This window comes from Bidens hawaiensis, unplaced genomic scaffold, assembly GCF_021521415.1.
Source record: "Bidens hawaiensis isolate Kalapana, Puna unplaced genomic scaffold, B.hawaiensis_p1.1 tig00020922_1, whole genome shotgun sequence".
Classification (NCBI taxonomy): Eukaryota; Viridiplantae; Streptophyta; class Magnoliopsida; order Asterales; family Asteraceae; genus Bidens; species Bidens hawaiensis.
This window is the reverse complement of record NW_027493232.1, coordinates 52,804-124,049: the sequence shown is the minus strand read 5'-3', so window position 1 is coordinate 124,049 and position 71,246 is coordinate 52,804. Positions and strand designations below refer to the sequence as shown.

The window sequence follows — 71,246 nt, the reverse complement described above, 5'->3', positions numbered from 1 at the left end:
TGCCATATGTTCTTTGGCAACTTCCACCGTTACCTTTCCCAAGCCTTCAGTGTTTAACGTTGCCTTTTCAGTTGACTTGGGTCCGGAGTTAGAACTTGAATTTCCGGAATTTGATGTTGGTGGTGCAGAAGATCTCGTTTCGGTCCCCTTTGATTGATTTGACATTGAGGAGACAAACGCAGTCTTCATTGGAGCATGGTCATTTGAATCTGACATTGGTGATTTTGACATGTACAGCGACTTGTCAGATGTTGCTCTGGGTTTCCTGGAGGATGCTCTTAATTCAGCGTCTTCCTGTCTGATTTCTTTTATAAAGTCAGAAAGAAGAATCGTCTCCAATTGATGACTTCTTCTGATCACAGTCAGGAAGGTGTTCCAGCTTGTTGGGAGTCCTTGAGCGAGACATCTAACCTTTTCAGTCCCTGTTGTTTTGACATTATAAGACTTTAGCTCTGACATAAGATGATAGAATCTTGACAGCAACGATTCAATGTCTTCGCCGGATTCTGGACTAAACAAATCAAATTCACGCTTTAGCTCACGTGCGTGAATTTCTTTAAGTGACTCAGATCCTTCGCATCGTTCTACCAGTGCGTTCCAAAGAGTAGATGCTGTTGTGAACTGGTTAAACTGATGGAAGAGATCGCTGGAGAGAGCTTGAGACAGTAAGGAGAAGGCTTTCTTCTCAGCATCAAAGGCTATCTTTTGTTCTTCTGACAGCCTAAAGTAGCTCAGACTTTCACCATCATCGTTTGTAGGATGCACCCACGTTGTCTGAACCGCTTCCCATAATCCAAGATTCACACCTGTGATATGAATCTGGAATCTTGTCTTCCAGGTAGTAAACTCATTGAGTGCCATCAACTTTGGAGGCTTGTTGAAGCTTCCAGATTCTGAATCACTCTCAAGGATCGATTGGATCCTTTTGTTTGTACTTGAACTGGCAGACATGTTTGCTTCTTTGCTTTAATATTTGATCTTTTAATCGAATGTGTTCTGATTCGATTGAATGTATTCTTTATTCGATCGAATGTGTGTTGATTCAATCGAATGACTGACTGATTCACTGTTCTGGTCTTCTGAAGCTTATCCGATCGAATACGATCTTGTTCGATCGAATGAGGTGACAGGTTCGATCGAATGGGTGTCTAGTTCGATCGAAAGGGTTCTGGCAGTCGAATAAGAAAGAGATCGAATGGGTGGATCGAATCTGAGACTTGTTTGATCGACTGGAAGCAGGTTCGATCGAAAGGATGAACTTATTCGATCGAATGGACTTGGCGCAAATCACGGCGGGAAAAACTGATTCGATTGAATAAAAGGCTTATTCGATCGAATAAAAGGCTTATTCGATCGAATGAGTTCCAAAAATACGACTTGTTCGATCGGGATTTATGGAATTTCCAAACTTAGAAGATTTGACCAGATTTTCGGTTTTAAACTCACTAACACGAATCCTAATTGATCTAGAAGCAAAATAGGACTCTTTTAATTGTTTTAACACTTAAACAAATAAGCAAACACACAAATATGGATCAAACGTTTAAAAAACGAAGAACACGATGAATGTTCTTGATAAAACCCGAAATTTTAACACAAAATCTTGAGATCAAAAACCAAAATATATGACTTTTTATGAGTTTTTGATAAGAACACAAAGAACACCAAGAACAAAAACACTTGTTTTCGAAAATTTTTCAAGCAAAATATATGATTTTCAAGAGAAAAACACGAATATCACCACGAATCTTTCGTGAATCAAGAACCTAAAGCTCTGATGCCACTTTGTAGGACCGATTCGGGACTCGGTTTCCCAACGATTCACGGGGCAACGTGTTAGAGTGCGGAATCCTCTAACACGGCGATTCGGTGGTGATCAACGGGCACGTAGGTACGATTCCTAAAGGGGTTTGACGCCTAGGATTGGAGGAAACGACCAAGAACACGAAGAACGATTGAGAGTGTTTCTGTAGGCTGCTGGTTCGTGAGTGTGTATTCTGTTCTCTATCCTTGTGAAATTTCCCAAGTAACGTTTATATACCGAAGACTCATTCGATCGAATGAGATACTCATTCGATCGAATGAGATCTGGTTCGATCGAATCAGTCACTGATTCGATCGAATCAGCTTCGTTTGCCATTTTCAGTACGTTAACTTGGTTTCACGATCGTTGGTTTCATGTTGAACCAACCTGATAGAACTGGGGACATACATGTGACATTTCATGTCCTAACACAATTCCTGTCTTGTGACCGTTGTTGTGAAGGACAGAGAATCATCAGCTATCTTTGCAAATGCCCAGAAATCCAAGATCCACTTGTAATACACGGCTGGATTGGCTGTAATAGCATATGAAAGGGGTGACTGCTTTAGCCCCTTGACCATGGACGTGAACACCTTATCTGCCTTTGCCTTAGGCAACCCGAGAGCACAAAAGTTGTTATTTCCCTGAAGTTAAAAACCAAGAGATCATGAGAGTCATCATTAAGATATAAGCGAACTAAACAAGATATATACATAAGCATTAAGTATCTACATATTAGATAATCAGATTTAATACTATCATTATGTACATTTTAGATTTAATAAGTTAATAAGTTAATTTTAGTCAATCTATAAGTTAATTAGTCCATAATGTTCAAAGATCAAGTCCAAAACAGTCCAATAGACCAAACACTTTATTTGTTCAAAAACAGTTCAGTAGCATTAGTTTTGAGATTTTGAAATTTTTGCTAAGTGTGGGTTTTTCGCATGAGACCTTGTTTCGATTTGCATGAGGTCAAGCGAAGCGAAACAGAAAGATGTTTTGCTTCGCATGAGGTCAAGCGAAGCGAAAGACCCTTTCATGCGAAGACCTGTACTTAGCCCTTTTTGATCCTCCCTTTTCTTTTCTCATGGTCGCCTAGATGCGAATCAAGTTTCTGGAAAGTTTGAGCTTGAATCTCCTTTGATTACATAGTCAATTTGCCCTTAGAACTTTTGAACAAAAACTTAAATCTACAAACTTTACACAAACAACCCTAATTCTAACAATTAATGATGATAATCAAGATCAATAAGTCCAACAACAGATTATACACAACATATTAATCAATCTCATACGAAGATCAGTTATGGATCTAGCCGACGGTTCATATGAACCGTCGTCTCGATCCACGAGAACCCAGAAACATGAAGATGAAATGATTTATGGTGTTCTGATGTTATACCGAGGGTGGATACTCAGGATTCAAAGGCATGTTTGTGATTATGAGGGCCAGATTCTTTGAAAAGTAGAAGAAGATTAGGGTTTGAGAGTTTGAAGATGTGAGAGAGAAGAGAGTAAAAGCTAAAAGTGTTTGGTGAATAGTGAAAGATATTTTAAGTTTCCCTTATATATAGGGTCAGCCTATCTCGCGACAAGGTTAAAAAAACGTGAGTATTCACCGAAAATACACTTTCAGTCCTCGGTCTTTAAAACAATTAGCATTTTCAAACCCGAAAAACATTTACCCACCGAACCCACGCACTTGATTGTTTATAATATTTTCTTTTGTTGGTCCATAAGCGTTAACATTTGCACGAACGATCTCTTTTGTCAAAATATAACGTAATAAAAAAAGACACCGAATTAAAAACAAAAATAAAATTTAAATTTAAAATTAAAGATAAAATAAAATAAATAAAAATAAAGTTTCAGACATTAAACTATGCAGATACTTAATATTTTAGAAAATACAAACAAAATAAAAGAATTTAAGACATTTTAAAGTTAAAACAATAATATTAAATTAATTTTCATAGTTCTTTTCTTTGGTTAATTTACAAAGAACGATCACGATATGGAATCATATTGATTTGCCAAGCCCTAGATCGCGTTTCCATTTTGAAATTATTATGACACAAGTTCATCATTGACTGTAGATATTGTCCTCCTTTTTAACTTGACAGGTGTTTTGATGCAAGAAATAATACGTTTAAAGTACAATTAGGCACGGTGCTTATGTGGTCCCCACTTAATCAGACATGTTACTGATTCCATCATATCTCAGGCCTACTTTGTGTTAACATATCACCTCAACTTGACTTAGACCTTTCTTAGTTGATTACAGTACTCTTATTGACAGACTAACTTACTGTACACTTTACACATGACACTTTGTGCTTTGCACACTTGACTCGATCTAGAAAGATTAAAATAAGGCAGAAATTCAGGCCATAACAATCAGGTCGGATAATACCATATTATCGCGTAGAGAAAGTCCAAGGCTTGAACAAAAGAAAGAAAATAAAACAAAGCAGAAGACTCAGAGCCTTAACAATCAGATCTTGTATGACTACAAACGTAGAAAGTCCAAGGCTTGAGTCGAAAGTAAATGAAGAAATAAAGCAGAAGTTAAAATTCCTAGGACTGACTCCTTTTCTGACTCTTTTTCTTGATTTTTTTTTTGACTCTTTCGTTTTTCTTTTTCTTGCTTTTCTTGACGCTTTACTTGACTCAATAAAAAATTAAAACTGACACTGGCTTTCATAAGACGACTGTGATCAGGTAAAGAGGGTATGATATGTATAGTTACATTTTTGCCTTCATGAATATGACTTTACGGAATCATGCAACCGCTTCATAATCGTATATCCACTAGTACCGGCAGGAATTTTGGTTTATATCATCTGACACTTACTTGTTTGTCAAGCCTACCTTCACATCTATGAATGACCTTGTAGCTTTTTGTTCTATTCTTTTAACGCGCTAGAATCATTACTAACCAATGTACTATCATTTTCCAAAAAAATCGGATCAAATTCTAGCTTGAAAATTTTAAATATCCGACTCCCTCTAAACAGGAGCTCCCTCTAAACGGGATAATTCTTTTTGAATTTTTTTTAGATTTTACTTAAATAGGAGTAAAGATGAAGTCAATATTAAATATTAAAATAAAATCTTTTTGTTAAGTCAAGTGACTCGATTTTTGGTTTTCTTAAAATAAATTTGAAAAATCTTTTTGGTGAGTTAAAGTTAACTCATTTTCTTCCTCTAAAATTGTGACATATTTTAAAAATATTTACAATTTTAAATTAAAAGATAAACGATAAAATTTACTGAAAGGAAATCATACCCAATGACTCAACGAGAAACAAAAATCGGGCACGACTGAAAGCTTTTGTAAAGAGATCTGCAAAGTTAAAATCAGTATGGACCCGTTTTACGTCGACAAGCTTGCGATCATAACAATCACGAATAAAATGTATCCGGATGTCAATGTGCTTAGTCTTTGAGTGCTGGACCGGGTTTTTGACAATAGCAACGGCCGCCTCATTATCACATTTGATCGTTGATCCATAGAAATTCAAACCGTAATCTAGCAGCTAATGCTGGATCCATATCACTTGAGAGCAGCAGCTGGATGCAGCAATGTACTCGGCTTCTGCTGTGGAGGTGGACACAGTGACTTGTTTCTTGCACTGCCATGAGATCAACCAATCTCCTAGGAATTGACATCCACCAGATGTAGACTTTCTGTCCAAGTTGCATCCCCCATAATCACTGTCGGTGTAAGCATGAAGTTCCAAGGGAGATTTCTTTGGATACCAAAGACCCAAACGCGGTCTACCCTTCAAGTATCTGAAGATACGCTTGACAGCAATCATGTGGGACTCTCTTGGGTCAGACTGATATCTGTCACACTGACAAACAGGGAACATGATGTCCGGTCTGCTTGTAGTGAGATACATCAAGGAACCAATCATTGACCTATAAAGGTGTTGATCGACTGGTTTTCCCGATGGATCAGGAGCTAGAACAGGTCGCGTTGCGATTGGTGTCATGAATGATGATGAGTCCTTGAAACCAAATTTCTAAACAATGTCTTCAATGTACTCTTCTTGGTGAATCAAAGTCCCGTCCTTCTTTTGCTCAACTTGTAAGCCCAGGAAGAAAGTCATCTCCCCTAAGGAACTCATCTCAAATCGCTGTTGCATAACCTCAGAAAACTCCTTGCACAGATCCTCATTCGTGGACCCGAAAATGATGTCGTTGACATAAACTTGAACCAGAATCAAATTACTGTTGACCTTCTTGACAAAGAGAGTTTGATCGATGATTCCTCTCTTGTAACCATTTTTCACCGAATGATCAGCCAGTGTGGCATACCAAGCACGAGGTGCTTGGTGAAGACCATATAGTGCTTTGTCAAGTCGGTAAACGTGATCAGGATGAATTGGATCCTCAAAACCTGGAGGTTGAATGACATAGATCTCTTCTTTTACTTTCCCGTATAAGAAAGCATTCTTCACGTCCATTTGATATACTTTGAAGTTCATGTACGAGGCGTATGCCAGAAAGATGCGAATTGCTTCTAGTATGGCCATCGGTGCATAGACTTCATTGTAATCAAGACCTTCACGTTGCCAAAAACCTTGTACAACAAGCTGGGCTTTGTTTCTGATGATCACCCCCTTGTCATCCTTTTTATTTCGGAACACACATTTCATTCCGATCGGCCTTTTGTTTTCTGGTTTCTTTACTAGCCTCCAAACATTCAGCTTCTGAAACTATAACAGCTCTTCTTGCATAGCCTCTACCCAGGAGTTGTCTTTTAGTGCGACTTTGTAGTCCTTGGGTTCTACCTGAGAAATAAAACAAGCAAAAAGACATCTGTTAATGTTACCGGAAGTGCTGCGTGTTTGGATGCCAGCAGATGGATCTCCAATGATGTTCTCAGTCGGATGTCGACGATGAATTGGCGGCTGTGGAAATTGGTCGACATGCTCGACTGGTGTGGCCTCAAGTTGAATGGACAGGCTCTCTATGGGATGCATGACAGTGGCCGTAGGGACAGAAACACTTGGTTGAGGATCAGTTCCATCTTCTTGTGGTTCAACCAAATGTTCTGCAGCAATGGGACCTTCCCATAGGTTGTCATAGAATGGAACAGCAACAGTTGGAACAGAAGTTGTGTTGGTGTTATCATAAGTTTCATTCGGACAGGGTTCCACCTGCCCACATGATGCATCAGCCTCCATTGCAGGACCTTGATTATCTTCTTCTGATGGAGGTGTGGGGACAGATTCCACCACACTTGGTTCTGCAGGAGGCAGATCTGTTTGATCGACTTGAACATTTTGGTTGTTGTCTGCTGACATGTACGAGTCAGAATCTGAATCAGTCATGTCTTCAACAGCTTGCATTTCAGTGGTGTTGGCAGAGGGCTGCTCATCACCAATCGGGACTTGGTGGTTAGCTATTGGTTGTACATTCAGTATGGGTGCAGCAGCAGCTATGTCAACATGTCCAAGATCTTTCAAAACAGCATGCATCAGGATAGACTGATCATCATCTGGTTGAACAAGCGGAGAAGCAACAGGTGAAAATATAGTGTAGCGGGTGGCATATACATTCCACGAAACTGCTTGAACAATCCTTCATAATCAAACATCCAATCCGGACCATTGTGTGCATCAGTAGGGTTTAACTCTTGCCAATCAATGTTGAAGGATTCCAAGATTACTCTTGATTTCTTGTTATACACACGATAAGCTTTTTTATCAGCAGAATAACCAACAAAATAGCACTCATCCGCCTTTTCAGCAAACTTGGAAGTCATTCCAACATTCGTTTGGAGAATGGTACAGGAACATCCAAACGTTCTGAAGAAATTTACACTTGGCTTCGATCCATAGAAGACTTCATATGGAGTCTTGTTTAGTCTTTTGTTCAGCAGCACACGATTTTGGGTAAAGCAGGCAGCGTTGATGGCTTCTCCCCAGAAAATCAATGGTAGTTTTCAATATGAGAGCATTGTTCTAGTGGCTTCCACCAAAGTACGGTTTCTTCTTTCAGCTACCCCATTTTGTTCGGGAGTATAAGATGCGCTGAGTTGATGAACAATTCCTTTGTTTTGACAGAATTCATTCACCACCTTGTTGCAGAATTCTGTGTCGTTGTCACTTCTGATACATTTCACCTTCTTATCAGTTTGATTCTCAACCAACACAATAAACCTGAGCAGAAAATGTGACGTCTCGTCCTTGTGCCCTAACAAAAATGTCCAACTGAAACGCAAAAAGTCATCAGTAATAACCAGACAATAGGCTTTTCGACCTATTGCCATTGGTTGGATTGGACCAAAAAGATCCATGTGTAGCAACTGAAGAGTGAAATTGATGGAATTAACAAGCTTGGGCCTATGAGGGAGTTTGTGTTGTTTGCATTTAGAGCAAGATAAACATTTTTCAGCACAGTGAAAGGATTTTACTGGCAAACCCCTCACATGGTCATCCTTAGGCCTTAACCAACTTGTTCAAGTTCTTAAAGTTGACGTGACCCAACCGTCGATGCCATAAAGATGAATCGTTCTCCGATGCCTTAGACATCAAGCAAGAAGCAGACCGCATGGAATAATTGCTTCTCATGTCCAGAATGTAGGCATCGTTGTGCCTTGGAGTACGCATCATAATCCATTCTTCAGGGACTCTAAAACCTGGGTTTAGAATGAGACATTCATTTTCAGTAAATAGGGTTGAAAATTTCTTATCACGGATCTGAGAGACACTTAGCAGGTTGTGGTTGAGCTGTTCCACCAGATTGACTTCATCAAATGCCAACGTGCCATTCGAGACCTTCCCTTGTTTCGTTATCTCTCCTCCAATATCACCGGCAAAGGAAACGTGACCACCGTTGAATGGTTTGATGTCGAACAACAACGATTCGTCTACTGTCATGTGTCGGGTGCAGCCACTGTCCAAGTACCAAATGCTGTTGACAGGCCGTCCAGGCTGATCCTACACACAAAGGACCAGTCAGTGGAGGGTTTCCCGAGACACTCTTGTCTCGGGAAGGTTAAACACAAAATAACCAAGTTTAATTTTATGATTTCTGAAAATGTAATCCTTTGGTGAATCAGAATCTGAAGAACAATCCCTTGAGGAACTTGAATTATGATTTCCTTGGTTTTTGAAAAGTTTTCTGGATTGCCTTCGTTTTGGTTTAGGCTTAACCACAAAATCTTCTTGATTAGCCTTTGAGAAAAACTTTCAAGAGCTCTTAGGCTTTTCAGCTTCAGAATCCTTAGCTAACCGCCTTCTTTCTCTTTGGGTTAGCCAAAATGGTTTCTTGGGTTTTTCGGTTCTCTTGGATCTTAAATTTGTCTCACTGGCTGAAGTGTAAGTTTCGTGAGACATTTTCTTGGTTTAAGCATTATACCCAGGAAATGTCTGACCAAACTTACTGTTGAAGTCTCTTTGTTTTTTGTGCCAGTTCTTGCAATGTCTTGCAAGATGAGACGGATTTCCACAAATGAAGCAACATTTTCTTTAGTTCCATTTATAGATATCTTGCTCGCTGAGATATGTGGCATGAGATGATGTTGTTTGGTTAACATGTTGGTGACCTCTATCTGATTGATAATTGTAAGCATTTGAATGATGAGTTGCAAAATAATTTGATTGCCTAGGTTTCTGTCGAGAGTAATATAAGGTACTATCACACTGATCATAAAATTGAGAACTATTGTTATAATTTGTATTTTGAGAAAATGAAGTTTTCTTGGGTGGCACATATTCACATGAAGTGCTCGGTTTTTCATTTTCAAATCTAACTTTCTCTTTTATTAAGTTCTCAATTTTATTATCAGTTGATGAGCAGCTTTGACTAGTCTGTTCATTAACCTTGATTTTGAAAGTTTCATCAAATATAGTTTCACATTCTGAATCAGAAGAGGAACATTCACTTTCATTGCAAACATTTATACAACTGTCATCACTTGATGATTCACAAAATACACCATTTGATCTAGACAATTAACTTCCTATCAATGATTCACACACTTTGTTACAAACAGGATTGTTAATGGTTTTTGTTAGACCCACATAGGATTCAAAATGTGTATCTAACTCTCCCTTTGATTTACAATCCTAGTTAACCTTCCCACCACTTACATCACCTGCTACACAAGACATGTTGACGTTAGAATTATCAGATGACGAAATTTGATCTGTTGATGAAGAGGCGGCTGAAATGAATTTCACTAGTTTTGGTATTTTACCAATACCATATGCCATCTCTTCATCAATAGAAGTATTATAGCTAAAATGGGGTAGGCAAGTGTAATTATCATTCATTGGTGGAGGCACCGCTGAGTAATCACATCCTAGTCCCGTTTTATCTTTAGTACTTCTCTGAGCTTTGATAAGATCATCTAATTGTTCAGATGATGCCTCAAATCTTTCAACTTGTTTTTCTTTTTCTCATTTAACAGAAAGATCAAGTTTCAACTTTTCAATTTCATCTTTTAATTTATTTACAATGTCTTTGTAATAGATGACATTGTGCTCTCCTTGAAAGATTTTAAGTTTAAGATTTGCAACATCATCGTGATGTGTGTTAATCTTTTCAACATATATCTTGTCAGCCTTTACATATTCAGCATTTAGTTGACGAAGTTTTGCGTTTTCTTTCAAAACTTCGTCCTGAAGATATCTATAATATGTGACTTTATTTACGCAAGCTTCAGTGCATAGATTTCTTTTTACCTCGTCTGATGGTGACGCATCAGAACTTGCAGCAGCAGATGAGGAAGCTTCATTGTCTGTGAGAGCCATACCAGCCATGTTAAGTGGATTCTGCAGCTCTTGGAATTGATCATCCCAATCCACACCAACTTGGACCTCCGATCGGGAGACAAAGGCTTTTGAGTTTGAGCTTGAGTTGCCCTTGTGTGGATGACCTCCAATTCTTTGTGATGAGCTGCTTGGTTTCTGCATCTCATGCCTTTTTCCTGCAGCCTTGCCGTTCTCCTCCTCTGTCACCTCAGTCACACGAATATCATTTACAGGTTTTGAAGGATTCGTGCATTCTCTAGAAAAGTGACCCATCTCACCATAGTTGTAGCAACGCAGCTTTGACTTATCAAACCCGATCCTTTTCCTGTCTGAATCATTAAAGCTATCATTCCCGTATGTTTTCATGAAGTTAGTAGCCCTTTGCACCGCCATTGCCATCTGGTATTTGATATCCATCTTCTCAAGATCTTTCTGATTGATATCCCTCAAGTCTCCAGCTTCCAACTGTGGTGGCAATAGATTTCCTTTCATCAACTCTTCATGGCTTGAAAGAAAAGCGTGAACTATTGCGATGTTGGAGTCATTTAGCATAGGTAATGCTTCACAGAAACTTGAAGGCTTGCTTGGTTGAGGTTTTGAAGATGATGAAATTCCTTGAGCTTTTAGGGCTTGGGCAACTGCACTGTCGACCGCCTTTTGGAACGAGCTTGTATTGGAAGAATCTGATTGATTTGTTGTTGAGATGAATGTTGTTGGTTGTGAAGGAACACATGAGGAGTACTTGGGAGTGGTCACGGGATACACATTCGGTTGAGCTTTGCTTATAAAAGCAGTTGGCATCGAGGAGGCAGTACTCACTCCAGCTTGATTCAGTGAACTAAGATGATTGTTCATTCTCATCTGCTCATCCATTTCAAATGACTTGATAGTGGATATCAAGTCAGTGTTTGTCATCATGTTTAGATTTATAGTTCTCTTGATCATGACAGTATTGGTACTCCAGCTATATGGCAAAGAGTTCATCAACTTGTGGTTGACCTCGGCATTTGCAATGTTGACACTTGCAGCCCTAATTCTTACCATCAACTTCTCAAATCTCTTTACCAACTCCAAAACAGCTTCACCTTGACGATGATTAAACATATTGAACTCTTCTTTTAACAGGGCCTTTTTGTTTTCCCTGATTTCGGCATTGCTCTCAACCTTTTCAACAAGTGCTTCCCACAGACCCTTGGTACTTGTGTGTTCACGAAGAGTTTCAGAGATTTCGTTTGAAAGACAAACAGTCAATATGAGATAGGCCTTCTTATCTTGTGCTAACAGGTCCCTATCTGCTTGATCATAGTTTTCTGGAGCCTTAAGTTGTTCCCCAGCATCAGTGCGAGTCACGAGAACATGAGGACCTTGTTCAAAGCATCTCAACAAATCAGTCTCAGTCAAAGAGATATAATTCATAAATCTCCATTTGAAATCTGCAAAGTTATCGTCTAAGGTCATATATTTTGGAGGCTTTGTAGGGGTTCCTACTTGGTTTTCCAACAGCAAATAACCCTTCAATAGTTCTGAATCAGTGCTAGCCATGGTCTAAGTAGTTACAAGCCTTCAACAAAGCTTATTCTTCAAAACAGTCAACCTTTTCGCACAAAGTAACTTCAAGCGAAGCGAAACAGCTTCAAGCGAAGCGAAACAGTCTCGTGCGAAGCGAAAGAGTCTCGTGCGAAGCGAAAGGATCCAAGCGAAGCGAAAGGATTCTAAGCGAAGCGAAAGGATCCAAGCGAAGCGAAAGGATTCTAAGCGAAACGAAAGGATCCAAGCGAAGCGAAAGAATTTTATCTTTCTGAGAAAAATCTTCCTTGGGATCTGTTTTCACCTAACCTTATCCGTACTAGGTCAAAGGTTGTTGCACAAACTTTTATGCCATGAGAAGCAAAATTGTTCTTTATCAATTTTGACCAACTTTTTGAACCCGTAACCCAATCTTTAGCACATTTTAACCCAAACTTCTTAGATCTAGCACTTTTGAACCCGTAACCCAAGCTTTTGTCCACTTATTTTTGTATTTTTCTATTTTTCTTGTTTTTGTTTTTTTTGAAGATTTTCTTGTCAAGAAGACTTGAACACTTATTTTCTTCTTCTCAAGATCAAAACCCAAGGTTGTGATCCAAAAACCCTCAACTAGTGAGCCGAAGCTCTAATACCAATTATAGGTCCCTATTCGGGTGGATCTAACAACGTCTTTGGATCAACCTAACTTAGTGCTAGTGGAAATCATACTAAGCAACCAAGAGGTCTCGGATCTTGAGATTATTTTTGGTTAAAGAAAGGTGAGTGAGAGAGAGAGAGAGAGCCGAGAGAAGTGAGAAGGTTAGAGAGATAGAATTTTTGCCAAAAGGTTTTCTATTGATGAACAATCAACACATGCTTCTCATGGCATGCTTCCTATTTATAGGGAAACATACATGAGAATTAGAACACATCCAATGCCCAATAGGCTATACAACATTATTTCCCTTGGGCCTATACATTTAACACTAACAACTAAAGCCCAAAACATATATTTACAATGCAAAAGACTAAATCAAAATGGGACTAACAAAAATACTTGAACATCATGTTACGAATCCATGTTGAGAATATTGAGGTGTTAGTTTTTGTTATATAACAACTATTCTATATAATCTTGATATATGAAAACATTTTTCATCGTGATCCCTATTTAGATTTTTTTGAACATTTTGAACTTGCAGGTACTATTTTTAGTATAAGTTTGTGGACGACCTAGCAAAAGAAAATCTCCAAACATGTTTGTGGCGTGAAGTGGTGAAAAAGTTTGTGAGAACATGCAAGCCATCAGAGTTTTGTGAATTATAATTGTAATTACATTTTTCCAATTATATATAACTTGTAATATAATTTATAATAAGTATTTACAGATTTATGATATATATATAGTTTTCATTATTCAAACAGTGTAATAGAAAATATCACAATGTCAAAAATCTTAGATTTATGAATTATTTTTATGTTTGTCAATTATAATTGTAGCTTAACATTTTATTTAATTAATCTAATATGATTTCAATTTTTATAAAGTTAAAATTGTTTAACCCGTGTATCACACGGGTACTTAACCTAGTGTTTTAATATGACTAACCACTCTCCATAGTCTTAGCGGAGGGTGCGAAGCACCTGACGCTCGGACTCAGACACGGGCTCGGGCGTAATGTGGCGTTTTGATGGCGCACTTTGCACTTCACACGCTCGCATCGCCGCATAAGGGCCGCTTTAGTATTTTTAGATAATACAAGGACTGAAAATGAAAATCTGAAATTTGCATCTTCGCGTGATGCGAAGGATCAGGCTTCAACATCTTCGCGCTACGCGAAAGATAAAAGACTTGAAACGACTTTGAAGCATCTTCGCACGACGCAAAATGGTAGGATCCGATTCTTCGCGCGACGCGAAGTTGCATTTCTGCATGCGTGACACGTGGAGACACGTGGCAGCACCTGGTGACACGTGGCAAGCCTACTAATGACTCAACAACCCTATAGCAACTTCGCGCGGCGCGAACCGCCATACCTTGCCTCTTCGCGCGGCGCGAATATGCCCAAATTCAGCTATAAAATGGGGGTGATCGGCATTCCTGTCTCACACCTCCAACACCCATTTTCACACACTTTCTCGCACACACTAGTCTCGAGAAGCGTGCTGACCTCATGGAACGTGCCAAGCTTCGAAGCTCTGACGGTTTATACGATAGTACACGAAGTATATTAGAAGTGCTGCTCGATCAGTCATAAGTATTTAAATCCAAGTACCATACGAGGTAGGGGTTCTGATTAAGTTATTATTTTATTATTATCATAATAGCTTAGACCATAGTCGGGGGTATAGCCCGAATCTTGATTGCTGTTAAATATAATATAACTTTTCATAAGAAATGGTTATAGTTAATTATTGTTTCTTCATGATTAAGAAACGTAATCATGCCAAGGATATAGTTAAAATAATAATTCTTAATGATTAAGAAATATACTATCCATTCACACAGGTTATAGTTAAAGTAATGCTTCTTCTTGAAGAAGAAACCTGATATATAATTAACAGATAAAAGGACTAAATGTCCAAATGTTTTATACTATACAAATAAATTGTCAAGGTTACAGCTATACAAAACAGACTACGGGGTCTAAAGCTAGATCGTTGATCTAGATATTTATACAAATGTTAATCTCGTACTATAGGTCTAAGATAACAGACAATCAATCAATCAGAAAGCTGAAAAACAGAAACAAAAATCAGTAACCAAAACTGATTTACAAACAGGGTCAGTAGCAGAAACTGATCAATATACAGGAATCAGTGTCAGAAACTGATTCAATCATAAAAGGCGAATACGCTCCAAACTTTTACAACTCTTTTAGAGTTTGAACTATTTGCATAGAATTTATGAATCCTTAAAACTTTGTGTTACAATAATAAGAAACAGGCATACTCAGATTAAGAGTATACATGTGTCTGGATCCATACATACATGGTGACTCGGAGTTCCCCGAGGCCATGCATATCATCAAACACGCCTCTGGAAGTCTACAGACTGTTCAGAGAAATTGTGTATATGATTAATTGTACATGTACTTAGGGTAATTTTAACCCAATTGAGTTGGATGCCTAATGAGTATTGTCACAAAGGTATTATTATTTGTTTACACAATGGTATTGAACTGAGTCAGCGTTATTCACCGGCTGTGTGCTGATGTATTTTTCCCCCACATTTCAGGGAAACTGTAAAGAATAGAACTGACAGACAAGACTGATAGAAGATTGGAGATATAGTCATTAGAGGTGATTTGATGGCTCAGATATTTTATTCAGAATATTATTAATAAATTATATTTTCAAAAGACATGTATTTGAAATATCAAACGGGTATTTTGTCCCGACATTTTATAAATAAATATTATATTTTAAAGACTTCTGCTAATAACCGGCAACTCTGATATATTTTCAAAACAGATACCAACTAAAGGGCGTCACACCCAGGCCCTAAGTTAGGGTGTGACACAATTTGAAAACCCTAGCTAATAGGTTTTGTAGTTATGCTACTTCGATGGGGAAAAGGAAGTAAAGGAGACAAGTACGCCTCCACCACTGGAAAACCCCACATATGTACAGTCTTCATCTTCGTCTCCATACCTCCACCACACCAAAGTGGATGCGCACACCTCCACTGCCAAAACTAAAAAATGTCGCATCGCTTCCTATGCCCTCCCAATTATGCCTCACCTTTTATATATCCCTACATATTCTCGGTCCCACTCTATTTATTTCTTAGGTGGTGTTTTGAAAAAAGCTCTACGGGAGTTCTTCTGTTTGCGCCGCGCAGACATGAGCTTCTAGAGTGTTTGTTTTCTCGCAAATGTTTCATTAAAAAAACTGCACGAACTCTTCGTGGTGTAGATCTAGTCCATTTTCTTTTTATCTCTTCTAACCTCATAAACCATCGTTCTCCTTCACAGACTCTCAACCCTAGCTACCATATGTTGCCCCTCCATTGGTCGTTGCCCATCATCCACCGACATTGCCCCTTCACAATCCCTACTCAGCCGATCGAAATCCAGCACTTGAGGCATAAACTTACTGTACCATGCTTCGCTACCTCCCATCTCTGCCACATCCTGCCGTCTCTTGTGTACATCAGATCGTAAATATATGACTTGGTTACAAGATGAAATTGATGAGCTAATACAAAGTATGAAATGAATTATCTAAAAAATTGTTATTATGGTTTCAATAATATTATTTTAGTGTTGTGTAATTATTATTTAAATTTCAACGTTGAAAACTCTTTTAAATTAAAAAAAAATCGGTTTATTTGAATTTTAGTTTATTTTAATAACATGCAAAAGTTAAAAAAACAAACAGCATTCTTATTACAGATTATAAACCTTTAATCTATCTCTTTTCTTATAAAAAAAACAAACTGCATCTTACCTTTTTAAAGACATTCAGATTCAGATGTCTAATAAGAAAAGGCATACATACACATGCCTTCACACTTTAAAAACTAGAAAGACACATGCCACATGACTCAATTGTATATAGTCTTATAGAGCTTGAAAATTGGTAACAAAATTAATGTAAGTGGTAGCACTTAAGTTAATGAAAAGTGGTAACAAAATTATTAATGTTGTACGACCTTTAAAAACAAACAAGTCAAGTGTTCAAAGGGAAAGTAAAAGATAAAAAAGTACCAAACAAAACAACACATAATAATGCAACTCACTTTTTTAAATTAAACTCTTTCTCTTTCTCTTTCTCTTTCTCTTTCTCTCCAAACCCATAAACCAACCATGGCCGGCGGCGGTGGAGCTGATAATACTAATAATATTAATACTCCGCCACCACCACAGCCACCACCTGCAAACGGCGGCGAGTTTCTTCTCCAACTTCTTAAAAACCCACCACAACACCCACGTCCTCCGACCACCCAACAGCCACCACTCCCAGCCGTCTCGCCCTTCCCGCCACCACCATTCTCTTCCCGCCATACCCTTTTCCCCCCGCCGCAGCAGCATAACAATTACTTCAATCACAACCTAGGGTTTCCCCAAAACCCTAATTTGAACCCCAATCTCATCATTCCAAACCCTAATTGGACTGCTGCTAATTATATCCACGGTCAACATCAACAGGTCAACGATCAAAACGTGCTTGATTATCTATCAAAGCTTGGACTTATTCACAGTAATCAACACCAGGAGCAGCAAGGGCAAGATCGTCATAGCAAGCTGGTTTTCGGGTCGTTGCAATCCGATATCCAAGCACCGAAAAAAGCAAACTTGGATTACGATTTGGCGAGTATCGAGCAGCATTTGTTGAGGGAAAGAGAATTGGCTATGGGGAATGCTCCGGATGCGGAGTTAATGCAGCATATGAAACTTAGCTCATTGACTTTTGGCAATTACGTGTCGGCTGAAGCCATGAGGCGGATGCCGCCACCGGGGTTTTCGAGGATTCCGGAACCTAGTATGCAGAGGGATGTTGCGAATTCGGGAGAAAGATTGCATGTTGGGGGAAACCATAACCATTCGGGCCCATCGAGAGGAAGTCATCTTCATTCAGGTTCGGTTTCTGCAACTGATGTTGAAGTGTTACATGATCCGAGTAGACCGAGTGAAAATAGATCGATGAGCAATGGGGCTGACTCAGGGGATTTGGATGATTTAGAGGAACAGGTTGAGAATTTATTGCTTGAAGACGGAACGGATGAGAAGGGTGATGTAAAGACGGGCCCTAAATCAAGAGATAAGGTAAATGCTTACTTTTAATTTTTTTTTTTTTTTTTTTTTTTTTGTTATGCATAATTACTTACTACATATGATAGAAGAAAGACTTTGAATGTCATTAGTGTTTTGTGAGTATCTTGTTTATAGATAAGATATTAGATTTGGATGAACTTAGATTAGTATAATTAGTTAAGGTCTGAGATTTGTTTCCCTTTTCCATGCTTCATTATTAACAAGCTTTGAACTTTATAAAATAAAACCGAAGCTGACTTTGTAATGATTAAACTGAATCTGTATGCTTGTTGTCTTAAAAGCCTTTTTGCATGTTAGTGTATGAGTTTTAGTACTTTTGAGCTTTATTTTTCAAATCACAATTTATGATCAGGAATACAGAGCAGATAAAAGGGGACAATGGCTACTGAACCAGAGAATGAGAAATCATAGAAGTCAAATAGAATGCCGGAGGGATATAAACAGGCTAAATGATCATTTTCTTGAAATTTTTGAGTCTTTGATACCACCAGAAGAAGAAAAAGAGAAGCAAAAACAATTAATGGCTTTATTAAACAAACATGTTACAAATGAATGGCCCAATGCTCGGTTATTTCTTTACGGATCTTGTGCCAACTCGTTTGGGTTTCGTAAAAGTGACATCGATGTTTGTCTTGCAATGGGGGATGATGACGTGGACAAAGCAGAAATCTTGTTAAAGCTCGCTGACATTTTGAAATCGGATAACCTTGAAAATGTTCAGGTGTGTTATCTCTTTTGTTTTCAAAAGTGTTAATGGGGCTGTTTAAGGTTCTGACTTATGCTTTTGTTTTTTCAGGCATTGACTCGTGCCAGGGTTCCCATAGTGAAGCTTATGGATCCCGCCACTGGAATCTCGTGTGATATTTGTGTCAACAATTTGCTTGCTGTTATAAATACAAAACTTCTTCGTGATTACTCGAAGATAGATCCGAGACTGCGGCAGCTGGCGTTTATTGTTAAACATTGGGCAAAATCCCGAGGGGTTAATGAAACTTTTCAAGGGACCTTATCTAGCTACGCGTGGGTTAACCGTTTATGTCCCTTTTTATAGTCTACTCTTTTGTTGTAAATTTAAAACTGTTTTTATTTGTTTTTCAGGTACGTTTTGATGTGCATTCATTTCTTGCAGCAGCGAACGCCTTCTATCCTTCCATGCCTACAGGTTTTCTTTTTTTTCTTTTTTCTAATTTCCCACTTATGAATCTTTATAAGATGCTGGATTATTCATTGTTTCATTAGGGAATGGAGACAACATATAAAGTAAATGTGGACGATGTTGAATGTTCTTACTTTGACCAAGTCGAGAAACTTCAAGGTTTTGGGTCCCGCAATGGTGAAAGTATTGCTCAGTTGGTTTGGGCATTTTTTAACTACTGGGCTTATCGTCATGATTATACTAATGACGTCATATCTATACGTATGGGATGCTTAATAAGGTTGGTTGCTAATTTGAAACTTCTCATATGTTATTTACTAATTACCGTTAGGTTAATGGAAAGTTGATTTAAAATAAATTTTTGTAAACGTGTATAGCAAACGGGAAAAAGACTGGACTAGAAGGATCGGGAATGACCGACACCTGATTTGTATAGAAGATCCGTTTGAGGTATCTCATGATTTGGGCCGGGTTGTAGACAAACGTAGCATTCGTGTATTGAGGGAAGAATTTGAACGGGCTGCTGAAGTTTTGCAATATGATCCGAATCCTTGTGTAAAGCTTTTCGAGCCCTATATTCCCAATTAATCTTTTTCCCTCTATCCAAGTACGATGGTGTTAAGTAATCCTAGACTACAACTTGTAAATCCATGTTGGTGTTTTTGCATATTTTTTAGGCTTTGTAGCTATGGATTTGATCTGAGTATTCATATTTACGTATTTAATTTGTTTCTGCTATAATGTTGTCATTTACATTTGTAAAAGCAAGTAACTTTAGACCACCTGTTCTTCATTTTTTACATCAGGGGGAGGTAAAAAAGAATCCGTTGATAAACTACAAATGTTAAACTCGACTTCTTTAAGTGTACACGTTTCTTCAATTTTCCATTTCGTGTTACCTCCTTGCCCGTATCTATAAACTGATGTTACAGTTTTCCCGTAATGTGCGATGTTGACTCCATCTATGTGTTTGTAATTTTCTAGGGATGATTCGATGCTTGTTTCATAATAGACATATTGGTCACCACCCTTTCGTGTTGACTTGATCTTGACTAATTTAGTGTCTTCAAATTGGATTAGAAGGCCTGTTCTTTGACTAAAATACCCTTGTATAATGTGGTGTGTGGTCTCCATGTTTGGTTTACTTTGTGCTTTTAGGATATCTTGGCTCGTGTCAAGCCTAAGTATGAAGCAATCCTCGTTCATGACTAACTTTTCTCCTATGCAAACTGCATTTAGGAATAGGTTGGCTGTTGACCTCGGGTCTAAGCCCTGTGATTGACCAAACCCATATATAATCAATCAACATTACCATAATATTGATATGAACATTAGTAAAGTTTACCTGAAAAAAACGGCGAAGTGGTCTTGGAGGTCCTTTGGAAGACTGAGAGGGGTTCAAAGAAGACTGGGTCCAAGTGACGGTGCCATCACTGCCAGCACTGACTCTGCAACCGGAGACAACCAGCTCCATGAACCATAAATTAGGGTTCTTTTGCCACAGCATGTATGCACCTGACTCGGATCCGTCTCTGACGCGTGTCTTATCTTGATCATTTTCCTGGATTTCACATTGTACCATGTTCACCTCACCGACAACATACATGCTGTTCACAGTGTTCATGGCAGCCAATCCGCCTGTTGCTGCTGTGTATTGCTGTACAATATATTTAGCAGTAGATGCTTCCTGCATGAATTGATCAATTACATGCTATAATGACTGTATATTCATGAATAGCTGTACATTGTGTCGTATTGTAATTGCGGATTCAACTAAATGGTTTATCATAAACATAGATTAGGCTTGTCATGTGAAATAGGAAGTTTACTTTTTTAGTTCAGTTTGTTGTCTTTAGATATGGATTCATTAGAAATTTGGCCAAAGGTTGACTTATATACCATTTTTCAATTTGGTTGACCTCAAAAGTCAACCCAATATATGGAAAAACAATTGTAACATAGATTCAGAAGTATGCAAAAAAAGCATAAATTTGAGGTGGAATATAAGGGGTTGATGCTTACAATTGAACCGTCTCTAACGGGCAATAATAATGCGCGATCAAGTTGAACCTGAAACGGGATGAAAGAAGAGCCAGCGATCTTCAAGAAATACATAAATTGTTTGTCCTTGGAACCGTCATTGATGGAAGACAATGTGGTCATCCACCTGGCGGCCCGGTCTTTCTGTGGTCTAACAAGATTGAACATACGTCGCCATCGTTTTGTGGCAGCGTTGGTGTCGGTTTTGATTAATATTTCTTCTGGCAGAGATACCTCCAATACCATCTCCAACTCGTTTTCGTGATCGCTGCTGCTTTTTGAACATATCTTTTTCATCGATCGAATCATATCTTCAAAAGGGTGTTTGTTGTTTTGGAGAATAATAGGTTAACAACTGCTTTCTTTTCCTCTAAATGAGGATATGAAGATTTTTGGTGTTGGATAAAAGATTGGTAATCTTTAATCATGCTTATATATCGTACATGTATTGGGTATTTACACATATGTCCCTTATGATCTATTATCATACATCACTACAATTATTTAAAAAAAAAAAAAATAAACAAAACAAAACAAAACTAACTATAAGCGTTAAATGCATCGTGTCGACCTTTAATATATTATTTTTGTTCAACTGTGTCGATCTGTTAACTTATTTAACACGATTACTTGGTGTCAGCGCAATTTGTCGGTGTTAATGCCAACACATTTGGCCCATTCTAAATTAATCAGCAAGTCACTAATAAACCAATTTAGTAAACAAAAATTTGACAAACCAACTAACCAAGGAAGCCTAATGTTTATGTGTATATGGTTTTAATTATTAACAAGACACACCTGTATCAAATATTTGTTAAAAGGACGGTCACAAGAAAGCCGATAGAGCTACCTATTCTTCGGCCTGTCAACGTAGGATTTCTTCAACAATCTCCAAGATAACTCCCCAACAATCCTTCACTTTGCTAGTTTTGACTCGACTGCATGATCCATCTTTGAATGTGAAGTGCGAGACTCCATAACTATGGTTCAAGATTTGCAGCAACATAAAAAGATCTTAGTTTTCATCAGAGTCAAACTCAATTTCACCATGGTTGACATCTTGACTATCATGCTCGGGGTCGGTCTCGCTTTTGTCAAAAAATTCACGGTCCATGAGAAAGCATCCACCTTCTTTAGGCTTGTAGTCCTTGCCCCTCCATATAACTATTTGTTCTTTCTCAAATGTAACCAGAATGCATGGAACCAAATCCTGTATTTACACATATGCATAAGTTAAAAACTTCATTAAAAAAAACGAAAATCAAAAGACACTAGTTAAAGTTAAAACAATCTGAACACTAACCCTCAATTTAGCACCTAGCTTCTTGTAATCTTTTCTTTCCAAACCCTTACAGTCGATTCGAACCAGTTCCTCCACCAGAAAGGCATCTCGGATCATAGGAACAAGACCACCATAGTAACCGTTTTTTGCTGCATTAACACATTGCATAAAAAACATGTAACTTACGTTTTATCTCCAACACCAAACGACCAAACAAAATATTTAGTGAAGAATTACCGAGCTTTGTGAGACCAGGAATGGCTAATCCTTTCTTCCTCATTTCTTTTGTTTCATCAATGCTTAGACCTTCAATAGTAATTTTTATCAGCTTTGGATATATTGGCTCTTGGGGCTTCCATAACATTAACGGGATCACGGGCCTCTTCTTAGGGTGGTAATTTCTGCCTCTGTATAATATGAGTGAGCCACCGTGCCTGTGTATGATCTTACCGAATGCTTTATCCTGGAACATACTACATACAATTCAAAACGGAGTTGGAAACTAGGAATGAAAAAAAGTGCTTTAGGCCATCTGCAAGTTGTGATCTTTGATGGAAACAGTATTAAGCAATGCATTCATGTCCAACAGTTCAAAAACGATCTTACCTCCAACTGTGCGCACACGTTTTTCATATCAACAGTTGGTACACCCATACATTTAATCCTAACTGCTTCTGCATGCTTCCAGTTATTATGAATGTCATTCAGCATGTTGTGTGTTAATCCATCCCGTCCTACATGTCACCACCAAGAAAAAGGTTAGGGAACAAATTCTACCTACACAACTTATATCATGATGCAATTAGCCAATGTTCTAACAAGCATCAAACAAAACTAGCTTTTATCTCTTAAATTAGTCACATAAAACAGAATCAAGCAGACACATGCATTAGTAACTTTATTTAAAATGCATAAAGTAATAATTATCACTTAATCTTGCAAAGCATAAAAGGTTAAAACTTGAGAATTGTTGCATGCCATGTAGCTTTAAGCATCGCTTTGTTTTCAACACACCAATTATTACATTCAAAGAATGCATTTTGCAATCCAAAAAAACTTAACCCAAAACGTAGTTGTGATCACTGAAAAACTAGCGAAACCTAAACCAACCAAAAATCAAAAATCAGCTGTCGTTTATTTTTGTAACCTTGGTTAAAAGAACCGAACTGAACCATTCATATTTACATATATTATTTCTAGCTTTTATACCTCCATTTCATGTATTTCTAAGCAAAAACTTTAGCCCAATCTTAATTTTTATTATTATTAACCGAAACTAACTAAACCGAACCACAAACCAACAAACTAACCGAATAAATCAAACCAATTAACCAAAAACCAATTGGCTAATAAACTAGATTAACTGACAAAATCGGTTTCAGTTTACACTAATAACCGAACCAAACCATCTTGGTTTTGGTTATTAACCGAAACTAACCAAACTGAACTAAAAACTGACAAACTAACCGAATAAACCAAAAACCGATTGGTTAATAAACTAGATTAACTGACGAATTCAGTTTCAGTTTAGGCTAATAACCGCACCAAACCATCTTGGATTTCTTGTCTAAATCATAAGAGCCTAACATAAGCTCAAAAGTTGATCAATTTTTAACAATAACAATAAGTTACCCAAATTGATCTGTCTCTTGGTTTTATGCTTCCCACAACTCTCAACCAATGCAATCCTCTCAGCATTGGTCAACTCCTGGCCTTGAACCCTGTCCCTCATCATCTTCCTCTTGCCTTCCAGCTTCACACTCTCTTCTTTACTGGCTATCGGGTCGACCGCAGGGGCGCATACGCCCGTCCAGACACGATCAACCCTCTCGGGGCCAAAAGGCGAGTACTTTGGCTCACGGAGACCAATGGGCCGCACCGCAGGGCTGCTCTCGGTGTAACTGAACCGGAAGTCGAATGGGAGGTTGGAGATTAAAGGGGTTTGGCCGGACCGGTCGAGAGAAGACGGAGGACGGTAAAGAGGCTTGCTTTTTTTCTTGTTGGTGTTGGTGTTATGGGTTTGTGGGTTAGAGTTAATAGGTTGTTTTTGGTGAAGTGATGGAGGTGGAGTGAATGAATACTTGGTGTAAAGGTTTGAGGTGGTGGTGGTAAAGGATCGCCGGCCGGTACGACGGAGGAAGAAGAAGACGACGAACATCATTTCTTTAACACTAAACCCAGGGGTGTGGTGTTGGTGTTGGTGTTGGTGTTGGTGTTGGTGGCGTCTTGTTATTTGAGGACCAAACACATGGATGGGTTGTTTAACCATGCTTAATGGAGTTTGAGCTTGGGTCTAAAAACAAGTTTGTTTAATAAACGAGTCTAACCTTAAACCGGCTCACGAGCTTCTCATTTATATAATTTTTTAATACATATATATATATATATATAATAATTATTAATTAATATATATATGTTATAAACAATATATATTATTTTACATAATATAAAAATTGAAAAAAAATATAAGAAAAATAATTAATAAATATAGTAAACGAGTCGAGTTCGAGCTCCATGTATGTTAAATAAACCGAGCTCAAGCTCGGCTTGGTGTTTGCACCCCTTACTTTTGTGTTAGAGAATTGTTGTTTTCATCTTTGTGGTTTGACCAAATCTGTGATTTTAATCCAATAGTTTCATATTTTCGGTTTTTGTATCCAATAGTTTTGTTTTCACTCGCAATTAAGCCCAAACTCACTAACCCCGTTAACTTTGGTCGTTAATCAATTTTGTCTCTTTTCTCCCACGACAAAGATGGAAATGATATTTGGGAATTAGGGCTGGGATTTATTTAGGGAAAAAATGACAAAATTGCTCCTCGCGTGAGGGGTAGGCTGATGGGTTTAACGGCTAGAGTTAACGGGGTTAGTGGGGTGGGGTTTAATCGCAAGTTCAAACAAAACTATTGGATGAAAACCACAATTTTGGTGAAACCTTAAGGACAAAACCGCAGTTCTCTCTTAGCCTTAACTGAGAGTGAAACATAAGTCATCAATTAATTTGATTTATTAACCAATTAGTTTTTGGTAATCAGTTAGGTTTATTCGACTAGTTTGTCGGCTTTCAATTCGGTTCGGTTAATATCAATTAATAACTTTTTGTTTACTAAGGGGTGTGGTGGTTTGGTTAATAGCCCGATGAATCTAGCTTATTAACCAATCAATTTTTTGTTAAGCAGTTCGGTTTATTCTTTAGTTTGTCGGTTTTCGGTTAGGTTTGGCTAGTAACCAGTACCAAACATGAGCTAAAGGTTTTTGTCACACCCCGACCATGACGGAAACGTCGGGGCGCAACCGATTGTTCATCGCACACGACACTATTAAGTGACAATATTTAATCAACTCATTTAAATTCATAAAAACACAAAGAGTCACATAACTTGTTCATACAATAACCGAATTCAAATCATAGTAAATAATATATTGTTCATTTTGCTAATATCCTAATAGTCTCGATAACGTTTTTTCTTCAAGTCCTCGAGTCAACCTAAAGTCAAACCTATAACATTGCATAAATAGATTTTGTCAACACAAAGGTTGGTGAGCAATTTCATAGTTTTTGAACAATAGATATATAATATGAAATTCCACAACTTGTATACAAAACAATAAATAATAGCAACAATTTAGACAAATGAAAATCGTTAATAAGAATACATTAACGACACCTTTCTATAAGGGGATGCCAAATATACTCGGATTTTGTATGAAATCGTTAATAAGAATACATTAACGACACCTTTCTATAAGGGGATGCCAGATATACTCGGATTTATGAATCAACTATCCAAAAGCGGTAAACACATTAGCACTTAAGCATATAAGCATATAACACCAAATCGAGCATTTATTTAAGTAAAGTATACAATAAAGTTTGTGGTTTAAGACTCAAGTATAAATCATTTGGATTTGAATAAGTTTGCAATGTCACCCCCAAAATATAAAAGAGTGAAAATGGGGGATGAAAGTACTCACGTTCAAGTAATAAACTTGAAAGATTTGATGATTTGGAGATTAACCGGAACGATGAGTTTAACGAACGAAGCCTAAAGGAGAAGAAGTCTTGTATTAGAAAAGTTGTCTTGGAAGTCTTTAAACGAAAATAAATGATAAGAAATGTAAACAATTTAAAGTTTAAGGTTTAAAATGTAAATATTTAAGAAATTATAATAATAGTCCTTTAAAAATGTAAGTTTGCTCGAAACCGGGTTAAAGTATCTAGCCCTTAATTTTACTCAACCTATGTTAAGTAATAAGGTGGGTAAAAATGCAAGAAAGCAAGTCCCTTTATAATATAGATACTAAAACGGGTTTTAACGAGTGTTCGGGTGATCGGTTCGGGTCTTGGTGACTTGACCAAACCCAAAGTCAACTTTCCCAAAATAATAAATGTGTGAGATAACTCAATAAATCTTAAAGAGACTTAACCAAGTATGTAGTTCTATTGTTTTAGAACTAACAACGTCCGTTAAGCGAGTGTTCGGTTTAATCGGTCCAAACTTTGTTATAGGATCAAGTTGGATTCAACATTCAAAGTACTTTGTGAAAATAATTAAAATCAGTGTATAAAGTATTTTTAAAGAAATATATAAGCTTTAATGGTTAAAAACACACTTGTGTGTCTTAAGCGAGTAGACTTGGTTTAGTTCGGTTCTGTTCGGTTTTTATCTTGGAATAAGGCCAAGAATGGTTACCACATGTCCAAACATCATAGAACTTGTAAAATAATTTATAAACAATAATACCAAAGTCTTACATACAAAAAGTTAACAACAAAGTCTTTAAACGAAAGTTCGATTTCTGGTTCGGATCTTGTTTCGGGATAAGACCGAGGTTAGATTCTACAAACCCATAACCATGGAACTAATTAAAATGGTTTTTAGAAACTCAAATCTTACATAAAACATGTTTATACAACTATTTAAACAAACTAGTAAACAAGAGTTCGGCTTCCGGTTTGGAGTTATTTACGGAATAACCGAGGCTAGTCTCTACAAACCCATAACCATGGAACTCAAAATGTAAAAGAGAACTAAGATAAGCAGAAGTTAAACAAGTATAACAAGTTTGATGGTTAGATGCGGAAAAAATATATAATCAAGGTCTACTACGAGTCCTCCATGTAGCTTTGTCTTATGGGCCGGACACTTAACCGACCGAGACCGGAGAAATGTCCACCGAAGGTACAAAGGGTGCTATTATATATATATTGCGTAACAATCTTCAAGTATAAATAAGTGTTAAAAAGTTGATTATAATGTTAGACTATGGTCAGTTTGACTTTGGAAAGTCAAACTGCCAAAAAAATATGAAGAACACCTTTGAATGCTTAAGAATTGGAAGAGAAAGAGATGAATGAGCAAGGATTAATGAAGGGGATAGGGGTGTATATATAGGGTGGGTTGAAAGGGTCAAGCATGGGGTGTGATATCAAGGTTGGCATGCAAGAGGGGTCAAGACAAGTCACAAAACAACAAAAAAAAGATGGGGCTGGTCTGCCGCTGATCTGCACGTCGGTTCGCGTCCGGAAGTTCGTTTTTGATGTATCTTGAGCGTTTTAAGTCCGTTTTCGAATCCGTAAAAGGGGTTTTTCAAATTAGACAAGCGGGAATATTTTAGTAACATAAAATCCAATATTTTATATATTTGAAATGTTCGGGATATAAATCGGGTCGGTTTACAACATAAAAACAAATACAAAATAAATACGATTTGACCCGAAATCGAGGGATGTCACAGTTTTGCCTATAAATATAGGAGGTAGATGAAAAAATACATGAAATGAAAGTATAAAACATGAAATAGAGGTATAAAGTTAGAAATATATGAAAATATGAACAGTTTAGTTCGGTTAATTTAGGTTAACTGAGATTACAAAAACACCGATAATTTATTTTGGGTTAGTTTAGTTTTCGGTCTAATCGGTACTTAGTTAATACGGTTTTCGGTTAATTTTGGTTCGGTCTCGTCGATTCTTAGTTTGGATTCATCAATATTAAGTATATAACCTTGAGAATCATATAAGAACTTATATACATATATTGTAAGAGTATTGGTTATATATATATTGGTTGATTTTACCAATATCAGTTGGATTATTAAAGGGAAGACAATTAAGTCAACAATGGATCCCACTGTGATATATCATTTCACCATTCTTGCATTGGAATACAAGTATAATTGGGATCATTGGTTTACAAGCCACTCATTCTTCTACACACTATGAGCCTTCACAACTTTGATCTTCAAGCTTCTTGTTCATGTCAGTCCTTGTTTCCGGTTTTTAACGAAAACCCTCGAGCAAAAACGACCAACAAAATGAAAACATTAGACGATATAAACAAACAAATCGAATTGTTGGTAAACAACTAAAAAACCAAGCTTAATTTCTTCTTTAAAACAAATAGGATCCACTAAACATTTTAAAAACCTTGATCATCAAGTTACAAAGGGACCCACAACGACATTTTATCAAGTTAACGGGACAAACTGAACTTGTTAAACGACTTAAGAGACATAGGGCCTAAGGCTTAGGACATAGGTACTTTCTTTTTTAACACAACTGAGGAACAAAATCTTTCTTTAAGGTTTTCCAATGGGAATATACTATTCAACTAAGAAGTTAACTTGCTATTTATAATTCACTGCAACTAACATGATCCATCCAAATCCAAGGATGGCAAGATACTTACTTCTAGTTTATTGCTTTCTACATTTTTACATCACAAGATGTCACATGTTAGAAGATAAAGAAGAAACACAGGTCATTTTAAACACATGCATTTTTCTTACTGCTTTACAAATTTTATAAAATCTACTACTGCAGGACTATTACATTGTCTTCTTGAGCAGTCAATCGGTTAACGATGAATCCAAGGCAAGCACACACATTAGCATCCTATCGGCATTGAAAGGAAGGTAGCACAAATGAAAAATGTAACATTATTTTGAAATCATATTGCCACCTCTTATGTGCTGATCTGTTGGCATATAGTGAGATAGACGCAAAGAAGTCTCATGTCTATAGTTATACAAAGAGCTTTAACGCATTTGCAGCAAAGCTCACAGAATCTGAAGCAAAAGAGTTATCCGGTACGTGTCTCGAGCCCTTACACAGTGTGTGTGTGTTTAACCGTTTGTTAATATGATTTTGGTTGTTGTAATGCTTGTGAAGGTATGAATGGTGTGCAATCTGTTATTCTAAACCAGTACCGCAAACTGCATACAACAAGATCATGGGATTTCATAGGATTTCCTCAAACAGCAAGAAGAAAGAAGCTTGAAAGCAATATTATTATCGGTGTTATGGATACAGGTTCACAATATTTCAATATAATGTATCAACTTTGGTTCCTTAATGGTTTATAAAAAGTTTTTCGGCTTTTAACGTACCAGGAATAACCCGACAATCTGAAAGCTTTAACGACGATGGGTTTGGCCCTCCACCTGCAAAATGGAATGGATCTTGTCATCATTTTGCTAACTTCTCTGGATGCAACAAGTATGCTATTAAAATATAAATCATATAATAATATTCATATCAAGGGATGTTTAGAATTTAGATAATAAGACTTTCTTCATGTGAATGTTTTCAAAGCAAGCTTATAGGTGCCAAATACTTCAAGCTAGACCGGAATCCCGATCCTAACGATATCTTATCGCCTGTGGACGTCGATGGGCATGGGACCCACACCTCATCGACAGCAGCTGGAAGACCAGTCCATAATGCAGAGTTATTCGGTTTAGCCAAAGGCACGGCACGTGGGGCTGTGCCATCAGCTAGGGTCGCAATTTACAAGGTTTGTTGGGCTAGCTCAGGTTGCTCAGACATGGACTTGTTAGCCGGGTTTGAAGCAGCCATTCATGATGGAGTTGATATTATATCAATCTCAATAGGCGGTGTCACCGGCACGTACACCATTGATACTATGTCTGTGGCTTCGTTTCACGCTATGAATAAGGGCATTCTCACTGTCGCGTCAGCAGGGAATGACGGGCCTAGTTTAGGCAGCGTTGTGAACCACGCACCGTGGATTTTGACTGTGGCTGCTAGTGGCATTGACCGAGGGTTCCAGAGCAAAGTTGTATTGGGTAACGGGAAGACTGTAACCGTAAGTTCAATTTTTTATATGGGCTGAGTTGACCCGAAACACTTTTTGTCCAAATTATTTCAACCTCTAACAAGATTCTTAGGTTTGATGAGATTCTCAACACGATATGTGGTGTATGCAGGGAATTGGGATAAATGGTTTCGACCCGAAGCAAAAGCTTTACCGATCACCAGTGGACATGATGTGGCCATAAACTCCTAAAGCCAGGAGAGCGCAGGGTATTATTTGTCATACATGAAGTACACGGGTTAATTAAAACCAGAATCATATGTATATATCACCATATTCACTACTATCTGTCATAGGTATTGCCTGGAAAACACGTTGGACCCGAGTAAAGTGAAGGGCAAGCTAGTTCAATGTAAGCTAGGGACTTGGGGTTCTGACTCGGTTATCACAGGGCTCGGAGGAGTCGGGACCATCATCGAAAGTGAAGTGTTTCTAGATACTGCTCAGATTTTCATGGCACCTGCAACAATGGTTAATTCGACTGTTGGTGAAACCATCAGTAAATATATACATTCCACTAGGTAAATAGAATATCATTTAGACTTTGAACCATTTACTTATGAATGTGTCGATTTGGGATGTGCTTTATCTCAAATGGGTCAAATCTTATAAAATGCAGATCACCATCTGCAGTGATATACAAGTCTGAACAAGTGAAAATTGCGGCACCTTCTATTGCGACGTTTTCATCCAGGGGTCCAAATCCAGGAACAAAACATGTACTAAAGGTTCGCAAAACACAACACGATACTCAAAAGTCAAAACCACATTTACTTATGCAGTTTGTTTTAACTCTTAATGAATACTTACCAAGTCATTTGTCCCGTTAAACAGCCGGATATTGCAGCACCAGGAATCGACATCTTGGCATCATACACCCCTCTACAAACACTCACCGGGCTAAAAGGCGATACTCAATACTCAAAGTTTTCCATAATGTCTGGAACATCTATGGCTTGTCCACATGTTGCAGGGGTGGCAGCCTATGTTAAATCTTTCCATCCAAATTGGTCCCCTGCAGCGATAAAATCGGCCATTTTGACTTCAGGTAATTAAGACCTTAAAAACATAAAGACACTAACTTTTTCATGTTTTTGATTTTTCATTGACATGGTTTACATGTTAATAGCAACACCTATGAGCTCAAGGGTTGACTGATACGTAGAGTTAGCGTATGGTGCCGGTCAACTGAATCCTAGACGAGCCGTGAGTCCAGGGTTGATCTATGATATGGACAGCATGTCATATGTACAGTTTCTATGCCATGAAGGATATGACGGATCATCAATCGCAACTTTGATCGGTTCCAAATCAAAGATTGATTGTGCTTCATTGCTTCCACCACTTGTCAGTGATGATTCCATTAACTACCCTACCATGCAACTTACCTTAAAGAACAAGAAAGCAATAACTACAGGAGCTTTCAGAAGAACTGTAACTAATGTAGGCCATGATAAAGCTACTTACAATGCCATCATTAAAGCACCAAAAGGAGTGAACGTAACAGTGGAACCGACGACACTATCATTCTCGCATACCTTACAAAAGAGAAGCTTCAAAGTTACGGTGAGTGCAAACTCTATCGGTAACACGAAACTTGTGGTCTCGGGGTCACTGATATGGAGGAGTTGTTGTAATGTTGTAAGGAGTCCAATTGTTATTGTTAATCCACAATATGAGAGTTCAGGGTGAATACTGATTACATAGTGAAGAAAGTTTGATGCTAATTTATCAATGCTATTCTATTTGTAATGGATTGTTTGAATAATAATTGAGGTTTTATTTTATGTCATGGGATTTTGTTTTCATCACTTAACTTGGCCCACACGCCATAGTATATAATAGTTGCAGCTTTTAGTTCTTTTCTGTGTTAGTTGCAGCTTTTAGTTCTTCGGGTGAGCGCACCGCTGATGAACTCAAGGATATGTTCGAGGCGTGGATGATTAAACATGAAAAAGTCTACAGCACCCCTGCAGAGAAGGACAAGAGGTTTCAGATTTTATAGAAAAGCACAACTCCACCGGCTATTCTACCTACACGCTAGGACTCGATCACTTCTCGGATTTCACCTACGAAGAGTTCAGGCGTACACCCAATCACAATACAACAACATCCTTAAACCATGCATGCATAATTTTCATTTGTTGGTAATTTTAGACATGATTTTAGTAGTGTTATTGGATTTCATAAACATCTTGTTTCGTTAACTACATTCTTCTGGTTTCACAGGTTTCCATGAGTTGATGTACAAGTTCATATTGAGTCACTAGATACATCTTAGATAACTAACCAGTTGATGTACAATCTCCCCTACTTTATCTTATTTGATGAAATTAATTCAATCTTTTCGTGAAAATTTTCAAATTGCTACGTGCATGTAACGCACATAATATTATGTGCTAAAGAGAGGGGCAGTGGTGAATACTGGTTGCAAGAGCGTAAACGCATCTAGTCGTTTTACAAGTTAATTTTAGACTACTGCTTAAAAAGTTTGAACTAGTTAAGTTATTTGGGACCTCAATGGGGGTAACTTTGTGTTTGTGGGGACCGGGGAGTATGGAGTATGATGTGCCAGACTGCCAGCTAGGGCGTATGGGGCATATTTCCTTCGCATTGTGGAGAGTCTTATATTTGTTTTCTTTCTACGTTTTTTTATTTTTCTTTGTGATTTGCTTATTTTTAACAGCATTTCAACATGAGCAATTTGTTGTAAACATATTCATCGTTGTTTTTTTTCCATGTCCTCTTATCACAACGCACGTAAGTAATAGATTTGAGTCTTATTAATACTAATTTATTATTATTAATTGATTGATTTTCAAGATTTATGGTATATATTATAGGGATGTGTGTGCTTTTCAAATATTTTATAAATGATTTACAACCTTTATTTTAGAAAAATTTATAGACTTAATTGAGCAATATAATTTTATACTAAATATGCATAAATTAAAAAGAAAAAGACATGATTATGCATGATCTAAAGGTAACATACCATCTCATGAGAAACAAGTTCTAAGTTGATCCAAACATCATAATAATATCTATCCTTTATAATTTGCCAAGAATTAAGAATTCAACCCACAATTTCATCATAATCTGGGTTGGTGAATGATCCTATATCTTGATCCCAATTTGAAGGTATTATTTCTTCATAAAGTTATCTTCTTTATTGAATTATAGATATAGATTTGAAGGTCATGTTTGATGAAATGCATGCCAACATGAATTAACACCCACTCTATATTATACAATGGATCATAATTACAACCAGCAATCTCAATACAATAATCATCCATACCCTTCTAGCTATGGATACCATCCCAATTATCCACCACCTCCTATGTATTATCCTCATGCATCTTCATACCAATCTCCTACAAATTACCCTCAATACCACCCACCCCCTAATTCATCTCCATATCCACCACCTTTTACATTTCAATCACCATCACAATCTCCGCCACCTTCCGCCCACCTTTACCCTAGTCCACATCCATTTCCCGGTGTCCTGCCTCCATTCCAATACCCTGGATATAATGGGTACCCTCCCCCACCTCAAGAAATCTCTGCTTCTCCGGATATTCAATCGAGTGGGAGCAATGCCCCCACTCATCATCGCCCAACGCTAAGCGGATCAGATCATAGTTATTCATCAACTAACTCCACACCCTTGTACCCTCATATAGATCGTAATCAGTTTGCTAGTTTATCTATTGCGGCGGAGAATGTACCATCTGCTCTGCCATCTCCACCACCTGCCGTCCAAATGTATCAGAGTGCGAGCACAAAGTATGAATCCGACGGGATTCGTCCTAGCGATAATTCTCTTTTTACCTTTGGCTCTATTTCTCATAGTGGTTCTCTTGGTTTAACTCAAAATCCTAATTTTGGGCATGCGCCTACGTTTGTCGATCAACAAAACAATCAATTACAATATCAAACAGTCTCGTTAACGCCTTCTAAGAAGGCGTTAAAGGTTCTGCTTTTACATGGGAATTTAGATATATGGATTCTTGAAGCGAAAAACCTTCCAAATATGGACATGTTTCATAAAACAATGGGGGATGTGTTCAATAGATTACCTGGAAAGAAAACTAGAATAACTAGCGATCCATACGTGTCTATTGCTGTAACAACCGCAGTGATTGGAAGAACTTATGTAATTAGTAACAACGAAAATCCGGTTTGGAAACAGTATTTTAGTGTCCCGGTTGCACATCATGCTGCTGAAGTTCATTTTCTTGTTAAAGATAGTGATGTTGTGGGGTCTCAGCTTATAGGAGTTGTAGCAATTCCTGTTGAACAACTATATTCGGGATCTAGAATCGAAGGGTTGTTCCCGTTAATCAACACAAACGGAAGACCGTCTAAAAATGGGGCGAGTTTGAGACTCACTATTCAATACTTTTCAATTGAAAAGTTGAGTTTATATCATAACGGGGTTGGAGCGGGCCCACAATATATCGGGGTGCCAGGGACTTATTTCCCGTTAAGGCAAGGTGGTAGGGTGACTTTATATCAAGATGGACATGTGCACAACGGGTCTTTACCGGATTTTAAGCTTAATCAAGACAAGCATTATGTTCACGGGTCTTGTTGGAACGATATATTTGAGGCAATAAGTAAGGCTCGACATCTTATTTATATAACGGGATGGTCTGTGTGGCACAAAGTGAAATTAGTGCGTGGGGCGGCTAATACTCCCGAAATTACCCTTGGAAATCTTTTGAAATTGAAATCACAAGAAGGTGTGAGAGTTTTGCTTCTTGTTTGGGATGATCCTACTTCAAGGAACATTTTGGGCTACAAAATAGTAAGTTTTTTTTTTCTTTTTGTCATTTACAAGTTTATTTTTGAATCATCAAAATTAGATAACATTGATCATAATATATTCAGGATGGACTCATGGCTACCCATGATGAAGAAACTCGACATTTCTTTAAGCACTCTTCGGTACAAGTGCTGCTTGTTCCTCGTGTGGCTGGAAAACGACATAGTTGGATCAAGAAGCAGGTATGCAAGAATTTATAACCTAATAGTAAAGAGATATCTATACAAATGTGAAAGGTTATACCTTTTGTAAAACTTCATTATGTTGTAACTTTTTTCTTCTAATTTTTATTTCTTAAACTTGTTTTAGGAAATTGGAACTATATATACACACCACCAGAAAACTGTGATTGTTGATACTGAAGCTGGATACGGTAAACGAAGAATTTTAGCTTTTGTTGGTGGATTGGATCTATGTGATGGCAGATATGATTCTCCACATCATCCCTTGTTTAGGACTCTAAACACGGTGCACGCAGATGACTTCCATAATCCTACTTTCACAGTAATGAATTTGATCCCTTAAGTGTAATTATTCAATCTTGTTAGAAGACTAGTCGTTTTTTATCTTTTAACTTGTTCATCGGTTTTCTAATACATTATAAAAATCAAATTTTTAGCTCGGCTTACGTGACCACCTGATTATTACTTTTAACAGGGTAATCTAGCAGGTTGTCCAAGAGAACCATGGCATGACATGCATAGTAAAATCGATGGACCTGCGGCATATGATGTCATGACCAACTTTGAGGAACGATGGCTAAAGGCATCAAAACCTCATGGTTTGAAAAAACTAAAAACATCATATGACGATGCGTTGCTCAAAATAGAAAGAGTGCCAGATATTTTGGGTGTAAATGATCAACCTTACCATTATGACCAGGATCCCGAAGGGTGGCACGTACAGGTAAATAAGTTGATAGCAATGCACTTGGTATGTTGTCATTACTATTGGATTCATTTCTTCTTTTTGCAGATTTTCCGTTCAATTGATTCGAACTCTGTTAAAGGCTTTCCAAAGGATCCGAGGGATGCTACAACCAAGGTTTAAGATATCAACATTTGAATATTGTCTTTGTTAGTGAACAGATTTTTACTCGATAAAACTTATATCTACAGAATTTGGTTTGTGGGAAAAATGTGATGATTGATATGAGCATACATTCAGCATATGTGAAGGCTATTCGTTCCGCCCAACATTTCATTTATATCGAGAACCAATACTTCATCGGATCGTCATTTCATTGGAGTTCATATAAAGAATTGGGTAAGGATTACGGAACATTTTCCTTAACATATACTCCACTTCAAATTTTGTTAATCAAACTTTTCCATATCTGGTTTCATTTCCTAGGTGCCAACAACTTGATTCCAATGGAAATTGCCCTTAAAATTGCTAGTAAAATTAGAGCAAATCAAAGGTTTGCTGTATATGTTGTCATTCCTATGTGGCCCGAGGGCATCCCTACAGCCTCTGCGACACAACGCATTTTATTTTGGCAGGTAAACCGCTTTGACTACATTTCAGATTCAATATTTCATACATCTTGTTGCGAGTTTATTCACCAACATGTGCAATATATGTTCTTAAAGTTCTGTTTTGTGTTTCTTGAACCTTAAAGTCAATATTATAAATGCTTTAACTTTGCAGAACAAGACAATGCAAATGATGTATGAGGTCATCCACAAGTCCTTGGTTGAACTTGGGCTCGAGGGAGCATTTTCGTTACATGATTATTTGAATTTCTTTTGTCTTGGGAACCGTGAAGCCCTTGGCCCACATGATAATGCGGGTGACCCGAGCCCTAGTTTAGGAAATACTCCCCAGGTAGGCCCCACATTTACTTGTCTTGCAGCATATGGCCTCACTCACATTATATTCATAGCAATTTCTCACCAGAACTTATTAGTTAATATTTATAATTTAGGGACTTGCTCAAAAGAACCGGCGATTCATGATCTACATTCATTCAAAAGGAATGATAGTTGATGATGAGTATGTAATTATCGGATCTGCAAACATTAATCAAAGATCTATGGAGGGGACCCGCGACACGGAGATTGCAATGGGGGCCTACCAACCTCAACATACTTGGGCAACAAAACTCGCATACCCACGTGGCCAGGTAAGTTTTAAAAAAATAATAATAATAATAATAATATATATATCAGTCAGTTAATCATACCCAGTAAAATCCCACCGACAGCAAAGCTATAAGTAGGGTCTGGGGAGAGTGGGATGTAGGCACACCGTACCTCTATCCAAAGGAATAAAGAGGTGGCTTCCAGAGAGACCCTCGGCTCTAAGTACATGTGTATGAAGCAAAATAAAGGAAATCAAAGTTTAACAGCTATATAAAAACTACTACTAATTATAATAATATTAATAATAATATTAATAATAAGATCACATTTTAACAACTATATAAAAGCTAATAATAATTATAATAATAATAATAATATATGTAAGGGAAATACCATTATGGTATGTGACCTAAATAAGTTAAGTCTAAGCCCTAAGGTATTCAATTCTCTCTAAAAATCCTTAACTTTAATTCTACTTCTCCACGAATTCCTATCCTCAACCATGTCCTCGGAGAGGTTTAGGTCTATCAAATCATGCCTAATCCTCTCATCCCAAGTCAATTTCGGTCGTCCTCTACCCCTCCTCCCCTCTATAGTAATGTTGTCTACGGATCTAACAGGATTCGTCGTCAGTCTTCTCTTTACATGTCCAAACCATCTCAATCTCCACTCTCTTATCTTGTCTGCTATGTTCGCCACCCCTAATCTCTCGCGAAACACAACGTTTCTTATTCGGTCTAGCCTTGTGTGCCCACATATCCAACGTAGCATTCTCATTTCTGCTACCTCCATCTTCCGCACTTGTGCCTTCTTGATGGCCCAACAATCTGTTCCATATAGCATTGCAGGTCTAACTGCCACCCTATAGAATTTTCCCTTTAGTTTAGTCGGGAAACTCTTGTCGCACAATATACCTGTGGCTGCTTTCCATCTACACCATCCTACCTGAACTCGGTGGGTCACATCACTGTCTAATTTCCCATCGCTCTGTACAAAAGATCCTAAATACTTGAACTTCGTTACCTGCGGGACCACCTGCCCTTCAATTGTGATCTGTGCGTCTTCATCGTCGTTTATCCCACCAAAATCACAGTGGAGGTACTCCGTCTTAGATCGGCTAATCTTTAAACCTTTTGTCTCTAAGGTTGTTCGCCACTCCTCAAGCCTCATGTTTAGATCTTGTTTTTTTCTCAGCAAGTAACACAATATCGTCTGCGAACATCATGCACCACGGGAGAGTCCCCTGAATCGACTTTGACAGCTCATCCAAGACTACTGCAAAGAGAAACGGGCTCAACGCTGACCCCTGGTGAAGACCTACCTCTACAAGAAAGAAATCAGTATCCCCCACTGGCGCACGGACACTTGTTTCACTCCTGGTATACATATCCATAATTATCTCTATGTATTTCCTGGGCACTCTTCTACCCTCCAAGCACTCCCAGAGCACCTGTCGTGGCACACTGTCGTAGGCCTTTTCTAGGTCAATAAACACCATATGTAGATCACGCTTCTTCTCCCTATACTTTTCCATTAATCTTCTTATAAGGTGTATTGTCTCTGTGGTGGAACGCCCCGGCATGAAGCCAAATTGGTTGACCGTAACCTGAGTTTCTCGTCTAAGTCTAACCTCAATCACTCTTTCCCATAGCTTCATAGTATGACTTAGTAGTTTGATTCCTCGGTAGTTACCACAACATTGGGCGTCTCCTTTGTTCTTATAGATAGGAACTACAACGCTGCTCCTCCACTGGTTTGGCATCTTACCTGATTTGAGAATACTATTGAACAGAGTAGTTAACCACATGACTCCTTCCTCCCCCAGACACTTCCACACCTCGATGGGTATGTTGTCTGGGCCAACCGCCTTAGACCTTCCCATCCTCCTCAGTGCATCCTTCACCTCTTCTCGTGTGATCCGTCGGCAGTAGCAGTTATTCGATTGTTGTCGTTGAAAGTTTGTGTTGTCATGTTCTTCTTGGTAAGCTCTCCCATTGTTAAAAAGATTGTGGAAGTAGGTTTGCCATCTTAGCTTGATGTCCTGCTCCTTGACCAGTACATGCCCATCTGTATCCTTTATGAACTTCACCGGTCCTAAATCTTGCCTTCTACGCTCCCTGGCTTTGGCAATCTTAAACATAGCTTGTTCCCCCTCTTTTGTTTGTAGACTTTTATACATCCGTTTAAAGGCCGCCTTCTTTGCTTCCGCCACTGCCTTCTTCGCCTCTATCTTGGCCGTTTTGTAGTTGTCCCTCAATTCCACTCGCTCCTCCTCATTCGTGCACCTCATTAGCTCCCTAAAACATCCTTGTTTGTCCCTTATCTTGTCTTGCACTGCGTCATTCCACCACCAAGACTCCTTATGCCCACTTGTCTTTCCTGTTGTGACCCCGAGAGTCTCCTTTGCTACTTGGATGATCTTTGTCTCCATAGCTTCCCATATATGAGTTGAGTCCCCATTTAGTCGAGCCCGCGTATGCAGTATGAGTTTATCCTTAAACAGTAGGAGATTTTCGTCCTTCAAATTTCCCCATCGAATTCTCGGTGTACCTTTCTTCTCTCGAACAGTCAGCTTATTTCTGAAGGCTATATCTGTCACTAGTAGTCGATGTTGAGTCACAACTGCCTCCCCAGGTATGACTTTGCAGTCCTTCCACCAACGTCGGTCTCCTTGCCTCATCAAAAGGTAGTCAATTTGCGTGTCGCGTCCGCCACTGCTAAAAGTGATTAAATGAGAATCTTGTTTCCTAAAATAAGAATTTATAATACCTAGGTCATGTGCCACCGCAAACTCTAGAAGATCTGTTCCGGTCTCATTCCTATCACCAAAACCGAAACCCCCATGTACGGCTTGAAAACCATCGTTAGCCTTACCAATGTGTCCATTAAAATCACCTCCTATGCAAATCCTCTCCCCCCTAGGTATGCCCCCCTACCACTGCGTCTAGGCAATCCCAAAATTCTCTCTTTTCCTGATCCCCTAGGCCTACATGAGGCGCGTAGGCGGAGACTACTGCCACTACTTCCTCTCCTAGTACTAATTTCAACACCATAATCCTGTCATTATGTCTTATCACCTCCACCACACTAGTGTGTATTTCCTTAGCCACTAGAAACCCCACTCCATTCCTAGCTCCATCAGACCCCGAGTACCACAACTTATACCCATTACACTCAGCCCCTCTATGTCCTTTCCACTTAGTCTCCTGGAGGCATGCTATCTGAACCCTACGTCTTTTAAGCACATCTACCAATTCTAGCAACTTACCATTTAATGTTCCTACATTCCAAGAAGCCAAACGCAATATACGCTCCCTATCTTTACTCTTTCCTACACCCCTCGTTTGAGGACATGGTCTCAAGTAATAGTCATGGTTTCTACGCTCTATGGTTGCAACTAGTCACACAAACACAGGCAATAGAACACCAAATCAATAATAATAATAATAATAGTAACAAAAACTAATAATAATAATAGTGTGTAGCAATAACAATAATAGTCAAGATATCTTAAAATGAAAATAAACTCCAAAGATCCGGATCACGTAGTAATAATAATATAAAAATAACAATAGTAATACTTTTAATAATAATATCCTTATTAAATAATATCCTTATTATTTAATTACAGTAATGAACGATCTCACCAAGTAATTGCAGAAGATAAAAAATAGTAAGGAACGATCTCACCAAGTAATTGCAGTAATGATAGGATAGTTGTAACCTTCACTTAGGGTTACAAACTATCAGAAAATCCCGCAGCCAAGAACGATTCCTTCTTCAACTGTTGTGACCTTCAACAATAACAAGATCGACGAGAAGCAAATCGATCAGTATTGAACCAAGAACACCGTTAGGGTTTCAGATTTGAAAACCCCAAAACACAACAGCAGAACACCGTTAGGGTTTCAGTATTGAAACCGATGTGGACTTAAAGCAGAACACCGTTAGGGTTTCCAGAAACTTCCCTCACTTAGATTGAACACGTTAAACTGAGGGATTGACGGTTGACTGTGGTGGTGACAAATACAAGGTTGCCGGAGACTGGTGGCGGTACGGCGGTGACACGGTGGACAACCGGCGTATGGTTTCAAGAGTTTTGCAAACTGAAACCAAGTCTAACCTGCAGAAGTCGCGGGTGTTCGGTGGCGGCGGCTAAGGAAACTCGGTAACAGCGGCGTGCGGCGGTGGTGGTCGTCGGAAAATTTATGATGTCGGCTGCAATAGTTTATGCGGTATTTCTATTGCTCGGCTACGATGGTACGCGGTGAAGAGGGTGAGTGGTGGTGTCGGTCTTAGGTTAAGAATATGAATATAAGGTTGGCCGATTGTTACAGTCGCCGGAGATTTTCAATCTATAATAATAATAATAATAATAATAATAATAATAAAACATCATACATTTTTCTCCTTTTCTTTTGTTATTTAATTTGTATGCTTTTTTTCCTAGGTGTATGGATACAGAATGTCTCTTTGGGCGGAGCATCTTGGTCTTGTTGATGATCGGTTTACGCAGCCCGAATCAATTGAATGCGTAAGATATGTGAGAGCATTGTCTGAAGCTAACTGGAGACAGTTTGCGGCTGATGACGTAACAGAAATGAGAGGGCATTTAATGAGGTACCCTGTTGAAGTGGATCAAAAGGGCAAGGTTAAATCTCTTAAGGGATTTGAACTTTTTCCAGATGTAGGCGGTCAAATTGTCGGGTCGTTCCTTGGGATTCAAGAGAATCTGACTATTTGATGAGTTTTTTAGGAAACTTTTCGAAATTACAGTTGTTAGGATTTCTGACTTTTGATACTGTTTACACTTATATATATAGTGGTGTTGTTGCAAATAGGTAGTTTTGTGTTTCATATATGTGCCATTGACTTGATTTCTTTATATTCAAATGATTCCAACACCCCTTGAATTCGATCTCTAATGACAAAACATCATAAGGCACAAGATTTACTTGCCTATTGTGCCACGTATGCGGATGATGTAATTATTAAGGTGATATAGATCTATCTATATTTGTTGAAGTAACTCAGTAAGTATCCCAAGAACAGCAAAAAGATATATAAAAGTTGGCACTTGTTTGTGTAAAGTCATTAACTTTCCATAAGATAGTTTAAGAATGATTAATGAAAACAAATTGTTGAGAGTGGGATTTGAACCCACGCCCTTTCGGACCAGAACCTTAATCTGGCGCCTTAGACCAACTCGGCCATCTCAACTTTTATGTCATTGTGTAACCCATTTAATCTCATAACTGTGATTCATGTCAATCTTGGCATTATTTAACTGGTTACCTATAAATATATATTTGAGTGACCAACAATGCCCAGCAACCCAAATACACTCATTGGCAAAAGGTCACCCACGCCTGTGATCACATACAGAGTTAGTGATCCGGCCCACACCATATCCAAAAGAAGCGTATTGTCCAAAGGCCCACTTTGGTAAAACCCTAGCTTGCACACGACATTTTTGTCACGAACGAGACTCGGACGTCTTCAAGACTAAAACTATACTTTCCGGTTTTTACTTAGAATGGAGTTCGAACCATCGCCACTTCGTTGCGCATGCCATTGGGTCAAAGGCCATCAAGACAACACAAATTAAAGGCAAACGATAAATAATCAGTTTTACATTTGACTGTAGTAACAACTTCCATTGTGCTAAAAACTTCAATGACCTTATAATCTAATCCATTACAAAAACAATGGGCATCAACATAGATCTAACAATATACCCGAATTATACAATATTAGGCATATAGATGTATAAAAACTCTTGATTCTCATAACATAATTTTTTAATTGCTAATAGGTTGTTTCCCTTTTCTTGCCCTTTCTAGTTCAGACTCGGCTTCTTTAAGTTGTTCTTGGAGCCTTGAAACTCGTACTTCTAGCTCTTCTATTGTACCTCGGGTAAGCAAAGGCTTATACGGTTTCAAGAAATGCTCTGAAAACGCTTTTAATGCTTCAACTCCACAAACCTGTCAAAAAAAACCGTTCGTTAATTTTGTGGCTCTTGTTTAAAACTGTTCTTATAAGAACAAGGATCAATTATAACAATGCTTGAATTAATTATAGAAAAATGTTGATTAAATCCAATGGTAGACTAGTCAAGTTCTATAAAAAAAAAGTTCCCATCTTTGGTACACAAATCTTTTTTTTTTTTATTATTTTTTTAACTCTCTGCATAAAGAAATCCAAACCTCATACTTATAAAATTTTAAATCAACTAGATTTATATCTTGTTAGTTTCAAGTTGAGACTTAAAAATTCAAATCTTAAAAGGGTATGATTAATATTTATTACTCATTAATCAAGAAAACCCGAACCCATAACCAGAAAAGATCCGTTTACCTCTTCTGGCAGCAATGGCAGCTTTGTAATATGGAAATCATCATACAACATGTAGAATTGATCCAGATACTTTTGTTGCATTTTCATTCGAGCTTTGAGCAACTTCGATTCAACTCCTGGAATAAAAATAGAAGCGGGCTTAATATCTGAACATAGTTCGTATTTCATTTTGTGGGTCATGTTTAAAGGACCCATGAAAAGACAAATGAGCTTAATGAATAATAAATTTTCCACCACTAAAACAATGAGAAAGTGTACCTTCTTCATCAAAAAGTACTTGATTGATGATGATATTATGTGTATCAATCTCAAACTTAGCGAGTTCTTGCACCAGTCTCTCCGTCTCATATAACGAGAGAAATTCGGGAATGCACACGCACACAAAAGTTGTCAAATCCTGTATTAGGGTATAATTTTTAACTGTTGATGGTGTTAAAAGAATCTATTTCTAATTTTACTCAATAAGTTGATAATAAATTCTTTTGCAGCTAGTATCTAGCTGATTATTCAAAACTAATCTTTGACCACTAAATAATAACACATACGAAGTAGGTTAGCCAAACATTAGAAAATTTAATGCAGCGTTTAATCACTTTGACAAAGGGTACTTTAGACATTTCACCAATGAATGCATACCGGATCTTTGAACTGCCTGTTGACTTGTTCAATAACATCTTTCATGCCCTCCAGCTTTCCAAGAATTGCATCCTCGCCAAACTCTTCTCCAACCCCAAACATACGAGTCATCTGTTGTTAAATTCCACACATTCATTAACAAACCACAAATGTAACGGGGTATTGACCCCATAACTAGGCCTATTTCGTGGGTCCCATTTACTTTATTCGAAAACAGAAGAAGCTAAGGAGGTTATACTCAATAACACACTTTCATTCATTCTTTAGCTTGTGGGCCTCGCATCTAGTACCTAGACAGGACCCACAATCAGATCTTGGTTTCTTCCTGAATCATATAAATGGGACTCACGCCATACAGATGGGATCCAATAAAATTTGTTAAATTGTGTAAAATAAAATTGCAATTACTTTTTACTTCTATAAATTGGAGTTCAAAAGAAAAATACCTGGCCGATCAAGCCACCAAATTTACTCTTTAAGCTCATCATTTTGTCAAGACCTTTTTCTAACGTTGAAGGAAATTGTAGCAACCGAAGTGTATGGCCAGTGGGAGCAGTATCAAAAACTATCACTGAATAATCCATGGTCTGCACCAACCTAACACCAAATATATGAAAATACATAAATTAATCTCAAAACCAAATAATAATTCAAAGATATATTACTAGCTGAATTTCAAAACCAGGTTACCTAATTTTTTCCTCATATTAAAAAACAATGATGAAAGTGATTTCGGTAAAGATGATTGCTTTATTCTGTCTTTATGAACAAGTTACTAATATATGAATTAAAAAAGAACTCACTTTAGCATCTCGGCAAAACTCATAGCCTCATCAATTCCAGGAATTGAATTTGCTAAATCTGATAAGAAACCATCCATTCCATCTGAACTCCCCGTATCTTCGTTCTCCACTGTGGGGTCCACCTCCTGCAAAACAGAAACGGATTTTGGTCCACGAGCGTTCTTTTTTTTTTAAGCAACCATTACTAAGAGGTTTTAAGATCGATTAATACTCAAACCTCATTCAGCATTTAACCGATTAAAAAAACAACCAAATTGTGAAATTATAGAATTCAGACACACCACATAAGAGCTTTTAATGAATAGAGAGGAAACGAAATATTACACAAGTAGTTTGAAATTTAGTTAATTTACCAATGGAATCAAGAAACATGATATAAATTAGCAATAATTTGTCAACAACCAAAAATGGCAATTTTTTGTGAACAAGAATAGTCAAAAGCCATATGAGATAAACTCTAAGTCCCAACTACCAAAATCAATCAAGAAACATAAAAGTAACCATCAAAAATGAAAACTTTTTGATCAATAACAATATTTAACAGCACACATGCTTGAATTAAACCAACCTAGTTGAATAAATAAGAAAATAGACTAACCATTGCATACAGATTGGTGAAACATGAAATCAATTAGCAAGGACTTGTCAATAACTAACCAAAGATGGCATCTTTAATGAACAAGAATATTCAAAAGCCATATTAAACCCTTATTTGGGAAAATTGAGATAAACCCTAATTCCCAACTATTTCAACTATCAAGAAACATAATATCAACTATAAATCATCCGTCAGGAATGAAGCTTTTTAGTCAATAACCCCAACTCAACAGCATATACTTAAATTTAACCAACCCAGTTAAACAAACAAGAAATTAGGCTTGAAACAACTAACTAACCATTACATACAGATTTGTGAAACATGAAATCAATTAGCAAAGACTTGTCAATAACCAAAGATGACATCTTTAATGAGCAAGAATATTCAAAAGCCATATTAAACTTTTATTTAAGGAACATTGAGATAAACCCTAATTCCCAAGTACTTCAACTATCAAGAAACAGAAGATTAACTATAAATCATCCATCAAGAATAAAACTTTTTGGAAAATTACCACAATTCAACAGCACCCATGCTTGAACTTAAACAACCCGGATAAATAAACAACAAATTAGGTATGAAACAACTAACTAACCATTGCATCAAGATTGGTGAAACATGAAATCAATTAGCAAGGGCTTGTCAATAACTAACCAAAGATGGAATCTTTAATGAACAAGAATATTCAAAAGGCATATTAAACTCTTATTTGGGGAGAATTGAGATAAACCCTAATTCCCGCCTACTTCAACCATCAAGAAACATAATATTAACTATGAAACATCCATCAAGAATGAAGCTTTTGGTCAATAACCACAATTCAACAACACCCATGCTTGAATTGAACCAGCCCTGATGAATAAACAACAAATTAGGTATGAAACAACTAACCATTGCATACAGATTGGTGAAACATGAAATCAATTAGCAAGGACTTGTTAATAACTAACCAAAGATGGAATCTTTAATGAACAAGAATATTCAAAAGCCATATTAAGCTCTCATTTAGGGATAATTAAGATAAACCCTAATTCCCACCTATGAACCCCAAGTAAGTATCAAGAAATATAATATTAACTATGAAACATCCATCAAGAATGAAACTTTTTAGTCAATAACCGCAATTCAACAACACATGCTTAAATTTAACCACTCCAGTTGAATAAACAAGAAATTAGGTATGAAACAGCTAACCATTGCATACAGATTGGTAAAACATGAAAACAATTAGCAAGGACTTGCCAATAACAAACCAAAGACGGAATCTTTAATGAACAAGAATATTCAAAAGCATATTAAACTCTTATTTGAGGAACATTGTGATAAACCCTAATTCCCAACTACTTCAACTATCAAGAAACATAATATTTACTATAAATCATCCATCAAGAATGAAGCTTTTTGATCAATAACCAAAATTCAACAACACCCATGCTTGAACTTAACCAACCCGGTTGAATAAAAAGGAAATTAAGTATGAAACAACTAAACTAACCATAGCATACAGATTGGTGAAATATGAAATCAATAAGCAAGGACTTGTCAATAACCAAAGATGGAATCTTTAATGAACAAGAATATTCAAAAGTCATATTAAACTCTTATTTGGGGAAAATTGAGATACACCCTAATTCCCACCTACTTCCTATGAACCCCAACTATCAAGAAACATAATATTAACTATAAACCATCCATCAAGCATGAAGCTTTTTGATCAATAATCAAAATCCAACAACACCCATGCTTGAATTGAACCGACCCAGATGAATAAACAATAAATTAGGTATGAAACAAGTAACTAACTAACCATTGCATACAAATTGGTGAAGCCATTGACGAGGGTAGGCGATTTGGTGAACCTTTGTTGAAAGGCATCGCTGAGATTGTGAGCAGGATCGGTAGAGATGATGAGAACAGAGGATCTGACAGAGGCCAGCAGGATGGAGAGAATGGAGCTGCAAGTGGTTTTGCCAACACCCCCTTTGCCGCCAACGAAAACCCACTTGAGAGTATCTTGTTCCAGTACATTCTGCACGGTTCCTTCGGGTATATCAGCCATTTGTTTTGGAGTGATGGTGTTGCAGAAAGAAACTTGCAAACCCCTATGTGATATGGGGTGTTTGGTGTTCGATGATTTTGATGATGTGATTGGTGTTATGTAGTTTGGGGATAGGTGGTAGATGAGATCTGCAATGACTTGACAACGGGGTGTTTCGAGAACATTAGTTTAATGAAATAGGATTATTATTAAGACTTGGGATCCAAAGGTCTCGGGTTTAAAAGTTAACTAAAATTGGTTTTTTACAATGATAGGTTTATTTTTTGATGGTGGTTTTTGTGAATCTTGAGCGTCAATAAAAATCGGATGATGTGTAACATGTCGGTGTCCCCATGTGGCACAATAAAGGCGTTGCGACACTAAGCTCCATCATTCATCTGTACATAGTGATGAGTTTCATCATGATGGTGTTCTTTAATGAGTCAGGTCTGAAGCGTTAAAATCAGTATAAATGGTTTACGCGTCTCTTAAGGGCTCGGCTCATTTAGGTGGTATGGATAGATTCAAAACGCTCTTAAAAAAACCAATTGTGAATTATATCTTGATAAATGATAATTATGGTTTTCTTATTAATGATAATTATGGTTTTCTTTAGAAAATCGTGTATAATTATGAAATATTAAACAATTAGTTATTAAAGATTTAAAAGATAAAAGAAATATATTTTGTGATAGTATATGAAAGAATGTTTCGTGGACCCGGATAAAGAAGAGGAAGTTTTTTATAGGATTGTGATTATAACGTGTTGGAGCTTTTGGAAAGCGAGGAATGAAAGAATTATCGAAAGGAGAGATATCAAGATAGATTTAATTATAGGCGAGATTAAAGCGTTAGGATTTCTTTGGTATAATCACATGTCCAAAAAATGTCCTATAAATTGGACAAATTGGTGTAAGTTTACTCTCATGTTATAGTTGGTTAGTAGTGTTTTGATTGTTCATCGGCTTGTGAATGGGGGCTTGTTTCGGCTTTTTTGTCGGTTGTTTGTAAAAGTTTACGTTTTGAAAAAAAAATGTTTCATGGACCCACAAAAACTTTAGTTGCCCAATGTAATGGAAAATTCCTAAAATGTGTATTTTCAAAAACAGGTTTCGATGGTTATCGTTTACAAAAAAAATTTATAGAAATAGGTATTTTAAACTAGTCGTGACGACTAGATTCTTGGTGTCAATTGGTCAGACGACTAGTGGTTTACAAAACTGGTCGTGACGACTAGTGGTTTACAAAACTGGTTCAAACGACTATTTTAGGCTAAGAAAATTTAAGGATACATATTTTGAAAAAAACTAAACTTGCCAGGACGATCATTTTATGTGAAAAATAGTCTGGATGAGTTTTTATGATTTTTTTTTTACTTTTCTTAATATACTATATTATTATACTTAATTTTACTCCTAAATAGTTTTTCTTTTATAATTTATAAAATATAAAGTTTTACTAAAATCCAAATATATCGTAGAGACGTTTTTTATCTACGTGCCGATATAAATTTATTCAGAACCGAGCAGGTAAAAATAACCTTGGTATAAATTTGATCCGCTTGATTTTGAATAAATCTTATGTGGGCATAGATAAAAAACACGTCTCAATGGTGCATTTGAATTTTAATAACACAATAGTTTAAAAATTATAAAATAAAAACTAATTACGTGTAAAATAAAATATAATAATATAATATAATATTAAAAACAGTAAAATATATTCATAAAAACTCGTCCAAATTATTATTTACCTAAAATAGTCTTCCCGATAAGTTTAGTGCTTCAAAATACTCGTCCCAGCAAGTTTAGGGCTTCAAAACACTTGTGTCTGAAATTTTCTTAACCTAAAATAGTTGTCGCGACTAGTTTTATAAACTATTTGTTGACACAAAGAATCTAGTCATCATGACTAGTTTAAAATACTTATTTCTTGAATTATTTTCAGATAATACCTAAAAGTTGAAACCCCATGCAACATTTACCCAAACCAAACTTCGTTAAATGGCTAAAAGTCAAAGTGATTTAAAACTTAAAACCCGCTTGGTTTGAAACCGACCAAGTTACAATCGGTTTCAGTTTGGAATTTGCCATATTTACGAAGAAAATTACAAGTTCCCAAATCAGTTAACCGGGTCTCGTCTGCGGCGAATTTTGCCGCAAGATTATCTGCAAATCTTTTGAAGCTTATCAACGAACACTCTAATCTTGTTTAAAATGTCAGTTGAATAAAAAGATCCATTCTTTGCGCATCTTGAAGAAACCAATACCAATAATAATGGGTGTTGGCGGAAACTTTTGGGATCTGCTTAAACCCTATGCTCGAACAGAACTTGGGTTTGATTTCTTAAGAAACAAGAGGGTAGCCATTGATCTATCCTATTGGATCGTTCAGCATGAAACCGCAATCAAAGCTCACACCCGAAACCCTCATCTCAGACTCACTTTCTTCCGTACCATTAATATCTTCTCCAAGGTAATTGATTTGTTAAATGTATAATTCTTGACTTTGGAACTAGACAGCTTTCAACTTGGAAAATTTTAATAATTGGCAAATTTATGCAGTTTGGTGCTTTACCTGTATTCGTGGTGGATGGGACGCCGTCGCCATTGAAGTCTCAAGCGAGAATTATGCGGTTTTTAAGATCGTCTGGCGTTGATCCTGCAAGCTTTCCGGTGCCGGACGGTACCTCTGTTGACAGGAATAAAAAGTTTTTAAAATGTGTTCAAGAATGTGTGGTTAGCAATCTTTTTTATGTTTATTTGTTTTGATTCATATTCTTGTTAATTTAGTTAAAGGCTAAATGGATTAAAGCTGTGCTGCAAACATGGCAGAAACATAAATTTTTAGTTTTTTGCATTTATATATATATATATAACAGGAATTACTTGAACTTTTTGGGATGCCGGTTTTGAAAGCAAGTGGGGAGGCTGAAGGGCTTTGTGCACAGTTGAACAAAGAAGGTCACGTTGATGCTTGCATTACATCTGATAGTGATGCGTTTCTGTTTGGTGCCAAATGCATCATTAAGAACCTCAAACCGAACTCAAAGGTAATGTCTTTTTGGTCAAACTGGCTAGCCAACGTTCTTATTTAACGAATTGGCCCGTTAGAGATAAAATAAACTTGAATCCAATCATTCTTAAGAGTTAATATACTTTTTTGTTGCATGTGAACACGCTGGAACCATTTGAGTGCTATCACATGCTAGATATCGAAGCTGGCTTAGGACTTAAAAGAAACCATTTGATAGCCATTGCTCTTTTGGTTGGAAACGATTTTGATCTGAAAGGTGTCCAAGGGATCGGGCTCGAGTCAGCACTCACATTTGTGAAATCTTTTACTGAAGATGAGGTTTTAGATAGGTTTGACTAACTTGGTTACCAAATGTTTCACAGTTGACCTATTTGGTACATTTTATGTGACTATTTTGCCAACATTTTAATGTTTTTGCAGATTATGTCAGTTAGGATGTGGAAGCACGCCTACGAATAGTTTAGATGTGACTACACCAAAAACGAGGCTTCCGCATTGTTCGTTATGTGGGCATCCAGGAAGCAAGAGATCTCATCTTAAGGATTCGTGTGAATGATGTAGTTCAAGTACACAAGAAGGTTGTTTGCAAAAACCACTAGGGTTTAAATGTGACTGCCCATCATGTGATCAGGTATCTGTAGCGTGTTTAGTTCTTTCTATCAAATTTGTGTGTGCGCGCCAGCTTAGATTTAGTGCAGCTATTATTGATCCAACCAGTTGACTTTTTTTTTTTGTTTTTTTTTGGAGTTACAGGATAAGAAAGAAAAAGAACAAAAAAAGAATGAAGCCCGGAAAATGAGAGTTTGCAAAAGAATTGCCACTGAGCCAAACTTCCCGAATAATGAAATCATCCAGGTGTATTTGAACAACAACCACACCAAGTTCCCTGGTAATTTCAGAAGCATTAATACGATTTGTGGTGTATAATATATATAGACTAGACCTGAGAAATTGATGTTATTGTCATAGCACGTTAAAATTTTAAACAAAATGATTTAGGAGGTTGTATGCTTAAACGGAGTGAGTATTCGTTTATATACTATACGATACGATTATAACACCTGTTTTTTTTCTTAATTTTAGATGTCGAACCGTTTATGAAAAATCCGGACACGGAAATGCTGATTGACTATCTAGTTTTTAAGCTAAACTGGGAACCTTCTTTCATCCGGCAAAAACTCTTTCCACTTTTGTCCACAATTTTCTTGAGAAATATAGCCAAAAATCAAGAAACTGATTTGTTGTATGGACAATATGAATTTGGCTGCATTCAGAGAACTAAGATAAGATTTGGTCATACTTTCTACTTGGTTAGTTGGAAAAAACCAACACAAACGAGCAACAATAATATCTACGCAACACCTTCTAAAGAGCCTGAAGTTCAAGAAGATGATGATGAATTGGCTGATGATATATTTGATGAAGCTGATGTCACTAATGTTCGTGTTGATGATGGGTGTTTGTTGACTGATGAAAATATGGATCTTGTTATGGCCGCTTACCCGGAAAAGGTTGCTCAATTTATGCAACAAAAGGTGACAACTATTTTTTTCCCTTAAAAGCATTATTATTACAAAAACAGTATACCTTTTTAATAAAGTGGTTAAATTTTTGTTAGATATAACACATAGCCTAGTTTGTTCCCAATATCGTTGTTCGTTTTTACTAATTTCCAGCTTGGAAACCTTGCAGGAGTTGAAAGAAACGAAATCAAGGAAAAAAGCTAAAGCGAAATCTGCAGTAACCCCTGAGGATTCAAGAAGTGTGCAACTTAATATAACACAGTTTTACCGATCAACAAAAGGAGAAACTGCTGAAAAAATAAAAGATGCTGATTTTTCTGTAGCAAAAAGGAGTGCGGGAAACAAAAGTTTTTCGAAGTCTGCCAGGCGTCGCCTGTTATTTAATTAGAATGTTATTTTGTTGCTTAGGCTTTTGTGAATGTAACTTGAAATGACTGTAAATAGTCTAAGTTGTTTGGTTGGATAGAATTTAATGACAAGCCTCATAATTTGTTTAATATTTGGAAACCGACCACAAGTAAGACATCTAACAACCTTGAAACTTTTTTTTTATCAAAGTTTGTGGTATGATATATTGACTAAGCAAATTAACTAGAGTGGATAGCGATTGGAATAACAATCGATCCATCATTATGACGGATGGCGCCTAACTCCGGTAAACTGAGGAAAACGGAAGAACCCTAGCTGTCAATTGCCTTCAATAGCGTATTAATGGTCGGATAACATATGCCTTGAATGATTGTCGATTAATTACGCAGGGATAGGATCGTTTATAGTTACTCCGTGTGTTACACGGGATTTGTCAAATGAAAAAATTTAATAAAGTTCATTATTTGAAAACAAAGGGATTGGATCAGATAGAAATTAAATTAGCGTGCTAATTGTGATAATCAAGTAGTGTAATTACACTACGATGTAATTATATAATTACACTATTTGATTCGTACAGTTAGTACACTAATTTAATTTGTACAACAACTTTTCCCTGAGATAAAAACACAAAATTAAAGGTAAAAAAATAAAGGAAAATTGGATTTTAATAATCTCAACTTTCTGTTATTGGCCGATAATAATCCCAACTTAGTTTATTTTCACTAGTGGTCCCAAATTAAAAAAAATTGGCTCTCAATGGTCTCTCATTAAAAAAAATCTAACGGCGTTAAGTTGTTTCCGAATTTCAAACTGATTTTTTAGGGCTTTTGATCGGAAAAATGATACGAGTCGATTGATGTAAAACTTAGCTCTAAATGATACTCCAAGTAGCTTAATTTTTGTTAATTTTAAATTCAAACATCCGATTTAAAGCACTAATCAAGCCATTTGAAGCATCATTTCGAGCTAAGTTTTATGTTAATCGACTCATATCCTCTTTCCGATCAAAAGCCCTAACAAATCAGTTTGAAATTCGGAAAAACTTAACGCTGTTAGGTTTTTTTTAACAAGGGACCATTGAGAGCCAACGTTTTTAAATTTGGGACCACTGGTGGGAATAAACAAAGTTAGGATTATTATTGACCAATAATAGAAAGTTGGGATTATTAAAATCCAATTTTCCTAAAATAAAATACACAGCATTACCAACAAAAAGTCTAGAATCTTAAATTTGCATTTATATGGGAAACATAAAAACGGATTAAATATTGTTATGAGTTCAATACTGCTATAATTTTGAAGAAGCAATAAAAACACACTCAAACGAATTCACAGCAATAATAAAACTAATTCAAATTTGAAGTACATTGAATGATTTGGAACATGTCATATAAAAGTAACTGTCAGGAAAAGTTGTTTTTATATATGATTTTATTTCTGTTGTTGAAATTGATTATGTGATAAGTGTTTATGAAATAAAAAAAACGGAATTGACGGTTTCCAAGAAACAAACAACTCATGTTTATAATTTTTCAGTAAAAAACATGAATTGTAGTACTTAAAATTTTTAGGGTATAATTTAATCATGGTTTTAATGTTTAAAGTTTTTTTTTTTCAGAATGATTATGTTTAGAAAATTAAATTAAAGATTCAAAATTTAAAATAATCACATTAATTGGAAGAGTTAATAGCCATTTTCGTCCCTATGGTTGGATACTTTCGCCACTTAAGTCCAAAGTTTGAAATTTTGTCAATTTAGTCCTTATAGTTTTAAACATTAGCCAATTACGTCCCCCCGTCTAACGACATCCAACTATGCCGTTAGTTTTAGGGGTATTTTTGTCTTTCTCCTATTTATTTTTAGTCTATGGTCAGTTTCGTCCTAGTGGTTTGATACTTTTACTACTTCAGTCCAAAGTTTGAAATTTGTCAATTTTATGTTTAATTTATTCAGTTATTTATTTATTTATTTGCTACTTTTGTCTATGATGGAATTCATTGGTAAAGTGGTCAGGGTAATTTCCTAAAACTGAACTATACCGAAAAAACTAAAATCGATTCTCTGATTAATTCATAATAGTTAGGGTTTAGAGATTAACATATCGTAGCAAACACCTGGGTTGAAATCAACATCAAGAGGTCGAATATCCCGTATTTCCATATTTGCTCAAGAAATCAATGCACTAAATCGCATGTGTATTCTTCAAATCGTGGTATTGTTCTTGAATTCGTCGAATTCAACCCTAGAATTGTAGTCGATATGAAGAATTCAAGAACAACACCATGATTTGAAGAACACACATGCGATCTAGTGTATCGATTTCTTGAGCAAACATGGAAATGCGGGATATTTGACCTCCTGATGTTGATTTCGACCAAGATGTTTGCTACAATATGTTAATCTCTAAACCATAACTATTATGCACCAAAGAACGATTTTAGTTTTACCGGTATAGTACGGTTTTAGGAAATTACCTTGACCACTTTAATAATGAATTCCACCATGGGGGAGAGTTTAGAAAACATCTAGAAACTAAATACGAGGGGGGGGGGGAGTATGATTATTGTTATTGACAGAGTAAACCTGTTTTGGTCGATGCTCGATGGGTTTGGGCCTGGCTTATGTTCTTAAGGGCTATAGACAAAAAAAAATAATAATAAAATAAGTAAAAAAAATAAAAATAAACATAAAATTGAAAAAATTTCAAACTTTGGACTGAAGTAACAAAAGTATCAAACCACAGGGACGAAAATGACCATTAACTAAAAATAAATAGGAGAAAGACAAAAATACCCCTTAAACTAACGGCATAGTTGGATGTCGTTAGACGAGATGACATAATTGGCTAATGTTTAAAACTATAAGGACTAAATTGATAAAATTTCAAACTTTAGAATGAAGTGGCGAAAGTAGCAAACCACAGGAACAAAAATGGACATTAACTCTAATTGGAAATATAAATTAAATAGCATTATTAAAACATATATATATATATATATATATATATATATATAAAGTAAGAAGCTTTGCATAATAATTCAAATTGAATTCACAAGTTCTTATTACAAAAAAAAAATGTTGACTTCTTTAATAGAAAATAAGGTATACATTAAACATAATTATATTTTAGTATTAAATTGTTGTAAATGGTCATTGTAAATGGTCAAGTATTTAGGATCGTTTGTCCAGAGTGATGGGGGCAAAGATAGTGACGTGACCCATCGTGTTCAGGTAGGTTGGTATAGATGGAGAGCAACTACAGAAGTTTTATGCGACAAGAGGTTCCCAACTAAATTAAAGGGGAAATTTTATAGGGTTATCATTCGACCGACGATGTTGCATGGAACAGATTATTAGGCCATTAAGAAGACACACGCTTGTAAGCTAGAGGTAACAGAATTGAGAATGTTGAGGTGGATGTGTGGGAATACAAGATCTGATCGAATAAGAAACGACGTTTTTCGGGAAAGATTAGGGGTAGCTAATATATCAGATAAGACAAGGGAGGGGAGATTAAGGTAGTTTGGATACGTGAAGAGAAGACAAACGACAGATCCTGTTAGATCAGTATAAAACATTATTATAGAGGGCAGGAGGGGTAGAGCCGTAGAGGTAGACCCAAATTGACTTGTGATGAGACGATTAGGCATGAGTTGATAAACCTGCATCTCTCTGAGGATATGGTTGATGATAGGACTTCTTGGAGACGTAGGATTAAGGTTAATGACTTCTAGGGGGATGATATAGTTTTGGTTTAGAAATATGTTGTAGAGCCATAACCTTACCAACTTAGTATAATTTGTTTATGCTGTTAGTATTGTTTATTTTTACTATTAATATGCTATTTATTATAATTATTTCATCTACTTATCTTTTTCTTTACTTTTCTAAGGGGATGATATAGTTTTGGCATTTTTTAAAATCCTTTTATTATGTTGTTCTTTCACAATCAAGCACTTTATATTCGTTATGAAATGGTTCATCAAGTGTGTTAAGGTGAATTGTGACATCCATCGATTTCGGGTCAAATTGTATTTATTTTGTAATTATTTTTATGTTGTAAACCGACCCGATTTATATCCCGAACATTTCAAATATATAAAATATTGGATTTTATGTTACTAAAACATTCCCGCTTTTCTAATTTGAAAACCCCCTTTTACGGATTCGAAAACGGACTTAAAACGCTCAAGATACATCAAAAACGAACTTCCGGACGCGAACCGACGTGCAGACTAGCAGCAGACCAGCAGCCCCATCTTTTTTTTTTTGTTGTTTTGTGACTTGTCTTGACCCTTCTTGCATGCAAACCTTGATATCACACCCCATGCTTGACCCTTTCAACCCACCCTATATATACACCCTTATCCCCTTCATTAATCCCTGCTCATTCATCTCTTTCTCTTCCAATTCTCAAGCATTCAAAGGTGTTCTTCATATTTTTTTGGCAGTTTGACTTTCCAAAGTCAAACTGACCATAGTCTTACATTATAATCAACTTGTTAATACTTATTTATACTTGAAGATTGTTACACAACATATATATAATAGCACCCTTTGTACCTTCGGTGGGCATTTCTCCGGTCTCGGTCGGTTAAGTGTCCGGCCCATAAGACAGAGCTACATGGAGGACTCGTAGTAGTTCTTGATTATATATATTTTCCACATCTAACCATCAAACTTGTTATACTTGTTTAACTTCTGCTCATCTTAGTTCTATTTTACATTTTGAGTTCCATGGTTATGGGTTTGTAGAGACTAGCCTCGGTTATTCCGTAAATAACTCCAAACCGGAAGCCGAACTCTTGTTTACTAGTTTGTTTAAATAGTTGTATAAACATGTTTTATGTAAGATTTGAGTTTCTAAAATCATTTTAATTAGTTCCATGGTTATGGGTTTGTAGAATCTAACCTCGGTCTTATCCCGAAACAAGATCCGAACCGGAAACCGAACTTTCGTTTAAAGACTTTGTTGTTGACTTTTTGTATGTAAAACTTTGGTATTATTATTTATAAATTATTTTACAAGTTCTATGATGTTTGGACATGTGGTAACCATTCTTGGCCTTATTCCAAGATAAAAACCGAACTAAACCAAGTTTACTCGCTTAAGACACACAAGTGTGTTTTTAACCATTAAAGCTTATATATTTCTTTAAAAATACTTTATAAACTGATTTTAATTATTTTCACAAAGTACTCGGAATGTTGAATCCAACTTGATCTTATAACAAAGTTTGGACCGATTAAACCGAACACTCACTTAACGGACGTTGTTAGTTCTAAAACAATAGAACTACATACTTGGTTAAGTCTCTTTAAGATTTATTGAGTTATCTCATACATTTATTATTTTGGGAAATTTGACTTTGGGTTTGGTCAAGTCACCAAGACCCGAACCGACCACCCGAACACTCGTTAAAACCCGTTTTAGTATCTATATTATAAAGGGACTTGCTTCCTTGCATTTTTACCCACCTTATTACTTAACATAGGTTGAGTAAAATTAAGGGCTAGATACTTTAACCCGGTTTCGAGCAAACTTACATTTTTAAAGGACTATTATTATAATTTCTTAAATATTTACATTTTAAACCTTAAACTTTAAATTGTTTACATTTCTTATCATTTATTTTCGTTTAAAGACTTCCAAGACAACTTTTCTAATACAAGACTTCTTCTCCTTTAGGCTTCGTTCGTTAAACTCATCGTTCCGGTTAATCTCCAAATCATCAAATCTTTCAAGTTTATTACTTGAACGTGAGTACTTTCATCCCCCGTTTTCACTCTTTTATATTTTGGGGGTGACATTGCAAATTTATTCAAATCCAAATGATTTATACTTGAGTCTTAAACCACAAACTTTATTGTATACTTTACTTAAATAAATGCTCGATTTGGTGTTATATGCTTATATAAGTGCTAATGTGTTTACCGCTTTTGGATGGTTGATTCACAAAATCCGAGTATATCTGGCATCCCCTTATAGAAAGGTGTCGTTAATGTATTCTTATTAACGATTTCATACAAAATCCGAGTACATTTGGCATCCCCTTATAGAAATGTGTCGTTAATGTATTCTCATTAACGATTTCATTTATCTAAATTGTTGCTATTATTTATTGTTTTGTATACAAGTTGTGGAATTTCATATCATATATCTATTGTTCAAAAACTATGAAATTGCTCACCGACCTTTGTGTTGACAAAATCTATTTATGCAATGTTACAGGTTTGACTTTAGGTTGACTCGAGGACTTGAAGAAAAAACGTTATCGAGACTATTAGGATATTAGCAAAACGAACAATATATTAATTACTATGATTTGAATTCGGTTATTGTATGAACAAATTATGTGACTCTTTGTGTTTTTATGAATTTAAACGAGTTGATTAAATATTGTCACTTAATAGTGTCGTGTGCGATGAACAATTGGTTGCGCCCCGACGTTTTCGTCATGATCGGAGTGTGATATGAATCCTTACCTTATGTTGAAAGTTGGTTGCTCAATATAATTTGAGTGTGAGGTCTTTAATTTTATGAATAAAATTACCCAAAATATGATAAATGGCACAGAAAGTTGAGGTGAATAGATCAAACGCATAAAGTTTTATTATAATATTTTAATATTCGGTGGCTGTTTATCAAATGTGAAAAACCAGACGAAAAATAACGTATAATTTAGTTCAAGGTCACTTTTATGTTAATGCTTCTAATGATAATTGCCATGTTTCTGTAACATGTATCGGGTTTGAACACATCGGAGTGTTGGAGGATGACCATGTTCTTCACATAACGCATAAATTCTAGCCTGTAGGTACTTTATAATTGTTTTTTTTTCTTTCTGGTAATGCATGTCTAGGTGACTTTGCCTTGTTTATGTTTTTCAGAATTAGAGAAAGAAAGTGCTGCTGGGATGTGGTAACAAAGTCGAATCCAGGATTTCTCATTTCTATTGCTGTTTGCCAGGTATCTCTTGAACGAGCTTATGTAAATCTAATCTGTGTACTTTGTCGTTGCTATTAATTACTGTGACAATTCTTTTACTATCTGAATTGTAGAAGTTATAGGATGCCTCCTCAATTTTGTTGCAGTGATCACTGAAAAAAACAATAAGATATTGAGTGCGCTTGTACATATATCTGAATCTGTGTGTGTTCTAATTATGTATCTTATCCATCATAAAAGCACCACCAAAGATCTAGATTTAATTCCCAAGATCAACTTTACATATAGATTGCCTTGTGTGATATTCTGGTTAAACTCCATGCTTGCGATTGATGGCCAAGAAATATAAAGTTCTGTTTTGGATTTTGGTCATTTCTTTCAAAAATTGAATATTCGAACTATTGAATGTTTATTTGTTGTTTATTTTATGTGTGGTTGGACTCAAATAAAACAGAACCTCTTGGAGAGATTACATTAATGTTTGTTTTTCCATTGTTGCAGGTTCAGGGCAATTCATTACTTCTCTACACGAAACACCTTCCGGGCGACACAGTGATCAAAAAGAGCCACTAGGTTGATCATCTCCGATTCAACCAATCAGGTAACAAAATTAAACATTCTGTTAGTATGATTTTGTTCCATGTGAGATTAACAACAATTTATGCACTTGCTACATTAAATCCAGTTTGATTTGGTATCAACCGAGGAGTTCTCAAACTGGTTACAAACTGATAGTTTTGCACGTTTTTGAAAACCGGATTTTGGATCGGATCGGTTTTGGCTTATTCGGATCCCAAATCAGTTTCGATGTGCACCTTTACCACCAAGAACCTATTTTCTTTTAGCCCAAACAATTATAAAAATTGAGGATAAAAGCGATTTAGATAACTAGGATCTTTATGTAGGCAAATTCAGATTGCAATAGATAAAAGAATAAACACAACAAATGAATTTGATAAAACTTGCACTTGAAATTGATAAACTTGTTACGTATAAGAATGATCGTAATCGTACAGATTTACAACCCTACTTGGGTTTTTATAGACATACTAATTACATACTAGACCCCTAGACTTTACAAATATACATACTAGACATAAACTATACTTTCTAAAATAACTAAAAGACCCCTAATATTTAGTTTATATTTCAACACTCCCCCTTAAACTAAATATTGTTTAAAGAGTGTCTTCAACTTTCTTGCTTTTTCACAGCAATGCGACCGGTTCATCATCATGGATGAGATTGGATTCTTGCTCCTTGCTCTTCCATTTGGTGCATTCTTTTGCGAAATGACTGACTTCTCCACATTCATAATACTTGAACTTGCTTTTGTCCTTATTTCCTCGGTCCATGCCTCTTCCATATCCACTTGCTCCTTTATTAGAATCTCTACCACGTCCTCTACCATGACCTTGATTGCTTGAACTTGCCATTAGAAGTCGTCCCTGATCATTATCTTCTGGTTCGTCTTGGATTTTGAGACGTTCTTTAAACGCCTTTACTCTTCCTACCGCTTCTACAAATGGCATCGTGTCTATCTCTTGATATTGTTCGATAGATGCCACAATTGGTAGAAATTTCTTTGGAACCGAGATAAGCAGTTTCCTCATGAATGCCTTATCTTTCAAAGTACCACCAAGAGTTTTAAACTTGGTTTGCAAACTGCTTAACTTTCCCGCAAAATCGCTTACGGTTTCATTTGACTTCATCTTCAAAGCCTCTAGTTCACTTCTTAACGTTTGTAAACGTGCTTTTTGAACTAGATCGGCTCCAAGATATTTGACTTTGATCGAGTCCCAAACTTCCTTTGCAGTCGAGTATTGAGCGACTTGCATTAAAACATCTTCCGATAATGTTTGGAAGATCATGGCTTTTGTGGTATTCATCTTCTTTTCATCCACAATTTCGGTTTCAACCTTTGCATCAATTATTTCCCAAAGGTCATATGCTTTCAACATTGTTTCCATCAACAATGCCCAAGTCGTGTAATTTGTTTCATTCAGTTTGGGACACTGAAGTGAAATATTTCCTTATTCACGAGCTGATGTTGAAGCACTTTCTTTCTTTTTATCGCCTGCCATATTTTTATGTTTTACCACGAAGGATTTATATGTACCACGAAGAATTTGATCAAAAAATATCCAACCAACTTGCTAATTGGACTTTTAATTTTGATCAACTTGCTATACTTGCCTCTGGCCTACTTGCTAACCAAATTTTATGTGCTCCTGACCGACTTGCTAATCAGGTTTTTATGCACTAACTTGCTCTTTGAACCAAAGGTTCGACTTGCTACAAACCACACGGGTTTGTTTTAACTCGCTATGAACCGCAAGGGTTCGTTTTAACTTGCTATGAACCACGTAGGTTCTGTACGTGCTATAAACCAAACGGGTTTTGACTTGCTAATGATACCGTACATGTTTCTTGCAATATGAACATACAACAAAACGAATTTGTTTATGTATTTGCAATCTTTCAAGAAGAAAATTTCTTAATGTTTCTTTTTTCTTTTGTTATACACAATAAACAAAACAATTCTTTCTTGATATAAGAAATCAAAAAGGAACGATTACTTGCCTTTATCCTTTTGATTTTATTCCTTTTTTTTTTGCCCAGAAACTTCAACAAAAATCACCAGATGGTTCTGGTTCTTTTTGAACGTGAACAATATCACCACAAACAATGGTGTTATGTTTGATTATCCACTCAAAACCAAAGTAATTGTTCAACAAATTATATAAACACAAAACCAATTTGTGTTACACGTGAATCAAAACAACAAAATCTGATTGTTTTCAATTATTATCGGAACTAATAACAACACCAATTGTTGCCTCTTATCAATTTGATTTCAAAAATATGACCACTGCTTGTGATTCTTGACCCACAACAAACAAATAAGCCCTTTCAATTCTCTTGCAATGATTAATGTTTCAATTCAGATTCTTGGCTTTTCTTATCAGAAATCAATTCACGATTTTAATTTTCTGATCAAGAAACGCAACCAACAAACAAAATCGATTCAATTCACAGATCGATCTTTGCTTTCTCTTTCTTCTTCCCGATTTCGAAACCTTGCTTTTAGTTTCAAACAATTTCTTCCAGAATTCAATTCCACAAATTCAGAAATTGAATTACAGTTTGGATTTTCGGTAACAGCAAACAATCTGTCCCCTAATTGTTATTAGGAAATTGTTAATTGGAAACTTCACAATTCCAGAATCGCTCTTCAAACTGAAAATCTGAACAAATTCACAGAAGCGATTCTGCTTCCTTTCTTCCTTGGATCGACTAACGATCTCCGATAGATTCAATTTACCGATCTGCGAATTTTAATTTTATTTAATAATCACAGACTCGCGGACAATCAATTGTGATTATGATTGTTGATTTTCAATTTGTTATTCTTCCCCGATTCGTAACCTTGCTCTGATACCACTGTAGGCAAATTCAGATTGCAACAGATGAAAGAATAAACTCAACAAATGAATTTGATAAAACTTGCACTTGAAATTGATAAACTTGTTACGTACAAGAATGATCGTAATCTTACAGATTTACAACCCTACTTGGGTTTTTATAGACATACTAATTACATACTAGACCCCTAGACTTTACAAATATACATACTAGACATAAACTATACTTTCTAAAATAACTAAAAGACCCCTAATATTTAGTTTATATTTCAACACTTTATGCATTTAAACAAATAGTTGCTTTATAATATTTCAAAATAAATTAGTTAGTATTTAGTTTAATTTCTAAGTAAAGAACTATTTTAAATATATGAGTTACATGGTTTTGTAATGTACTAAAGTTGAGTAGTATATTCACCCGATCATTCTGAAGTGTTACCCGACCCGCTCAATCAGCTCATTTTTGCAGGCCCAGGGCAATTTGTTACTGCTCTCTGCTCTAAAACACCTTTCTGACATGAACTCTACATGAAATACCTCCCCGTGACACAATGAAGCCGCTGTTTCTCATCTCGATTTGTCTAATCAGGTAACAATATCGAATTTCATGTGAGATAACCGTCAAATTACACACTAGATATGTTGAATCCTGTTCGGTTTGGTTTCAACTGAGGAGTTCTCAAACCGGTTACAAACTGACGGCTTTGTTCGGTTTCAAACTGGGTTCTCCCAAACCGGTCTTTGGATAGGATTGGTTTTGGTTTATTCGGTCCCAAAGAGGTTTCAACATTCCCCTTTGCTTTTGGCCCAGTAAACAAATATAATCTGAGAATAAATCAAGATTTCCATGATTTTAAACATATAATTGCTTTATAATATTTCTAAAACTACTTTTAACTCCATTCCATTTTGGCCTAACTTGTTTGACTTGATAAATTGACACCTTTTCAAAATGGCCAGGATTGAGCCAAATTTATTTTGCTTGAAACAACACACCCCTGAAATAAGGTAAATTGAAAATTCTGAAATAAGGGAAAATGGAAAATTACACATCAACTTAGATTAACGTCACTTTCATGTTAGTGCTTCAAAGTTAAGTTTTAATTTGGATACAACCATTGATAGTACCCAACTTAACTGGATTAGTGGACCCAACCTATGTGTATAATACATTCCACAGATTACTGTTTTCACTTTATTCGTTACTGATTGTTTTCATATCCCGCATTTACCTTGCTTTCGTGTACGGATATTGTAACCAATTTGTGTGCTTCAGATCGGTACAAGTGTTCTACCACCTGAGAGGTATAAGTTTCTTACTTTCCTATGAGTATGATTTTGAGTTTATTGTATTCGCATCAGGAGTTCACGACTACTGAAGGGCATAATATTGACTACACAGAGTCTTTCGTGGTAATAAATCTTTAAAACTCTATTGGTTAAAAACCTATTAAAGTTATTAGTTTTAGGGTCTGTTTGGCAAGTGCTGAACCATTAAGTGCTGAATCATTAAGAGGTCTGAATGGTTACGAGACTCTGAACCAGTAAGTGCTGAATCAGTAATTGTTGTTTGGTTGAACCTCTGAATAATATGCAGAATGATTATTTTACCCTTGTGAACTGTTTCAATCAATCAATCAATCAATCAATCAATCAATCATGCCCAGTAAAATCCCACCGACAGCAAAGCTATAAGTAGGGTCTGGGGAGGGTGGGATGTAGGCACACCGTACCTCTATCCAAAGGAATAAAGAGGTGGCTTCCAGAGAGACCCTCGGCTCTAAGTACATGTGTATGAAGCAAAATAAAGGAAATCAAAGTTTAACAGTTATATAAAAACTACTACTAATTATAATAATATTAATAATAAGATCACAGTTTAACAGCTATATAAAAGCTAATAATAATTATAATAATAATAATAATATATGTAAGGGAAATACCATTATGGTATGTGACCTAAATAAGTTAAGTCTAAGCCCTAAGGTATTCAATTCTCTCTAAAAATCCTTAACTTTAATTCTACTTCTCCACAAATTCCTATCCTCAACCATGTCTTCGGAGAGGTTTAGGTCTATCAAATCATGCCTAATCCTCTCATCCCAAGTCAATTTCGGTCGTCCTCTACCCCTCCTCCCCTCTATAGTAATGTTTTCTACGGATCTAACAGGATTCGTCGTCTGTCTTCTCTTTACATGTCCAAACCATCTCAATCTCCACTCTCTTATCTTGTCTGCTATGTCAAAACCATCTCAATCTCAATCTCCCTTGTGAACTGTTTCATGCTAAATAAAATGTATCTGTTTGACTAGAACTCTAATTGATGAAATAATTATAAAAAAAAATACAAAACATCATAGAAAATCCAAATTACATATTATCACTTCTAAATCCATTAAACATACTAATATCCAAATAGAAATTAATACTTTTGCATACAATTTTACTTTTATTCATTCGAAATTAGTTGAGTGGCTATCTCGTCACGCAAAGTAGTCATGTACTGAATTCCTCGTGAACCCCATTCTATACCGTGAATGAACTGGTCATCACTTTCTCCACCTTGCATTTCAGAAAAGATACATGTTCTGCCCATTTTGGCACCTCATAAGAGCAAGAAACATGTTAAAGATCATCATATAAAAACATACTACCCACAATGTATCCATAAGGGAGCGCATTAGGACTCTTGACTTGTTTCACTTTTCTTTCTAACGTTATTGACATTGACCAAAGTCACCTCATCAAATTTATTCCTTTCTCCAATAGATAGTTTATAAAAAACTTTCTTACACCCTTTCTGCACTCCACTTTACATCCACTTGCACACCATAATAACCAACATTCATGGTTCCAAAAAAGACCTTAAATAATCTAACTTCAAGCAGAAGCGAGAAGTTTTAAAACTCAAACTTAAAAGTTCAAACTTACCGAGGAATGACCAGAAACGCAATAATTGGAGTGCTGCAACAGAGATAGTATTGTGTCTGCAACAAAAAATAAAAATAAATAAATCAAAGATTATTTATGCACAAATAAAGACGCGATGAAAACTTCGTTTAATAACCCAAAAAACTTGAGAATCAGGGAATAAATTTGTTCTGGCTTCGTAGACGAAAAGAAATGAATGGCCAAGATTCAATTAATCTCATATAAATATACCTATGCATATGTGGATGTCTTTATTCACATGCAATTTACAATTCATTAACATAAATATGGTTTCTATATCTTTACCCTTCATAAGCGATATCAAATAATAGAAAAGAGTGATTTTTTTTTTGCTTTTTTTATTAAGTTTGTACACCCTTAATTTATAGTTACTCGAGTTTGTTAAACATACATGTGCTGAATTTACTCTAAAATTTTAGGGTAATTTTGTAACTAGTGCTCTTATGTTATTGACAGAATTCCATCATTTATGCTTGATACTAAAACTTCAAATGGATTATTATTCATTATCTGTCCAGTTGACCTTAAAAAGTCAAGAATGCGCATTTGACTTTGATATCTTATATTAAGTTAAGTTGACTTTAAAATTTGGAAAGCGCGGTCGAGCTCAATAAGTGAAGTTTGGGCTAGTCCTCGTTAATTTTAAAATCATTAATAACAGTTTAGCTTATGGTTGGCATAAAAACCGTCAAAACCGGACCATGAGCATCCCTAGAGTTCAGTATAATATAACTATTTTGAATGCTTAAAATCGGAGAAAATTCCCAAAATAGCCCTTTTTAGAGAGATGATTCCCAAAATAGCCCTTTTTTTCTCAAAAGATTATAATATAGGGGCAGCAGGCCAAATTTCGAAAGAAAGTCAGGTAGGAGACAAGATTCGGGGAAATAATGAAGGTAAAGTCCAAATTTTTTGTAATCTTGGAGCAAAAGTTCATATTTTTTCAAAATTTTTTTTTCAAAAGACCGTCTTGAAAAACTGTTTTTTTATGTTTCCTACCTTTCCCGTCCATATTTTCAAATTCTTGGAAAAATATATTTTTTACAATTATACCCCTGAACCACCACCATCACCGACGCCGTCGGCCCCATCCCGTCACCACCACCGTCACTACCACCATAGCCGCCTCCACCGTCAATTTCCGTCACCGAAGAAAACCACCACCACCATACCCGTCGCCGGAGAAAATCTTATCTTAATGATTGAATCTCCCTCCATCCATTTGTGGTAAATAGTTGCTTTTGATGCTTTTTTCTTTCCTCAATAATGAATGCACAACCAGAAATACAAAGTCAGCATTTGAGAGATTGACGGTCCATTTTGACAGTCCACTTTGACGGGACTGTGGAGGTGGCTATGGTGGTGGTTTACCAGAAATACAAAGTCAGCATCAATATTTCTCTTAAAAGCGTCTTTACAGTCCATTTTGACGAGTATGGTGGTGATGGTTTTCTCCGGCGACGGAAATTGACGGTGGAGGCGGCTATGGTGGTAGTGACGGTGGTGGTGATGGGGTGGGGCCGATGGCGTTGGTGATGGTGGTGGTGGTGGTTCAGGGGTATAATTGTAAAAAACATATTTTTTCAAGAATTTGAAAATATGGACGGGAAATGTAGGAAACGTAAAAAAACAGTCTCTCAAGACGGTTTTTTTTTTAAAAAAAAGTTTTGGAAAAATATGAACTTTTGCTCTAAGATTACAAAAAATTTGGACTTTACCTTCATTATTTCCCCAAATCTTGTTTCCTACCTGATTTTCTTTCGAAATTTGGCCTGCTACCCTATATTATTATCTTTTCCCAAAGCGTCTTGACAGTCCAACTTCTAAAAAAATTTGAGGAAAAAAGGGTTATTTTGGGAATCATCTCTCTAAAAATGACTATTTTGGGAATTTTCCCTTAAAATCATATGCAAAGCAAGAATCAAAACAATGGGTTTAATGTTTGAATCAGGCTAGTTCAGGTCTATATTTGTTAGGTTACAAGTAGAATTGTTGTGTTAGGTACTCATGAAATTGAGCATGTTTTTGTTTCCTTCTATTTGATTTTGTATTCATAAATGACCAATAATTAGTCAATTATGTAATATTCACTTTGGGTTTTAACATTCTTTGATGTTTTATTATTTTTTTTAATCTTGTTTAACATGGAAGTTGACCCGAACCTAAACCATTCAACTTAAAACCGGAAACTGAAATTACTACAAGTGATGAAGAAACAACCCCTTAATATAAACACAAACACAAACACAGTATACATGACAATGTCACTTTATTTCACCATTTGATGAAAAACATAATTGAAACCCTATTCTCAATACAATTATGAACCAATCCTGTCAATCGAACTTCCATGTTATAAAATATACACACAAATATTTTACATTCAACTTGTAGATGAGAGAACAAAGAACGAGCCAAAAGGTTTATCAATTTCAAAAACAATCGCAAATTGCTATTGGAGAAAAAAAATTACCTGAGATGGGATCGATTGAGCAGATTGTTCGAACAACAGATAGGATCGTGCAATGGTTCGTCGATTAGGTAGCAACACCGTGGCAGAACTGGGAGGGAGGGGCGATGTTAGGTTTGAGGTATTGGGAGGGATGAACGCTCTATTAGGTTAAGGTTATTTTGGTCTGATATCTCATCCAACGTTATTTTCTGTCTGAGCGATTAAGAGGTGTATTCAGCCATTAAGAGATGGTGTTTAGCTCATACTAACACTCTGAATCTGAGCGATTCTGTAAGTCCTAAGAAAGGATCTTTCAATGTGATATCAAATAACTCAATGATTAGGCGGAAACTAATCAACGAGTCAATTCTTTAACACCAACACGATAACAATCAAACAAAATAAACAAGCTTCAAAACACACATATATTGATACGTAGGGTGCTTAAGCCCTTAACAAACTTACACGGGTGATCGAGATACTTGGAAGAACAACCATACAAAAGTAAACATACAACCTATATATAGTCTACCAACTAGGCCCAATACAAATCAAATCCCACTGAGATCAAATGATCTCGGTTTACATATAATAGCCCAACTCAGCCCAAAACTACGACTAACAATAGAAGGCATAAACCACATAATACGAACCAACAATCTCCCCTGATGGTTGGGTAAAATTTAGTTATTATTATATATTAATTAGTTATATTTAGGTAAATAAATGAATGAACATTGGTACTTCAAGCATTGCTATGTGTTTTCAGGACATTGGAAGTTATGGAGCTTAAACGAGCTAATTCAGAGCCATCCAGATGAAGATTAAGCAAGACTCGAGAAGATGGAAGGATGGGGAAACATATATTGAGGGTTAAGAAGGATTCGGGAAAGGATTGGATGAGAACTTGAAGCCGAAGTGAAAACTAAACAAGATGGGTTAGCAGGAAATTGTCTTTTAGTAAAACGGGCATATCTCGGCCTAGAAAATGAGTTACGGAATCCATAATATATGAATTTCATGTTTCTCGATGATACGAAGCTGAATTTGAAGTCTGTTGCATCTTCGCGATACACGAAGATGCACCCCAAGGCAACTTCGCGATACGCGAAGATGCTTAAAGTCGACAAAAATTAGGGTTTTCACTATATAAACAATTTTTTGACCCTATTTTGGATATCACGACTTTCAGAGGCAGAAGAGGTGTTCTAGGGCGACTTTTATCCATCCCGAAGCTTCCGGTTCCATCATTGATCGTATGTTCATCAAGATAAGTGTTTTAACGATTATGTCGATGCTCGGCTAAGTTCCCGTGTTCGTTCTAGGCTAAGGTTTTGTGTGAAATACTGTTATAAACAGATTCTTATGCTTAATGAATATAGCTTGATTGATTTTATATGAATTTGTCCTGCTTAATTAGTTATTTGGTTGATTAAAGTTTGTGTTTGCGATTATTGATTTGTGTAACGTTTGTTTGGTTGTTCATCAACATTTAGGGTTTAAGATCTTGTGTCATTGAACTAGAATCATCAAACCTTATCATTGAGTTAGTTGTCCTACACATAGAATTGGTAATTGTGTTGTCCGGGTTCATTTGTGTCAACAATTCGGTTAGGGTATCGTTTGTCATCATAAATCAAGCCATAGGACTGGCAATTATTATAAAACCAAAGACTAAAGAATCTGTGATTAACATATGGAGCACATAACCCGAACCTAGAATGAATACTTTTTATTAATATTATTTACAAATCGTTTTAAGTAATCATTAGTTTTAATTAAATCTTTTTCTAAAAACCGCTTGACATCGTCTGTCCTCTTAGATTAAATAATTAGTTATAAATTAAATAAACTTGCACTTTTCTTGAGTCCCTGTAGAGACGACCTTACTTACCCGTACTAGTTATAGGTATTTAATTCTTTAATTAATTGTTTTTGAGTAGACCGCGAGAACCTACGTCAAATTGGCGCTGTTGCCGGGGACTCAACGCGCTTAGTGCTACTTTAGTTTAGTTTAAATTAGGATAATTTAGTTTATTTTAGTTAAATTTACTTTCTTCTTTGATTTTACGTGGGGTTTGCTTGTTTGGTTTGTCAGTTAATCTTTTAGGTTGATGCATACGAGACTTGCTCGAGACAAGGAGGTGTTGCAGTTTGATCCTGAGATTTAGAAAGCCGCGAGAAGAAACTGAGCAAACCAGAAAAGGGGTGAAACTTCGAGGCCGAAAGAAGAAGACACGAATCATCAGGAAGAAAACCCATACCTAATGCCACCGATGTTTCAACCCGACGATCTTAATCTACCGCACAATCGAGAACAACCCATTCCACAAAATATTCCACAACCCATTCCACAAAATCCACCACTCAATAACCTATCACCATTCAACCCACCCATCCACCAAAACCGAAACCCGAGAGCTCAAAGACGATATCAATTGAGAGATGATCGTTCCATCAGGTCTGAGCCACCACATAATCAGGTCGAGTTCGAGTATAATCGGTGAAGGGTATTTGACGAGTTCGAGGAGTTTGAGGATGAAGATGAGATAGAGGATGATCGAGGGGGTCAGTACTATAGAAGACCACAACAGCAACCCCCTCCCGTTCAGCCACCGAGAAACCGTCAAGCCCAAAGAAGACAATGGATTCCCGAGCCACAGTTTCTCGAGTACGAATTTGATGATGGGGTCCCGAGGGAATTTGTTCCACCGCCCGTTCGGGG

The 71,246-nt window shown here is 36.5% G+C and overlaps 6 protein-coding genes, 1 non-coding gene and 2 pseudogenes across 9 annotated transcripts; 4 read left to right on the top strand and 5 right to left on the bottom strand.

Moving 5' to 3' along the window:
• The first annotated feature begins 16,895 nt into the window (after nucleotides 1-16,895).
• LOC143562271 (UTP:RNA uridylyltransferase 1-like) lies at nucleotides 16,896-19,696 on the top strand. Its single transcript, XM_077050125.1, has 6 exons — nucleotides 16,896-17,855; nucleotides 18,217-18,585; nucleotides 18,661-18,884; nucleotides 18,963-19,026; nucleotides 19,104-19,300; nucleotides 19,398-19,696. Exons 1-6 carry the CDS (start codon nucleotides 16,896-16,898, stop codon nucleotides 19,606-19,608), a joined length of 2,025 nt encoding a protein of 674 aa, XP_076906240.1. The 3' UTR covers nucleotides 19,609-19,696.
• A 73-nt stretch (nucleotides 19,697-19,769) lies between these two features.
• Nucleotides 19,770-21,357, bottom strand: LOC143562270 (uncharacterized). Its single transcript, XM_077050124.1, has 3 exons — nucleotides 21,043-21,357; nucleotides 20,366-20,707; nucleotides 19,770-20,292 (listed from the first exon to the last, which is right to left on the bottom strand). Exons 1-3 carry the CDS (start codon nucleotides 21,355-21,357, stop codon nucleotides 19,795-19,797), a joined length of 1,155 nt encoding a protein of 384 aa, XP_076906239.1. The 3' UTR covers nucleotides 19,770-19,794.
• Nucleotides 21,358-22,075: 718 nt separating this feature from the next.
• On the bottom strand, nucleotides 22,076-24,500 carry LOC143562269 (CRS2-associated factor 1, mitochondrial-like). The gene is made up of 5 exons (XM_077050123.1): nucleotides 23,975-24,500; nucleotides 22,949-23,076; nucleotides 22,580-22,805; nucleotides 22,364-22,491; nucleotides 22,076-22,270 (listed from the first exon to the last, which is right to left on the bottom strand). Exons 1-5 carry the CDS (start codon nucleotides 24,498-24,500, stop codon nucleotides 22,076-22,078), a joined length of 1,203 nt encoding a protein of 400 aa, XP_076906238.1.
• A 4,517-nt stretch (nucleotides 24,501-29,017) lies between these two features.
• LOC143562268 (subtilisin-like protease SBT4.14) lies at nucleotides 29,018-32,153 on the top strand (annotated as a pseudogene). Its single transcript, XR_013140456.1, has 10 exons — nucleotides 29,018-29,104; nucleotides 29,256-29,433; nucleotides 29,516-29,656; nucleotides 29,737-29,842; nucleotides 29,939-30,452; nucleotides 30,574-30,670; nucleotides 30,758-30,982; nucleotides 31,081-31,189; nucleotides 31,296-31,509; nucleotides 31,591-32,153. The product of XR_013140456.1 is annotated as a subtilisin-like protease SBT4.14 (transcript).
• A 1,561-nt stretch (nucleotides 32,154-33,714) lies between these two features.
• On the top strand, nucleotides 33,715-42,123 carry LOC143562265 (phospholipase D gamma 1-like). The gene is made up of 10 exons (XM_077050120.1): nucleotides 33,715-35,277; nucleotides 35,361-35,477; nucleotides 35,605-35,799; nucleotides 35,953-36,201; nucleotides 36,271-36,339; nucleotides 36,414-36,561; nucleotides 36,649-36,797; nucleotides 36,946-37,122; nucleotides 37,223-37,420; nucleotides 41,830-42,123. Exons 1-10 carry the CDS (start codon nucleotides 33,715-33,717, stop codon nucleotides 42,121-42,123), a joined length of 3,159 nt encoding a protein of 1,052 aa, XP_076906235.1.
• A 395-nt stretch (nucleotides 42,124-42,518) lies between these two features.
• TRNAL-AAG (transfer RNA leucine (anticodon AAG)) lies at nucleotides 42,519-42,599 on the bottom strand. The gene has a single exon. It is a non-coding gene; the product is annotated as a tRNA-Leu (tRNA).
• Nucleotides 42,600-43,156: 557 nt separating this feature from the next.
• Nucleotides 43,157-47,841, bottom strand: LOC143562262 (ATPase GET3A-like). The gene is made up of 7 exons (XM_077050119.1): nucleotides 47,581-47,841; nucleotides 45,176-45,300; nucleotides 44,819-44,969; nucleotides 44,373-44,483; nucleotides 43,995-44,133; nucleotides 43,737-43,852; nucleotides 43,157-43,363 (listed from the first exon to the last, which is right to left on the bottom strand). Exons 1-7 carry the CDS (start codon nucleotides 47,830-47,832, stop codon nucleotides 43,181-43,183), a joined length of 1,077 nt encoding a protein of 358 aa, XP_076906234.1. The 5' UTR covers nucleotides 47,833-47,841; the 3' UTR covers nucleotides 43,157-43,180.
• A 2,247-nt stretch (nucleotides 47,842-50,088) lies between these two features.
• LOC143562261 (flap endonuclease GEN-like 1) lies at nucleotides 50,089-52,849 on the top strand (annotated as a pseudogene). The gene is made up of 8 exons (XR_013140454.1): nucleotides 50,089-50,286; nucleotides 50,376-50,549; nucleotides 50,693-50,862; nucleotides 50,994-51,176; nucleotides 51,268-51,478; nucleotides 51,601-51,736; nucleotides 51,931-52,382; nucleotides 52,540-52,849. The product of XR_013140454.1 is annotated as a flap endonuclease GEN-like 1 (transcript).
• Nucleotides 52,850-60,900: 8,051 nt separating this feature from the next.
• Nucleotides 60,901-61,653, bottom strand: LOC143562267 (uncharacterized). The gene has a single exon (XM_077050122.1). The coding sequence runs from the start codon at nucleotides 61,651-61,653 to the stop codon at nucleotides 60,901-60,903; it is 753 nt and encodes a 250-aa protein (XP_076906237.1).
• Nucleotides 61,654-71,246: the final 9,593 nt, after the last annotated feature.

Coding starts and splice junctions, on each gene's coding strand:
- LOC143562270 (XM_077050124.1), bottom strand. CDS start 21,357: ATGAAAAAGATATGTTCAAAAAGCAGCAGCGATCACGAAAACGAGTTG. Junction 20,708..21,042: donor CCGTTAGAGACGGTTCAATT/GTAAGCATCAAC, acceptor CAATTCATGCAG/GAAGCATCTACTGCTAAATA. Junction 20,293..20,365: donor CACTTCGCCGTTTTTTTCAG/GTAAACTTTACT, acceptor GGTCAATCACAG/GGCTTAGACCCGAGGTCAAC.
- LOC143562265 (XM_077050120.1), top strand. CDS start 33,715: ATGGATCATAATTACAACCAGCAATCTCAATACAATAATCATCCATAC. Junction 36,202..36,270: donor CCGAAGGGTGGCACGTACAG/GTAAATAAGTTG, acceptor TTCTTTTTGCAG/ATTTTCCGTTCAATTGATTC. Junction 36,340..36,413: donor CGAGGGATGCTACAACCAAG/GTTTAAGATATC, acceptor TTATATCTACAG/AATTTGGTTTGTGGGAAAAA.
- LOC143562271 (XM_077050125.1), top strand. CDS start 16,896: ATGGCCGGCGGCGGTGGAGCTGATAATACTAATAATATTAATACTCCG. Junction 17,856..18,216: donor GCCCTAAATCAAGAGATAAG/GTAAATGCTTAC, acceptor ATTTATGATCAG/GAATACAGAGCAGATAAAAG. Junction 19,301..19,397: donor CGTATGGGATGCTTAATAAG/GTTGGTTGCTAA, acceptor AAACGTGTATAG/CAAACGGGAAAAAGACTGGA.
- LOC143562262 (XM_077050119.1), bottom strand. CDS start 47,832: ATGGCTGATATACCCGAAGGAACCGTGCAGAATGTACTGGAACAAGAT. Junction 44,134..44,372: donor ACAGGCAGTTCAAAGATCCG/GTATGCATTCAT, acceptor ACCCTAATACAG/GATTTGACAACTTTTGTGTG. Junction 43,853..43,994: donor AGTACTTTTTGATGAAGAAG/GTACACTTTCTC, acceptor TTTTTATTCCAG/GAGTTGAATCGAAGTTGCTC.
- LOC143562267 (XM_077050122.1), bottom strand. CDS start 61,653: ATGTTGAAAGCATATGACCTTTGGGAAATAATTGATGCAAAGGTTGAA.
- LOC143562269 (XM_077050123.1), bottom strand. CDS start 24,500: ATGTTCGTCGTCTTCTTCTTCCTCCGTCGTACCGGCCGGCGATCCTTT. Junction 23,077..23,974: donor CAAGAGACAGATCAATTTGG/GTAACTTATTGT, acceptor GGTGACATGTAG/GACGGGATGGATTAACACAC. Junction 22,271..22,363: donor AGCTAGGTGCTAAATTGAGG/GTTAGTGTTCAG, acceptor GTGTAAATACAG/GATTTGGTTCCATGCATTCT.